Raw genomic sequence first — 72,089 nt, forward strand, 5'->3', positions numbered from 1 at the left:
TGATATTGAGGGGGCACTGGAGGGGGCCATGATGCTTGGAGGGGGGTCCCGTAGCAGATGGAAAAACAAGAGGGAAGTGCAGAGCACACACCATACGGCTCTCAGTGGGAGACGTCTGACAGCCTGTTACCCTGTCCACAAAATAGACACAGACACTCTAGGTGTGTGTGAGGGTATGTGTGTACACGTGTACAGCGATTCTTGGGGTGGGGGTGGGGGGGGGTTGCCTGGCATTGGCCAGACTGATAACATGGATTCACTCTCACGTTCCTCCCCATATCAGTCTGGTCTTCGGCCCATAGGGAGCGAGTATGAGAAATCAGAAAATGATTTTGATGCTTTTCACTGTTGTACGGACAGCAGTTGATTGGCCCGATCATTTTCTGATTTCTCATACTCGCTCCCTATGGGCCGAAGTCCAGACTGATACCGTGGAGGAACGTGAGAGTGAATCCACGTCATCAGTCTGGCCAATGCCAGGCTAGGGCCCATCAAAGAGAGGTTGTTTTGCCAGCCCTCAATTTTTTTGGGGGGCTTTTTATGCCTTTATTGATAGTACAGTAGGTAGACAGGAAACGGGGAGAGAGAGATGGGGAGAGACAAGCAGCAAAGCCAAAGGCTGTCGGGATCGGGACTCAAACCCGCGACGCACTGTCTGGCTACATTGGAGCCTAGGTGCCCGGACCGCTTGTCCAGGGGTCCGGGGCGGGCCAACTCTCAATTCTTTAGCGTTCTGGTGAGTGTTCAGGGTGAACTTAGGGTGTGGAACTAAGATGAGAGGTGAATTGGTGAAGTTTACGTTTTACCTCTTCAACTCTGACATCCCAATTTTGGGCATGTTGTAACAGCAAACCTTTTCAAACATAGCCAATCTATTTTCGCTGTGCGACATGATGAATGTATGAAGAAGTATATGATATCATCAGAGAACCGGGCTCACGAAAGTAACCTTCGACCATAACGTGTTTATGGTTGGAATCTCTTATCCCTAAATACGTGTGTCTATGTGTGTACATGTGTGGTCATGTCACAGTTCCATTCCTCCTGTCTACCCAGTTGTCTTCTGCTGAGCTACAAAGATTTGAAGACACACAAACTAAATCTGACCACATTAAGACGGCATGAATAAGTGTTCTCCGTGCTGCACTCCCACGACATGCATGGTCCCATGTACTATACCGTGCACTGTAAAGTCACACCAAGTGATGCTAACATCCCTCCACCACAGAAGGCAGTCCGTTTTTTTGTTTAGTTTTTTCTACGACACGACTGTGTGCGTTCTGAGGTGTAACAATGGCATCTGGTGAGGCGTGGTGACTGCACGACGGGGTGGCCTTGTTGTGTGACAGCGCGTGTCATTGATTCACGCAAGTTCAGAGGTAAAATCTGACACCTGGAGCCCATGCCTTTACAGTCCTGTGTGTTGGCCCTTTTTAGTCTGGTGTGTAAGTAGTGTAGAGTAGGGCTGCCCCTGTTTTTATACAAAAGACAAGCTCGCAATTTTTATGCGAGACAATTTCAGGGCCGGTGTGCATGAGGTCATAGAGAACCATGTGTTCATTTAGAAAATGCGTGCGAATAATCGCACCCTGTCTGCAAAGGCCTTTATTGTCAGGAAATGGGAAAAGTTTTCGATTCCCTGTCACAAGACCTTGAGCATTGCCATTGTTATAATGGATAATGGATAATTCCTTTTAACAGGTCGTTCATGAAAGTCCTTGCGGTCTTGTTTCCAATGAGAACCTGTGAGCAATTACGGGTTAAGAGCCTTGCTCAGGGACAAATTTCATTTCATCGACACATATGCTGGCCTGGCCTGGAATCGAACATGGGGCAACCAGGGCCTCTGGCTCCCTAGGCGGGCTCACTAACCACTCAGCTATGGCCCGGCTCTAAATAAAGGGGAAACTAGGGTGAATTGTAACAAAAAATTCGTGATTTTATTTACTGTCAAATAATGCAAACATTAGTGAAACACAAATTCTCCCTATGTGTGTGGCCATGCTCGGGGGTGGCCCAGGTGGAAGTAAAGTGGAAATTGTGGAAGGGATGGTTTTATGTGGGAGACAGTGGCCAGGTGTCTCCCCTTCCCCTAATTACCTCCAACTCCACCCTCCAATCAGCACTGCAAGAGAGAAAAGTTAATACAGAATAGCCCTGGCAAAGGCTCCAGGGGCCGTCACACCATCAGTGTGTCAATGTGTGTGAACGGGTCCACCCAATGCATACAATGTAAAGTGCTTTGCACCATATAAATGCAGACCACTTACCATTTATGTCTCTCTTTGTTTTGTCTCCCTGTCTTTCTCACACACACAACCCACAGCTACATCTATGACCCGTCCGTTGCGGTGGATGGGAGGAAGAGTGACTCTGCGGGCAGCTCCCTCTACCAGCCGCACCACCTCTCAGGAGACACCCTGGGCCCGAACCCGCTCAGCGGCCACAACAAGCAGAAGCAAGGCCTCCACAACCTGGGCTACAGCAAGTCCAACGACGGCACCCTCAAGCTAGAGGCCGACAACAACCACGTCAACCGGCTGCACGGCGGCGGGCCCGAGCGGGAGCTCGCCCGGCAGGGGAGCGCGGCGCCCTGCCCCGACGGCCGCCTGTACATCATCCAGCCGGAGACCCCGGGGCCGCGATGGGCCACGCAGGACCGAGGCCCCAGCCAGGTGCCCGTCTACCCCAGCGTGCGGGACTACTCCACTCCCTCCCCGTACGACCACACGGACAGCAGAAAGAGCCATCACGGGGACCGAGGGCACCGGGCGACCGGCAACGGCTGGGACTCGTCCATCGGGGACAGGTGCAGGACGCGGAGCGGGAGCCTGTCGGCGGACGAGGGCGTCGGGGGGACGCCGGACCCGGGCGACACGGGGGACGAGGGGAGCGTCCGCTCGGTGGACATCCACACCAGCACCACCAGCGTGTCCTCGGACGAACGGGGCCCGCCGAAGACCCCCGACGGCACCATGGAGAGCGGGATCTGCGTGATGAAGAGCGAGGACGACGAGCCGGAGGAGGAGGAGGATGAGGAGGCGGAGTGCGACGACGCGGAGAGCGTCACGGACTCCATGGTGGCGGAGGCTCTCGCCGCCCTGGAGGCGGCCACCGCCGGAGAGGAGGACTTTGAGTGTGACTGAGAGTCCTGCTCTCTGCAGCAGAGGTCGGGGACGTCCAGGGGATTTACGGCTCCTCATTGACCATCGCGGAAACTTAACCCATTAAGACCTGAGGCGATTCTTAAAAATGTTTCTAAATCCTTAGTTTTTTTTTTTTTTTATAAAAAAAAAAAAATCAAGATTTTTCAAAAATAGCAGATCTACAAGCTCGTAGCGCGGCACTCGGTGCCGCGCTATGAGCTTGTATATCTGCTATTTTTGAATAGCCAAAGGCATCTAAAGTGACACAGAAGCGTTCCAGGTATCAATGGGTTAAAACACTTTTAGAGCGGTGACTTGGAGCCGAGGAAATATAATGTCACAGCCTGCAAAACGGGAAACACTGCCACAAAGAAATAATCTAGATTTTTATACAAGAACGTGGCACGATAGATGCATGAAGATGAATTGAAATGAAGGAAAACCGGTTTACAAAATACATGCTTCCCCCCCCAAAAAAACATTTTCCAAAATCGATTATGGAGTCTTGTTTGTTGTTGTATAATTGCAGTCACTCATGACATTACCGTGTCCATTTTGCTAAGGAAAGGACGGCACAACAAGTCAACACCACAACATTTGTATAAAGCTACAAAATGAAGAGAGGATCTGGTTTCATAGACTGTGAATACTGCCAGCAGCCAGCCAGCCATACAAAGCCTGTTTTTAAAAAAAAAGCCCATTTGAATCTAGCTTTTGCTATACACTCCTCCTTCGGACCCAGAAACTCCACAGTACTTAACGTCTGCCATCTTTGCCATAATGACTACTGCTCTGCATCATAGATAGCAGGGAGCAAGTAGTAATACACTACAGAGGCAGCACAATTAGCATGTGCCCTACGCCCGGTTCACATTCAAGAGAGTCAATATTTTCACAGTGAAGACACGGTGCTTGCCATTGCCTTTTGTTTCTTCAGGGAGCTCAGTCGTGGTTTAACCGAGTGAGCATCAGAGGAAAGGTCATCACGTTATTCCTTTTTTTTTTTTTTTTTTTTATGTACCAATGCTCTGTCTTTGTATTCCCTTATTTATGATATGTTCAGTCAGGTAGGACCTGGCTCAGTAAATACCACGGAGAGAATCTCTGAGCGTTGTGGAACTCATGAATTCATGCAAAGACTTGTGTGTGTGTGTGTGTGTGTGTGTGTGTGTGTGTGTGTGGGGGTAGGGGGAGGGAGCAGAGTAAAGTGCATGAAAATACGGGCCTTATTTATAAAACATACACTGTTTTTACTGTGCTTGTTTCTTGTTTCAAAGCACATACAGTAAGTAAACACTAAATGTATTAATATACAGTATATATACACCGCTATCAATCTGTTTTCTTCCAGTATAGGTTCAAATTAACTTGCAAATAATGACATAAAGATTTCTTTCTATGATTAGCACATTTTCCTTGTCTTAAAATCAGTGTATAAGAACCTTTTATAAATGAGGCCATTTAGCATGCGGTAGCAGATAAGAGCCCATGGCGCGGGTCAGGGGTTTGATTGACGTGACTTTCCGCCCCTGAAGCAAAGACGGTATTTGCACGATCTTGTTTTTTTGAGAACCTAACACATGCTTTAAACATAATCTTAATCTTAGGGTCACTGGAGACCTGTCTAAACTCAACCTCAAATTACGATAAATAATGATTTTCCTTTTCTTTTTTGAATCATTATTGATTTTTAAGAATTATAATGAATTTCTGACATCGTGCTTTGGCCAGAAAGGAATTACTGGGCTTTTTTGTTTGTTTTTCTGGCCTGTGACGTTGGCTCAGTTGTTTCATATTATCTGAAAGTAAACTACAGTAACTGAGGCTAGACTGTACAAAAGAAAATATATTTTCGCTAAAAGACAACACATTTGGTGGCCTTTTAAAGAGTTACAACTACTGTATATGAAGGAGAAAAAAACTAAGCTTTTGTTTAATGAATAATCTTCCGGAAAGATTTTTTTTTTTTTTACTGTGACTCCCATTTTCAGTCATTGTTTGCCTGCCAAAATCATTTCTTTCATTCCATGTGTTTATTAATGTACAATAAAGAAATGTATTTTAAAAATGTCCGTTGTGCCAATAGCCTAGTGTATGCACTGCCAGGTAAAAGCTCTAACCTTTGTATACTTTGTTGACTGGGGTTCCCCAGGGCTTTATATTTGGTCCCCTCCTTTTTCCCACCTCTACACTTAAATCTCTTTGCCGGAAAACAGCTGATCTACAAGCTCACAAAGCTATTTAGTTTTTATTATGACATGACATAACAGTTTCTTTTGGTTCCTCCCAAAGCTTTCATACGGATCATCTCCTCACCCCTAGAGACTAATGCATCTCCTCTTTCACTTTTTCTTTTTACTCCATTGAAGAAATGTCCACGTGCAACTTTGTATACAATGCATTAACTCCTCTTTTGGGATCTTTTATGTGTGTGTGTGTGTGTGTGTGTGTGTGTGTGTGTGTGTGTGTGTGTGTGTGTGTGTGAGAATGTGTGTAATGATGATAGTGCTCAGCTTGTTCATTTGTGTACCTGTTTCCAGTCTGGCACTAACTTTGTATCTCTGGAAGTTCTATCTTGTATTTCTTTTATTTATTCGTCCCATTTAAAATTCACCCGGTGTTATGTTGACATCGTCTCGCGTCGTGCCTAAAATCTTTTACAACCCCTGGGACCGCGCCACTGACGCCGGTCCATCGATAATGCACTAAAAAGATTAGCATCGATGAGAGAAACTCCACACTTTTCCCCGGGTTGACCGTGACAGAGATATACGGGGATTGTATTTGTGCCGGACAACGTGTGTTGTTTATGCATTCCTGCCTTCATCTCTGTATAAATGAGCGCGGTCGCCGAGGGACCGAGTGTTTAAGCTCGACTGTCACAACAGTTAGAGCCTCGGTAGGCAGTGGGGCGAAGCCCCGGAGCTACTGCTAATGAACACCTCAGGGCTTTGCCTACAAGGCCTGGAAGAAGATACACACCACCAGAGCCCTGGAAACGTGACTCGCACGGTGGCTCGTGTAAAGCTGGCTCACGTCACATGAAAAGGCTATTAGCAGTGGTGGAAGAAGTACTCTGATTCTTCCTTTTTTTTTTGCCTCAAACTTGTACTTAAGGACAGTACTTGAGTTAATGTGCCTAGTTATTTTCCACCACTGGCTATTAGTCAGTGGTGGGGAAAGTATTCACACTCTTTACTTAAGTAAAAGTATCAATACTACAATGTACTACTTACAGTACACAAGTAAAAGTCCGGAATTAAAAATGTACTTAAATAAGTACAAAAGTATTGGAAACAAAATATACTAAAGTACCAAAAGTAAAAGTACCCATTATGAAGAATGTTCCATTTCACAGGTTTCTAATGGATACAAATCTTTTGAAAATAGCTCTACAAGCTCTACAAGCTACCTACAGTATAAGATGTATACAAGCTCAAAATGCTGCACATCGTGAGCTTGTAGATTGGCTATTTTCATATTGGCCGAAATGTATCGGGTTGAAGTGGTTAATGTATGTGTTGTAATGATAATCAAAATCTACAAAGTAACTAGTAACTTAAGTTTTCAAATAATCGTAGTGGAGTAAAAAGTACAATATTTGCCTCTGAGATGTAGTGGAGTAGAAGTAAAAAATACTGAAAACTGGAAATACTCCAGTAAAGTAAAACATGCCTCAAGACTGTACTTATACAGAACTTGAGTAAATGTACCTAGTTATTTTCCACCACTGGCTATTAGTGCAACTGTCTTGATGTCTCCGCCACACAGGAGGCAGGAGGACAGAAGGTTACCAGAATAGCATGCTGGTTGGACATTATCTATTCATCTCATCCACCCCCAGCTCCTAACTTCACCCCTCCCTCTAGGCTCTTTGTTCTTAATTGCACACCCATGCTTCTCCCAATTTAGTGCTTCTCCCAATTTAGTGCTTTGTTTAGCAATGTTCTTCCGGCATGACTCGGTCACCTGCTGCAAGTGGTGGACGAAGTACTCCGATGTTTTACCATAAGTAAAAGTAGCAACACCAGAATGGCATAAAAATATACTTAAATGGGGTAATTCACCGATTTTGAGTTTTTGTCACATTTCTAAGCCAATAATTTGATGATAATTTGATGACCGGCCAATAATTTGGCTTAGAAATGTGAAAATTATTGTCTTAGAAATGTGACAAAAACAAAAAAAATCTCAAGGCTCCATGGGGTGAGTAATCGATAGAAAAAACGTCATTTTGGGGATGAACTATCCCTTTAAAGTACCAAAAGTAAATGTGCTCCTCATGCAGAATGTCCAATTTCACAAGTTTCGAAAATATAACATCTACAAGCTTGTTGGCATTTGTTTGCCTTGAGACAGCAATTGTTTAGAGAGAAGTTTCACAGGCAACGCATGCCCTTGAGGCTCTAAATATTGTGTCTATCTAGTCTGCCATGGCACTCCACAAGCTATTTGTAAGTGCTTTGTTCACCAGTGGTGTCGCATTTACCACATAACATTTTCAGACAGTATCAGACAGAAAATTACTTTCTAAATTGACTGTCAGACACTTGGCCATGATTGGCTCAAGTTTCTAGGGCAGATATCGTTAACAACAAAAAACCCAATTTACTTTGTTGACTGGCATCCCCCAGGGCTCTATCCTTGGCCCGCTCATTTTCTCCCTCCATATCAAATCTCTTTGCCAAAAAATAGCACATTTAGCACATATTTTTTTCATGCAGAATGAAGATTGTGATGTTCTTTTTTTACTTTCTCTATGATCCTCATGGTCATTTGAATAAGACGTGCAAGCTTAGACTAGACTAAAGGCTGCTTTATATTACGTGAAGTCACAAAAAGGGCACTGGCACCCTGAAGGCCATCCAGCCATCAGACCTACATACCAGTCTGGGTATGAGTGTGCATGTGCGCTGGAGGGGATGGTGTGGGTGGGGCAGAATACAATCATTTAGTGGTGGGAAATGTACTCACATTTCTTACTTAAGTCAAAGTGTTAATACTGCAATGTAGAAATACTCTGGATAAGTCAGTTAAAAGTACAAAGTTAAAAGTACAAAGGTTTTGGTATCAAAATGTACTTAAGTACCAAAAGTAGAGAGTAGTCATTATGCAGAATGTCCCATTTCACAAGTTTTCAAATGTACCTTTTGAAAATAGCAGATCTAAAAGTGCACAATGCGTCGCATCATGACGCATTGTGAGCTCGTAGATCAGATATTTTCAAATGACCAAAATGTATAGGGTTGAAGTGGTTAATGTTATGTATGTTTTGTAATAATAATCAAAATCTACAAAGTAACTAGTAAAAGTACAATATTTTCCTCTGAGATGTAGTGGGGTAGAAGTAAAAGTACTGAAAACTGGAAATACTCCAGTAAAGTATACCTCAAAATTGTACTTAAGTGCAGTACTTCAGTAAATGTACTAGTTACTTTACAACACTGATGAGTGCGTAGGGAGGGGATGGTGTGGGTTTGATTGATTGAATATTTTATTAGGCAAAAAATGTAAAACAGCACAGTTACATTTAAAATACTTTGTCTAACAGGTCCGTTCATAAAAGTCCTTGCGGACTTGTTTCCAATGAGGGCCTTGGTATTCAATTCATAGGCAGTACACAATCATTGCCATAAGTTGCTCACTCGATATTTGCAACGAGGTTCCAGGCAGCGATGATTCTTTCGACTTTGTCCAGCAGGCATTGATCGTGGCACTGTTTCACAGACAGGGCCTGTGCAAAAAGAGTAGAAAATAAGTTGTTTTATTGACTGGAATAATTTATGGGATAGACATGAGGTGGTGGAGGTGCTGAATGTGCTCAATGTGTATCTGTCTCTGTTCCACTAGAATGTCTGTTGCACTCAAAAAGGCAGAATAAGTTGCAAATCAGTATCAGTAGGGTAAGGACTATGATGCCCGAATATACATGTTGGGATGTCATTTAACCATGCACTTAAACCCCATATGGTTGAGCGGACTCAGCGGAGTACCCCTGGGCACTACTGAGGACCCCCTGGAAGACGAGGTGATGCATCAAACTGCAGTTTTTCCACAGTTGTTCACAAAGTGTTTTCAACCTAAAGAACGAGGCAATCCATTATTTTAGGTTTTGGGGCAGGCTGGCAGACAAGAAGTTCAATCTTGTTTAATCATTGTTGTTTGTTTTAGGCGGAGCTTTGCTCATTCACTTCAACCATCCATTCCAGTCATACACAGATGCCCATGTCTGTTTAAATACCTTCAGTGGCAAGTGGTAAGACTCTGCGGCACACATTTTATTAGACTGTGTCTGTGCGGAGACAATTTGTCCCATAGGCCAGTGGTTGTGGTTCTCAACCTGTGGGTCAGGACCCCCAGGGGCGTCCCCACAGGATTTTAGGGGGATCCCCAGATGACAGTGAAGTGACAATTTAAGGACTTTTAAGACCATTTTAATACATAAAAAAAAGGAAAAGACCTTTTTACGGCATCAAAAGGAATCAACAAACTATACTATAAAAACTGGTTAAACATTGGCCAAATTGTCAAATAATATAAGAAATAGACAAACATTGTGAAAATAGGCCGACCTACAAGCGTTGCGAGGCGTTATGAGCTTGTAGATCTGCTATTTTCACAATATTTATCTGTGGAACTGAGTCAAACTAAATTAGATGCCTCCACTCCTACATTCCAAGTGCTTGTCAGGGTGGAGGGTCCCCAGTTCAAATATGATTGTTTTGGGGGGGGGGGGTCGCGGCCTGTAAAGGTTGAAAACCACTGGACTCGTCCACGTGCACAAATTGGCCCTGTCCTAGTGTGTGTATCTGACATGTTTGTGCACAGTGGAGAGGAGAGAAGAAATGTTGAATTGTTTGTGTACAAGTTTATGTCATGTTGTTTTCCATTTGGTCCATTAGGCAGTGCATCATGCATAGAGGCGTGTGTAACTGTTAACATGTTTGTTTTTCTCAAGGCCTTGTTGGAGTTAATGAAGCCGTGTCACCCTAATTGACACGTCTTTAAAAGGAAATTATTAAATGAATAACAACGTTAAAATGTATTACGCTCATGACCTTGGACCACTATTCCTCTATTTTGAACACAAACAAATCTCCCTGCCAAAGCTAGGAATCTGAGAGCCAAACCTAAACAATGACTAAAATGAGACTTCCTGGTACAGGCCCGTTGACATTGGATGTAAGGTAGACTTTGGGGACAGGGACAGTGGTTAATGGTTAATGTTTTTTTTTCTTGCTTGAAGAGCAGGCTTTAACCATTTCCAATTCAATGGTTGTTGTGAATTTTGAAGTCATGTGAGTGAGAGAGATGAAGAGCTGACACAAAGTGTGTGTGTGTGTGTGTGTGTGTGTGTGTGTGTGTGTGTGTGTGTGTGTGTGTGTGTGTGTGTGTGTGTGTGTGTGTGTGTGTGTGTGTGTGTGTGTGTGTGTGTGTGTGTGTGTGTGTGTGTGTGTGTGTGTGTGCGTGCGTGCGTGCGTGCGTGCGTGCGTGCGTGCGTGCGTGCGTGCGTGCGTGCGTGCGTGCGTGCGTGCGTGCGTGCGTGCGTGCGTGCGTGCGGCCGCACACGTGTGAGTGTGGGGTGGGGGACTCGACCGCAAAGGTGATGCCAGGATTGGGTCAAAACAAAACAGTAGAATCAACTTTTTTTTAAACCCTCTATACGTGACCAGGGATGCCTTTATACTTGGTCCACTTGTTTTCTCAACCTAAGTGCTTTGTTTATTTTCTCAGGACTGGGGGTTGCCAGAAGGTTTAGCACACTTCCTCTACCTCTGGAGGGGTTTGTGTATAGAACAGGGACATTTTAACAGCATTAACATGACCCGTGACCTCAGGCGTTGTCTTTTCTTGGTTAATCACATCAATCATTTGGTCTGTTTTGCAAAAATATCTCGTATTACTATCTCTAGTAGTCTTTTGAATGAAACAATTGACATGTTTGAATACAAATATAAGAAGCCAATCATAAAGAGGCCATTCATAGTATTTTATCTTAAGGTGAGATAAACATTTAAAAAAAAACATTCCCCTTCTCTCTGTTCAACCTGACTTACCAGGATGTTGGTTAAAGTTTAACCACAGTAAAGTATTAAATTATGTTATCTACACTTTAAAGTCACTGCTGGCAAAGCAAGAACTATGTATATTATTCAAAAAGTAGTCACCAATTTTGTCTTTTCACCTTGGTTAAAGATTGCTTTCCGGCCTGTGACGGTGACCCCTTCTAATTTCCCACATTCGAGAGGCGTAGAAAGGAGACCTCAGGAAATCGAACGCTCTGTCAGGTTAGTGTTGTAGTAAAGGGGCAGTGAGCCATTTTAGAAGGTCACTGAATACGAAATGAGTTCAAAAGTGTTAAACATTGACTAGACCAACCCCACCCCTCCCCCTTTCCTAAATGTTCCCCTAAAAAAATTCTCCCACAGGAGACAAAGCACCTTCATCTTGGCCGATCGCCAGGACAGGAGATAAGAGGTAAGGCACAGTCTGGCATTGGTGTGAGCCCCCTTGCAAGCCTGGAGGCCTGAATAATTCAACGCCTGAGATAAATTTGCCTCTTATGAAGTCATGCAAGGAGTGAGAGAGAGAGAGTTATTATTATCTATAATGCTTCTATGTGCATAGCTAATTTCCCTTATACATATGTCATGCTCATCCTGTTAATAGGCTGCTCTGTGACAGAAATAGAGATGACAGGCAGCGAGAGACAAGAGACGGGTGTCGCCGTTCTTTCCAAGGTAAGCGCTACGGCAAACACACAAACACACGCATGGGACAAGAGTCAATATTTGCCACAGATCCTCCTGTTGCTTACTCACGTCCTGCACCGTCAACCGCGTTTAGCTTCTAACAGGTTTTTCACCATGAAACCAAAGTGTGTGTTTGCGCGTGTGTGTGTGTGTATGTATAGGCAGGTTAAGCTTAAAGCCTAGAACCATGGGTGGGGTCATGTACCCTTGTGTGCATTTTTTTTCTTTATTTTTTTAAAACATTTTCCCACCACATGTAAATGCTCCTATCCTTGTCAACGCCTCGAAAGACAACCCTCCCTCCGGCGGTACGAAATGACATAACGCCGAACGCAACACGACTGGTGGGGTGCCTGGTGACTCTGCCAGTTAGTCCACGGACCATATGCTCCCTGTGAGTCGCGAGCAGGACCCCGGGTTCAAATCCGTCTCCCATCTCGTCTCAAATGTCTCCGTTATCTCTCTGACCTTGGTTTCCTGACTCTCTACAGACTGTTATATAAAGCAAAAAAAAAGTATGCATTCTTTTCAATGACAGTAATATTTATTCAAATAAGTCATTCTTCTCTCCTTCTTTATTTGTACGACCTTGTTGAGGAATGGAACTCTTGTCTGTGTCCGTGACGTGTGTACCATTGTGTAACATTATTTTGTGAGATCCAATGGAGGAAAGCAACTAAATACATTTACTCAAATCCTGTACTTTTACTTTACTCGAGTATTTCAATTTGTTTTGATACTGGTGAAATAAACATCAAAGATTCTTTGCTACAAGCAGAATCTGCAAAAGCTACAGTACTTAAAGATGTTGCAAGTTCCTCCTCTTTCTGGTAATCCTTGGCGGCAGGATGATCTGAGCATTTACGAGTACCAGCTGCAGGGTCATCAGCTGGGAGCCATCCTTCCATGATGTTTTTCGCCCCAGAGCATCCCAGGATGGTGGGGCAGCGGTCAGGCCAGGGACATCTCCCTGCCATTCCCTACAGCTGGACTCGGGAGCTGGACTTTAGGGTTAGGGTTAGGGTCCTCTTATCTAAATATTTTAACTTTTTGTTTTTTGGTAAATTGCCATAATTGATTGCAAAGGAGCCGCAAGTCATTTATAACATACTGATGAGGAAAGGATAAATCAATGGTTCTCAAACATTTTCATGTCAAGCACCCCCAAAGTGATTATGCATTTGGCCACAGACCCCCATCTGAAAATATTTTGCGCCAGGGTCAAAATGATTGAAAATAGCCGATCTGCACACTATTAATACATCGGCAATTTTTGAATATTCAAAGTATAAAATAGGGTTAAAGTGGTTAAACTGCTCCTCGTTCCTCCCCTGGAACCGACACAAGGACCCCTGGGGGTCCCCACTTTGAGAACCACTGAACCACTGAGATAAATGACCCTTTCATTACCATGCCCGGGGGTTAAAGGATGCAGAGAGGAGAGAAGGAAATGAGAAACAATGTGAAGATAGATGGATGGTTTAACAAAAAAAAAAGAAATGGGTGAGTTTACCAGTCAATGGTCATTGCTGCAGAACTGAGGTTGTAATCACTGTGATGGACATACAAACAGGTTAAATTAAACACAATAATCACCTTCAGTTCATTTACATAATTGTATTTTATTAGTGTCAACAAATCTCAAATTAGCTCGTCCATGGTAGCAGTTTCTTAAATTCATCACACTGTACAATACACAATATAATAGGCCTATATACACACTGTACACTCAGATATCAAAACATTCTCAAAACATGAACAGGTTCAAGGTCATAGCCAGTTAAAAAAATAAAAACGAGGAGGCAAATTTGACACTGAAAATGAATTTAAAAAAAGGGTTTTTGATTACCATAGATAAAGAAGCGGACAAAATATAGACAGGTTATCTCAAACAAGATTATAAGAGCTCTCGAGGGGGGCTCCAGGGGTTTCGGAATATATATATATTTTTTTAATCTAATTCTAACAAACAAAATCTTGTATGGAGTCCCTGGCATGAAGTCATTTCAGATGGGCGTTCACGGCCAAATCCATATTTATTTGGGTGTCCTTTACATGGAAAAGGTTTAAGAACCACCAGCAGCACTAGTCTGCTGCTGGTGTCAATTCAGCATAAAAGGTTGAGCTACATCTTAACTGTGTTGCCTCAACCTTAACAAGACTGCCCTAAATATGTAGTGCTGTTGTTGGAAGGAATAAACACAAAAGCACCCAGGAGGAAGTGGACTGGGAAAGGGGGAGGAGCCAAATCTAGTTCCTGTTTCTGTACAGCCTCAACCTTGACGTCAATCTTGACATCATCTCCTTTTTTCCAAGCAGGATGGAAAGAGAGAGGTATACAGTAGACTTAAGACTACTTAAATGTTTTTATGGCATGGCATTGAAGGGGTCAGCCGTCTAGAACGGTGATTCTCAACCTGTGGGCGAGGGCACACTGGTGGGCCATGAGGATATTGCAAGTGGGCTCCAAAATAATTGGCAAAACAAAAATATTTGAATTATATAATTTTAATATAAAAAATTATAATGTAAAATAAAAGCCATGGTATTGAGTTTTTCTTTAAAATCTTGCAAACATGAGTTTATTGTGATTACCAATAGCCAGACCACATTGATTAATTGACCCTTAAAACAGGGGTCTTCAACGTTTTTCAGGCCAAGGACCCCCTAGCTGAGAGATGAAGCAGGGACCCCCTCTACATATTGTGTAAAATTGTGTTTCAGATTAGACTTATACTTTTTACTTGGTCTGCTCTTTCCCTGTACACCTATACCTCTTTGCCAAAAATAGCTGATCTACAAGCTCACAACGCCTTGCAGTGCGAGGCGTTGTGAGCCTGTAGATCTGCTATTTTTGGCTAAGTTCTCCTCAGAAAAAGGATGCTAGGGTTCAAGTGGTTAATATAAAAACAAAAAACATATCACACAAAGATTTGGCGGCCCCATGTAGTAACTCTGAGGACCCCCTAGGGGTCCTGAACACCCTCTTGAAGACCCCTGCCTTAGAATAAACATGGTCTCAAAATGCACACGGCCCACTCATCTGACCACTTCACACAGCGGCCTAGTTGCGGTCAGATGGATGGTTGGGCTGCAAACGCTTTCGAGATTTTCATGTGGGCCGCGATCCAGAAAATATAGTGATCCCCTCCCCTGGTCTAGAAAGTGTGTTCATCTGTGACGTCTGCCCCATTATGGAGTACGTCTGCCAAATTAGTAACTTGTTGCTATCCATAGCTACAGATCGCACAAGGAAGCCATGCCATTATTAGACCCTGTATGGCACACAAAGTACATTGTGGCAATCAAAAGACTTCCAAATTCAGAACCATTAACACATAATCACTTCATCTTATAAAATCTTAATTTGAGAGGGGAAAAAAGTGCTATAGAATGGAATGACAATGCAATCTTTGAAAAGACATTCAGTCTACTTGATTTGTACAATATGAAATCATTTTGGCTCACTGAGAGACACTGACACACACATATTATGCGTGCAAACACACAAGCAAGACCAGATACAGTACATTTGGAGGCAAGATGAATGATACAATTGCATTCCTAAAACCGTTTGTCAACAACCACTTCTGGTGGTAGCGAACAAAAATCTAGCTGTCCATTCATTGTTGGTCTCAAACACTCAAACAAGCACACACACACACACTGAAATGAAGTACATATTCCATTAAAATTGACTGGGCCTTGTTCCCAGTAAACCTAGATAGATAATCCATACAAGATTCATTTATCAGCTGAGTATTTGTTCATGACAATGAACAAAGTGCAGTAGGTAGCATCATCTAGCCTCATGTATTTTCTATTTTCAGTCAATAATTAGGCTCTAGGGGTAACTCAGATTACAGGAGGCAAATCATGTCTCCTTATGAAACTATTTACAGGTTCCAAAAGTGGGTCAATAGGAAAGCAATAGAGTCAGGCACAGCAACAATTTACTTTTTAGTCCAGAGGCTGGACTAGAGCCCAAACTAATCCTCCATTCCTCTGTAAACTGCATTGGAATCAGAAATAAGTGCTGTTGACATCGAAATGTTAGCCTTGATCTGTACTTAGCACCTTTAATAAAAAGGCATTTAAAACGTCTGAGCAGCTTCAGTTATTTGCTTCGAACCATTAACATTCTAGTCCTTTCAGAATTGTCTTTGATTAAGTCTTCGAAGCTTCGATCAAGTCTTCAAAGAAACCGCAGGTTCAAGTGTGTTTTATGTTGCCAGTGTGTTGATGTCAGCCAGTGTGTTATTATGTTGATCCAACATAATAATTTTGGATATTTTTAAAAGGAAAATCGTACAATTCAGCATCACAGAATGCTTCACAGGTCTTTTTGGTATATTATGTCGAAAACGTAAAAATGGAAGGCAGATTGGCAGGTCAGCAGATGCTTTGAAGATGGACACCCTGGATCTCCTCAGATGATGGCTTTGGGTCTCGCTACTTTTGGCATTAAGACACTTTGGATACAGGTTCTGGTCAGTAGTCAGTCCACTTGCTATTCTTAGAGCCCATGAGTTCCTGCCAAGAAAGGCCTATTCAGAGAGTGCAACCCTTGTTCTACCCAGTTCTATCCATTAGAGATAAGGCTGTGCTGAAAGCCGATGTTGGCAGATTGCAGACATTTAGTAGAAGAGTTGGCAGTTTGAAAAAATTATAATTCAGGGATGTTTCCCTGGCTAGCGGATGCTCAACCAACCTGAACACATACAGTAGTGAGAGGGTTATACAGTACCGTCTGTGGTGCTCACACAGACCAATACGGGATGTTATGTTGTGAGAACCAGCTCTTGCCATCACAATCACATAATGGTAATGGGCTTGGACTGGTAATTCCCGGTGTTGACATAGCCACATAGCCATGGTCAGGTGGCTTATTTGGTTTCTCCTTCCTCGTTCGGGAGCCAGAATGTGATCCATGAAGACCAAAACACACACACACGAAATGTTTTGGGAGGGAGAATTGGCGAAACATACATTTAACTGATAAAAGCTCTTGCTCAAACACGCACACGCGCACACACACACACACACACACACACACACAGACAGACACAGACACTTACTTCTACTGTCTGCACTTTTAAGGGCCAATATAATGACATGTCAAGGGTGAGATTCAGAGGTGCCAACATTAGCGTCTCTGCTTCTCGGCCCTGACACCATCACCATCACTCTGTCCCCTGAAGGCATGGGTGCAAACACTCCTGGATTAGAACTCCAGCAATTGTCCGTCCCTCTGGTGGTGATGACGATACGTCTGCATAATTCTCATTATGTCACGTTAGAAATATGTCCCAATTGTTTCAGTCCTCCATTTGGAAAGCCAGACCTTTGTCCTGTGGAGTAAATGCAGGCATTAGATCGATCTGTTTGGGGAAATGGTGGCTCAATTCTGCAAGATGATAAAAAATAAGACAAATTACCTGGGCTTTTCTCACTTGTCATCTGTTTTTTCTGCCTCCTCCTGGTAGGGAAAAAAACAAACATCTTGATTAAAAAGAGAAAAACAATCATTAGATAGACGGATTCTAAACTCATCCGCAGTGTTGCACATCCAGAATCTGAATATAGCGGACACCTAGGGTACCAAGGGCACCGTAGCTTAGTTAGTGGGCAGTGGTTCTCAATCTTTTTCATGTCAAGGACCGCCAAATTGACACTTATTAGCCCGCAGACCTCCATTTGAAAAGATTCTTTACAGCTCTAGCAGTGATTCTCAACCATTTTAATTTCAAGGACCCCCAGTTTGACATGCATTAGAGGCTACGGACCCCCATTTAACGGCATTTCTATCTCTGGGACCCCAATTTATATAGTAAAATCAAGGTTGATTTAACTCTGAGAGTGTACAAATGGACCCGTTTGGTCCATTTGGTTCCATTTGTACACTCTCAGAGTTACCAACCCATAAGGGTCAATTTGGTTCCTAACTATCCATCATTTACCTGGGGACCCCCTGGAACTCCTTCAAGGACCCCTGTTGTGACTACCCGAACTAGGCTACTTTGATTGATCAGACGTGGTCAGACGTTCCGCATTGTTTCCGCATTCATTCAGCCCAACTTCCAAGTTAATTCTGTCAGCAGTGAAGCGGGTGAAAAGCAGCTGTGGTTTGGAAAGAGACAACTTCCAGGAGGTACAAACAAAGACCCCGGAAATCTCTCTTTAGCGACCATTCATAAACACAACCTATCGCTAGAAAGGGCAAAACCTCCAATACATCCGTCACAAATTCCCTGGAGTGTGTCGCACTCGTGATATCCAGGTATTAATTTAACCATCCGTTCCGGCAGTGCTGGCTGTAGTGTACTGCTGCTTGAGTCGCCACCAATAGCATGAGCCCTGGTGGGCGGGGTCTGGCTTCCAGAACACCAGAATGTGTCCCAAACCAAACAGACTTCGGTTGTTTTGGGGTAGTATGCAGATACCGTTAACCCCTAAAGCCCCCCCCCGCACGCTCATCATAACCATTTCAGCAGCCATCAGCTGGGTGAAGCTGAAAGTACATTTTGTCATTATTGAGCTAATACTGTAGCACTTATTACATTTTCCTATATGCTCATACTTTATTGTTTCCAATTAAAGTAGAATGTCTACCGTTCTTGAGAGCTGAAGCTACGGCAGAACAATGCCACATCACATCAGTGCCGATGACGTTCCATACAAACCTCAACTTAAAGCCAACATACGCAAACCCTCCCCAACGTTTGACAAAAGACAGCAAAGATTCTAATTATGTGACACTACAGTATGTCACTGTTCTATTAATAGGAGGCTGACTTCGTGGATGTTGTGCCAATACCCAGGGCTATTTCAATGGCATATAGACAGCTGCCTCGGTTGATAAATGTTCACTGAATGCGGAAGCCCAGAGACAACAAAGTGGGCGTACAGTACAATGTACTGTACTGTCTACAGAGCAGCTACGCAAAATGTCACAAGGCAAGACAGTGTTGACCTGTTGATATGCAGGTGACACAAACATGGGTACATTCTCTTTCTACTACTCTGCCACCCTTAAAAAATGTGGATCACTGGCTTCTTTTAAAACAGGCCTGAAAATCCATCTATCAGGAGACCACAAGGGGATATAAACACATTTTCCCATTGAAAGAGGTGGCATTCACTGCCAAAATGTTCTATTTTTTCTACTTTGTACATAGTACAGTGTTTTATATTTGTTGATGATATGTATTATTGTGTTATTTTTATGCTATGTTGATGAATTGAATACATAGGAGCACAATGGAAACAAGTCCCCTAGACTTTTTTTGTGTTATCCTTTTAGCCTAAATGTCGGACTGTACCTTGTACTGTTTGATTGCTTAAATACTTTATTAGTCAGAAATGCAAACACTGCAGAGAAAAAAAACACTGAGTGTAATAATTGTCGATTCTTACACTCTCAGAGTGAAATGAACACTGTGGATTTTACTGTAAGCATTGCTGTTCACTCTAACAGCGACTAGGTCCATTGACTGACAGAGATCAGAAAGGATCAAACGAAAAAGTTGCAGTTACACACACACACACACACACACACACACACACGACTGACCTGCTTGGACTCCGAGAGGGTCCGACTTTCGGGTCTGGGCTCCGCCTCCGTGGGAGACGCAGGGACGCTCCCATTGGAGTCTGTAACCAGCAGGGTCCGTCTCTCCCTGGTCTGCTTGTCACACTTAGTCACGCGAAACCTGGGATAGAGAGATACATCAGGGGTTCAAGAAAACATCTGCAACTTGGGAACCCAAATAAAGACATTAGTCTCTTCTTACTCAAGACAAATACCATAAGCCATTTTAGGGCTCATCCCACTTGGAAGAAACATCACTCACCCAAATGGCAAAAATATATTACTATACTATATGGAACTCTTTCAAGGCAAGCTCTTGCAAAAGGAAATGAAATAACAAATTCAACAAATTAAATACTAACTCTTTCCTTTCACTCCACTCCCAAAATGTGTCTTTATCTATTTGCCATGTCACTACAATAAGATATTTCCAATGTAAATATCTTATTGTCTTGTTAATATATAGTGTATAAAATGTTATCAACATGACTATTTGAAATGCATGTTGATAAACATTTAGTTATTGGGGGCAATGGTCGCCTCAGCTTGATTCCCCCGCATCCATTCCCATCTCAATGACTGACACACACACACACACACACACACACACACACACACACACACACACACACACACACACACACACACACACACACACACACACACACACACACACACACACACACACACACACACACACACACACACACACACACACACACACACACACACACACACACACACACACACACACACACAAAAGCTTTGAACAACATGAGCAAATTAATATTCTCGTCCTGGTCACGCTGACCCTGTGCGTTCAGGGCCATTCATCTGGATGTGCAAATGAAAAACAGCCATGCCACACATCCTAATCAGCACACAGCAAGACACAGGCTGGGTGCAGCGCACTGGGAAGAACACCCTGGGCTCACACCACGGGATTTACAGAGAACTGACTCTGTTAAGAGCAAACACACTTGAACTTCTTGAAGATGACACTCATGGGCTTCATGGCACATTATTATTAGTGCATCCAGATACTCCGGTCAGAGGTTAACTCTGTCTGTTGTCAGTTGTCTGTTGAGAGCTGGGAACACTCATAACATCTCTGATGACATTTTTTGGAATGAGCCTATAAAATGGAACTTGTCTGCATCCCACCGGTTATGAGGTCAAAACTATTCCTCCGGCATGCATCCAGGTACCAAGGGTCCACTGACAGTAGTGGTAGTTGTATGTTTTACTGTAATCATCATAACTTCCTAACCATAAGGTTAGGCGAAAACAGCTGCGAGCTGTGTGAAAGTGGTCGCTGCTTTGTGCACCGTTACACGCTCATCCCTCTCGCTCACAGAATAGAAGAATTATCGAAACAGATTTTCACCCGACGTCACCGGGTGTGATTATCTTTCCGTTCGAAAAATCTAATTGAATAGGAAATTTGATTGCGTTTCAACCATCTCTGATAATGTGAAAGTGGAAATCAATCACAGAGGAAAATTGCACAGGCTTAATGCTTCCAAAAGCATATTCATGAGCCGCCCCTGTCAAAGGTTCAGCTCATAATAAAGTATGTGCAGTACACAATCCTTGTATTAGCCGAGTTGTATAACTTTTTGATGAGCCCTTGTATATGCATATTATAGACACTGTCAGATGAAAACCTCACAACTCTTTGGTGGTATTCGTGTTTTCAGACAAAGGGATTGCATGTCTTAAAGGCGCTGCAATTGATATTTTTTTATAGTAACCATTGCTATTTTCCAGTTTTTATTTGTCACTGAGTTATACAGGTACAAGCAGTGACATGTTGTTGGGACTTTTCCCCGCAGATTGTGCTACATAACGAACACATAACGTAATCATAATTAGCAGTGTTTCCGTGTGAGGCCAATTTCTGATCAAAAACGGCAATGTTTACCCAAATGTGCAAAGTGACTATATATGCAGATGGGCAAAGCAACAGGATGAATCAAAGTGTCACGTGTATACTCTATACATACTGTAGCAGGAGCAGCATTTCTCAAACAAGAACATAATGATCAAGCATAGAGACAGTGTCATACTAATACTTATTGTCTTATGTTTTCCAGTTTTGTTTTTGTTTTATGGCCATGTCCACATCCTTCAGTAAACAGAAAGTACATATTCAGGTGGGTTACAAATGTCACCAATCAGGTGAGAACCCCACAAACATCATTTATCAGCTTGTGTTCCAGTTCCAATTATGTCTGTCTGTTCATTTATTTGATTAAATCACTTCCAATTTCACTTGTTTATCCTGTATCCCATACGAGTTCTCTATCCTGATTGGATCAAATTGGTATCCCGACCTGAACATTTATTTTCTGTTTATTAAAGAGCTGGAGAGACAGGGAGACCTCTGTTACTGAACAAACACTCAATTACTATCAGAATATAGAGCTATTTCAAAAATACATATATATACAAAAATATTTAATTTGACCTGAGGGTCAGTCTTGAACATTCCTGAAAGAATTGACAACTTGAACTAAACATATGGTTCGTCAAGCACATGTGCACAACCGCAAAATTGTTGTCCGTTTCCTTTTCCGCTCTTTGTGACTCCACCCCACCTCTGACACACACACACTCCTACCTCCCCACAGCTAGAACGGTGATCTCCCCGAGTTGGCTGCGTCGTTGCTCCGACTTGCGGGCCGAGGGCCTCCTCATCAGGGGCCACTTCTTCTGGTTGCAGCGGCTGCATATGTTCTTGCCCCCCGGGCCACCGATGGTATGCAAGTGGTTGCAGGTGTGTTTGGCGGCCCCTGCTGGTGCCCCAGGTGACACAGGGGTCAGTGGGGGTGTAGGGGTGGACGGGGAGGTCGGGGTGACAGGAGGACTGGAGTAAAGGGGGGGGGGGGGGGAAGAGAGAGAGAGAGAGAGGAGCAGAGTTATAGTGTTGTATGTTTGGTTCAGTTCAGTTTAGATTCAGTTAGTTTCCAGAGTGGATTTGCTTGTTTCAGTTTAGTTTTTATTTATTTTATCCTATATTAAAATTGGCTGAAGGGAGGACTGGCCAGCGGGCCGACCTCTGACGTCATGCTCATGTCACCATGACTCAGCCATAACCATATAAGGAGTTCCAAATGCAGCTACGCCAAAATATGGAGTGTGTTGTCTAACCTCAATGTGTCGTCACTCGTCATGGCATCAGGCGCAAACAAATCAGTCAGCTCCATATGGGCACAAAAGGGGGCATGCCTTTTATGCCCACAAAAGGGGGCATGCCCCCTTTTGTGGGCATAAAAGGGACAAGGTCTGACAGATAAGAGATCTCCATATATGGGCATATCAGTTGGATCGGCGGTGCGATGAGGGCCGCGTAGCGGCCTGAACGTCTAGTTGTTAAAAAATGATACGTTTTAGTTTTCTTTTTTTATAAATATATCTACATTATATAAAATAGTATAGTAGAATTTGTCAGGGGCCAGTTTTAAGAAGTTCAGAATAGGTATCACAATAAAACAACACATAGGCAGGTATGAACATAGATCTCCACCTAGCGATGCATCTCTGAGGGCTTCTGAATGCAGGTTAACAAACACCCACTGCTTTGGAAACCCATCATGTCACACCAACCTAACATGAAGGACTGCCTAAAGACTTTGGATTGGTTCCGCAACGATTTGTTTAATGGATTTTTTTTTTAGAGACGGACTTGTGAGTCTGGAGGAGAGGTTATTAAGTCAGGAATAACAGGCCCGGGTGCATGCGGCACACGCAGACCAGTCGAGGTCAACACTGCACTGATTAAAACGCTAAAGGAAGCGCTGTGAGGATATTTTGGGCGTCATTTTCAATTCCACCTTATGAATCATGAAAGGATATGCATGTGCACATGCTAGCTCCTCATTACAGCCGTGAGCAAATTGCCAGTACAGTCAGTTGGCGTGTCATTGCATGATGAAAGTAATATTTTAGACTATAATCGATAGGAAACCAAATGCTCTAGTCTAGAGCAGAGGTCTTCAACAGGGGGTCCGCGACCCCTAGGGGGTCCGCGGAGGTACTGCAGGGGGTCCGCAAAATTGTTGTTTGATTAAACAATATTTTGGTTTACAAATTTTTCCCCCCCAAAATGTCAAATTGTCTTTAAACAAAACATGAATCCATAGCAAACAGATAAATAGAGGCACAATGCACAATAACATGGTATGTTTATACATATTTTGTAGAGAATTTTTATTTTGCACACCTTACTGGGGCAGGTGCGTATAGGAGCAGGCAATATAAAACACAATTGTATACATAAATATACAATATATGTGGTATCCCCCCCTACCCTACGAGGTAGGGGGTCCATCTCCCCATCAGTTTGGGGGTCCCTGGCCTGAAAAGGTTGAAGACCCCTGGTCTAGAGGATAAAATCATTCATGTCCTTGGATGAGATGGATCTGTTTTTTACAGCATTGTTCCACACACACTTTCAGTGAAAAGTACACCTCTAATTATTTGCACCTTTGCCTACGAAAGCGTAGCAATAAGAATTGTCCGACTTGTAAACGAAACCCTACGCCAATTTGCTGCCATTTAAAGTTTACGAATTATAGAAAGGTGAAACATGATATGGCAGGCTGACATTAGCACACAGTGATGTGTAAGCAACACTAACATTAAGAATGGGTGTGTTAGATCAAATGCCTGTGTACCAGTGTGCAAGCATTGACAATAGACAGCAGTATTGTCATTGCTACAGTACATTTTACCCCTCTGTAGTTTAAGTTTAAATCTTTAGAGGGCAGCAAACTCACAAAATATACCCTGGGTTTCATTCCCCTTTTAAATCATACTGTGTTAGTAGTCTGTTTTAGCGACACCCCTTGTAGCTCCGTATACGGAAGAAACGCTGAAAAAGGAATGCAGCGAGGATATGTTGGATCATCAAAAATTGTATTTATTAACTGTAAAATACATTAATAAATACATTTCCGTTGCCTCTGTCATTTTGGCTATAACATAATACTTCACACATTACCTGCCAAAAACGGACATGTCCGTCTTTTAAAATACACCCGTTCTTTCTTACCTCCAAAGAACGTTTAACGCTTTTTTTCCCCCCCACACAGAACCAGAGATATCGCGATCCAAAGATTTACTGCTCCATTCACTCCCTAGTTAAAGTTGTACAATGCAGAATCACAAATAACGATTTTTAGCAACCTCTGCTGGTCACTACCGTCACTGCATACAATGTCCGTAGTCCTCGATTACCCAGAATTCCATTTGTTTTCACCGGAAGCCGGAAGTGTTTCAAAAAGCGATCTTTTAATTGTTTTATACTATCTACGGATCGTTTCTCTTAGCGAGTGGAGCATTAGTTACCATGAGCTGTGCTTTCTTTTTCTGTTCTTTTTCGATCTTCCAATCCTACATTCTCTTAAAATCAGCGTGAGGTTCCTTTTTGTTATTAGCGCGGTAGTTCCTGGCCAAACAGGAAACCGTTGCGGTAGTTGACGTCGGCCAGGACGTCATGACGTTGGCCAGGAACGTCATTTTCCCGGGAAAGCCCCCCCCGTCCACGTTCAATAGAAAATATATAAATAAAAGGCTTCCGGGGGTGAAATTCATGGAGTGGGTGTTGTGAAACTTTTGCCACTCACAAAAGATATACAATTTAACTTTAGTTTTGTTGAAAACGTTACCTAGTATGCCTTTAAAATTTTGTATCTCGGCTTCTGTGTACTTTATTTTTTTTACCATGTATTTTTGGGTGAAACATGCTATTTTCAACTGGCTGCAATTATGGAACGATTACCGCGATCAGATTTTTTCCCCCACGATTCTACGAGACTCCTGAGTGTGTAATGAGGGGATCACCGTGAGGATGGTGATCACGGAAAATATTTTGTGACTACTTAAAAAATGTTTAAAAAAATGTTTAAAAATCTTTTAAAATGCTGGCACTGGGTGGGAATTAAAAAAAAAACTCTGTCAGGGAATATGTTAATAGTGTTGTTTAGAGTTGTCAAAAAACACGTATGTGGAATGGTTATTGTGAAAAGACAAACAAGTGAAAGATTATATAAGAAAATAATGTTCCAGGCAATGGGCCTGCATTCAGTTCAATTCAGACCCTAACTATCTACAACAAAACATATTTTGAAAAAAGGATAAAAGAGTTCCGCTCAGACCTAGAAGGCACTGGCAAAACACAGCACTTCATTTGACTTGGTATTTTAGTGTAGGACTGAAGAGTGATCTTTTATTGTAATTTCTTAATTTCTAAATGGCAGCAATAATCATAATCATAATCAATAGACCCCTGTAGTCTGGTAACAACTAATGGGGATCCAAATAAACAAACAGTCATCAGCCTGCTCTCTGGGGCTATTAGCCAACACAGCCAAATCTAGAGTATCAATCTAACTCTGGAGCGTACAAATGGACCCTAAATAACATCCTATGGGTCCATTGTTGACAATTATGCTTCAAAGTCCAAATGGCATCCCTATCTCTGCCAATATATGTCAGAGCCAATTGACAGTTATGAGGCAATACTCAAGTGGTTTACATACAAGTTAGAGGAAATCATTCCTACAGAACGAACACACTGATGTGTTGGTTTGAACAAGCATCAGTTCACAGCAGCACCACTCTCCTTTGTTTGTCATTTCTCATCCTGCTTGTGTGTGTGTGTGCGTGCGCGTGCGTGCGTGCGTGCGCGTGTGTGTGTGTGCATTTCCTTTGATTTGTCTCAATCAATTTGAAGGAGGCACAATATAAATGCACAATATAAATGGCCCTGTGAGATTAGACTGGCCAAAGAGCCATGCTAGCATGAAGATGGACAACGTCGATGAGCGTGTGCATACGTGTGCGCGGCGCGTGCGTGCGCGTGTGAGAAGGAGAAAAAAAAGATGCTGCAAGTGCTGATTCTAAAGATCTAAGATGGAGAGAGAGAGAGCGCGATATGCAGAACACAGAGAGAAGAGAGGGAATGAGCCAATCTGATTCTGAACTGTGAACAACTCCTGCAAGGAGGAGAGGAACCGAGGGACACTGGAGCGGTGTGATCAGAGATGGAGAGGCGTAGAGAGGGAGAAAGAACAGTGGTGGACAGTAATGAAGAACATTTACCCAAGTACAGTATCTGTACTTGAGTATTTGTATTTTGGATACTTATGACTTTCACTCCACTGCATTTTAAAGACAAATATTGTCAAGCTCACAACAACTATTCTCAAAAACAAAATTCCTTGAACATCTTTGAATTTCAATACAGCAATGCATTGATATTAAAAAGGAAATGCACTTTGAAATTTGTACTTTTGAATACATCCACCACTGAGAAAGAGACAGAGAGAGAGGTAAAGCACAAGCAAAAAAACGGAGTTTGCCATTTAATGACAGGGAAAGCAGTGCTGAGGAGAAGAAGTTAAGCACCGCATCCAGAGAGAGTTGAGAGAGAAGAGAGAAGAGAAGAGAGAAGAGAGGAGAGAGGAGAGAGGAGAGAGGAGAGAGGAGAGAAGAGAGGAGAGAGGAGAGAAGAGAGAAGAGAGTTGGTTGGCCACAAAACAGCAGCTCTTCTCTCTCTCTGACAATCCCATGATTTTAACCATTTCTCTCTTCCTCCATCTTCCACAATCTCTCTTCGCTCTCCCTCTGTCTGTCTGTCTCTCTCTCGCTCTCTCTCTTTCAGAACCCCACCCTCACTGCCTTCCCCAGTGTCCCATAAATTGCCCCCACCCACCCACCGGCCCCCACCGCCCCCAACTCTCTCAGTCCCCACCATCTCTAAGTGTTCCGCTGGCAGACTGCCCAACCTGGCTGGGAAAGAGAGAGAGAGAGAGGGGGAGAGAGAGAGAGATTGAGGAAAGAGAGAGAGAGAAAGAGAGAGAGAGAGAGAGAGGGGTAGGGAAACGGAGCAAGCATTACAGGGCTCGAAAAATAGATTGTCAGAGCAACAAAGAGAGAGTGATTGAAACCAATAGACCATGTACTTCAAATGAAAGAACAGGGACCAGAAAGTGGAGGCGAAAACAAGGGGTGGGGGGGAGAGGTAAAACAAAATGTTCAAAGAGAGATTTAGAGAATGTGAGGGAACACTGAGTGATGCTGGGAGACGTCGGGTGAACCGACGACGCTGCTGCCTTGCTAATTTCCCAGGCCAGTGCCCCGTTCCATAGAGCGGAATGCCTCAATACCGAATCCTTGGCAGAGACTACCAACTTTACCCCAAACACATAAAAATACCTCTATATCTCTCTCCCTGTCTTTCTCATCTCACTGGCAAAGCAGTATTACACTCCTGTTCCTCCTTTTGCTCTTCATGTGAATGGCACCAGCAACCAATTGTAGGGTTATTTTTTATTCGCGGCAGCGGAGAAAAGGCTATGAGCGTTGGCATTCCTTGAAACCTTACTTGGACTCGACTTGTTGCAGCCCCGAGACTAAACAGTTTGATGTGGAGCCACCCCACCCCCGACCCACCCCACCCCCAGGAACTACCTGGCACACGATGAATGATTCTAATGTGACAGAGCAAAAGGTCTCAGCCTCTCTCTGCATCTAAAGTCAAACCAATGGCACGCTGAACGCCATGGAGCACATAAGGCAGTAATTTGGAGCATGGTGACATTTTCAGAGCCGTCCCAGCAGACTTGGCCTCAATCAAACCCTGCCACCGTGGAGAGACTCAAGAGGAAGACATGTGACCTGATTGGCTGCCGTGGTTCTTCAATTCCCACTCCGGCTATTACGACACTTGCCTCAGTCGTTTCAAGCTCGAAGGTCACAAGCATGTGCTTATAGTGCCATCTGGTGGTTGCAGGGTTCATCACAGCTAGACTACTGACAGCATCCAACACTGTGGCTTGAGTTGGTAAACCATTTCAACTCTCCTGTCAGTAATGATATTACGACAAACTCAGAGAGGTAGTGAGTATGTTCACGGTATATACAGTACTGTAGTCCAGTGGTTCTTAAAAAAATCATGTCAAGGACCCCTAAATTAGCATGTATTCTGAAAAGGTTTTGTGCATACAAGATATGCGTAGATTTTTTTTAAATAGCTGATGTATATAGGTTTAAAGCAGTTTAACTGATTTCGATGCTTTTTCCTAGGGACCCCCTGGAAACCCTGGGGGACAGCCGGACCCCACTTGACTGAGAATCACTGCTCTAACCAATACAGGAAGCAGAGAAGAGCACAAGATGAAAACTTACCCATCTGAGTCTATGCTGTTGTCATGAACCATGGCTTTGAGAGCATCACTGTTTGCTGAAAAAGAGGAGCAAAAGGGAGAGATAAGCATGCTGTGGGAATTAGGGACAGGAACGCTCCAGTGACTTCCAAAGCAGAGCGCTTATTGAAAGATGGCCGGATCTGATCCTTACTGTAATTGTATTAAATGGCACACTGCACGCCATCACCGGAACTGTCACACAACATATAACCTCAGAGCAACGGCAAAACCCGTTTCTCACCATAAAAAACAGCTAACCAGAATAGAAAGCCTCAACAAAAGCAGAAATTATGTTTTGTGGAAATAGAGAGAGATTAGGGGCATGAATGATAGTGAATATTTAATAAACAGTGCAATGGTATGAAAATAGATTATTCTGCTTGCTCTTCGTGCACGGCAATAAGCAATAGTTTGTGTTCACTTATGCACACACACACACACACACAGCCCTATATAATTCTTGTTCGACAAATAGCTAAAATAACCGATCTATAAGCTCACACCGCATTGCGATGTGATGCATCGTGAGCTTGCAGATCAGCTATTTATTTATTTTTTACTTTAAAAAGGAATAGTTCACCCCCCAAAATACTTTTTTTCTATCGATTAGTCACCCCATGGAGACTTGTATCCATGGATATTTTTAGTTTTTTGTCACATTCCTAAGCCAATAATTTGATGACCAGCTCTCTCTTCCGCTGCACACACCGAGTTTCAAGTCGGTCGGTCTCATACTGTATAGCGTATGTGCACATGACCATATATGGGCATAGCGGTCGGATCTGTGACTCTGGACAACTGGACAACCGAATGTCAGTCCTTGTCCATTTTATGCCCATATATGGAGATTGCTGATGTCATCAGAACATGCCCATATATGGGCATGCTCCCTTTTGTGCCCATATATGGAGCTGACTGAAGATGTGCGATTTACAACTTCACCAAAATGTAAATGTCTGATTCACCAAAATGTAAATGTCTTAAATCAGCTATCTTTGGCTTGTAACGCTGTTGTACAACAGAGTATAAATTAGATTTGAATCGCATTTCAATCCACTTAATGTGGTTCAAATCTGTTCGCAAAAGAACCGTTTCCATGTGTTTTTTTTTTTTTCTGTTCAGACTTGATTAAATCTACCCGATTCCAATCTGGATAGGACAAAACTGAGATTTGGGCTGCCTGTCTGAACATAGCCTTAGAATAGAAGAAGAGAACATGAACAGATAAAGACTTCTGTCAGGAGGACTCCACATTAAAACAGGTTCAGGACTTTACCTCCTATCAGTGAAAGATATTTCTGGGTTATGTGCTAAAAGGGGAACCTTGACAAACTGGGTTCATAAGGCCCCCATAAAATCATCCACAAGCTAAACTATGTCATCTACAAATCTACAGAAAAAGGTGACGTGTCACATCATGTCTTGAAGTTGAACGTTGAAAATGTGCTGTACAACAACAAGTAAAAATGTGCCTTATGAAGCAAGGCCAATTTCCTTGGTAAGTGCACTTATTCCAAAAGGAGCAGTCCTTTCAACCTGAATGTGGCATTTCAACACTTTATCCACTGTCTCTTGACACGAGGCATCTAGCTACATGTATTGACCTGTTAGTTCAAATTAATAGAGAGATCCGCTGCCACGGGAAGTTCATTGGATTTGAGGTAAATGAAGCAGAAGCGTGTGTGTGTGTGTGTGTGTGTGTGCATGCTAATCAACATGACGGCGTCTGAGGCGCTGTGCCTGTATTGATCCTCACTCCTGCTGCCATAAACACTCTCTGTGGTTCTCAAAGTGAGGTACACACTTGATGGGGTTCTAAATGGACCCTTACAGGTCTGTAACCCTTGAGATTTTAAATGAACAAGGTTGAGAACCACTGGTCTAGACAAAAGACTAAATTAATTTAATTTATTAAAATAATAATAACTGCCTGACCTTTAGTTGTTGTTGGGAGTATTTGCCATGTACATTTGTACTGTATGTGAAATTCTTCCTCTACATTTACGCATCCTAACTATTAAAGGGCAAGACCACTTTGCAACTCCAAAAGGTAGACAAAAATAATTGCTCCATTGATTAGAAATTGATCATTCAAAATATGCTCCTCATTGACATTGTACGGTAAAACAGCTCTCAAAGTCACTCTTTTAGCACAAAAATGAACGCAAACAAAGTTGATTCAGACAATATAGAACATCACCAAACCCAGTACTGTTTATTTTTTTTCATAAAAATGTTAACTTCCTGCTGATTTTACTATTTGAAGATCCGGATCCACGGATCCCGTCCGGGTCTTATAAATAAAAATAGAAAAATCAACAGGAAGTTAACATTAAAAAAATAAACAGTACTGGGTTTTGTGATGTTCTATATTGTCTGAATCAACTTTGTTTGCGTTCGCTTACGTGCTAAAAGAGTGACTTTGAGAGCTGTTTTACCGTACAATGTAAGTCAATGAGGATTTTTTTTTTTGTTTTGCCAAAAATACATAGTAAAACACAGAAAAATGTGAATTCTTTCTCCGTTTATTTTTTAACATTGAAGTGAATGGAGCAGCAAAACTTTGCATCGCGTTATCTCCTGGTTCCTTTGTGATAAACGGAAGGAGAAAAAAAACGACCGGGTGAACAGGGGGTCAAACCGGCAACCTGCCCTGTAAATAGGCCTGTGAATAAAATCTCACGACTGAAAAAATGTGTGTGTGACTGTGGTCAAGTCCCATTATGCGATTTGTGAAACAGTGTGAAAGGAGCACCCCCCCCCCCCACACACTAGTGCGGTTTCATAAACAATTAACACAATAAGTAAAATTTGTTTTAGTAATATTGTTCCTGCTGTTCTACAATATACTGCCAACCAGGTGAAGGAATCCCAGACCGAGGCTTTAAAAGGTAGGGTAAGTGATTTGCTTTGGTTAAAATAAGTGTTAAATAGCTCTATATTCTGATAGTACTCATTGCTATAGAGTGTTTGTTTAGTATTAGGAGTCTCCTTGTCTCTCCACCTCTTTATTAAACAGAAAATGCAATTTCATTTCCAATTTTATCCAACCAGGATAGAGAACTCAATCAGGATATAGATTAAACAAGTGAAATTGGAAGTGATGACACTAAGAAATGAGCAGACAAAATTGGAACTGGAACACTATACAAATTAAGCTTAAAATGGGTACTTTCTCCTGATTGGCTGAGATTTTGACACCTACCGAAAAATGTATTTTCTGTTTATTAAAGAGCTAGAGAGACAGGGAGACATCTTTTACTGAAAAAACACTCTATAGCAATGATTACTATCAGAATATAGTATTTGAACCTTTTAACAAAATACTTTTTGTTTTAACCAAAAAATATCACTTACCCTACCTTTAACCTTTGCTTTTATTAAATATCCGAGACCATTAGGGCTTTATGGAAAATGCTTCTGAACATATATGCTATTTTGACCACTCCAAATGCTCTAATCTTTATTTATTTTTAAATAACCGCCTGCGACACATTGAGAGCTTGTAGATCGTCTATTTTCGCTGCGCAACATGCTTCCATAGAAGACATGCTGGCTTCTATGGAATCCAAATGACATCAGTCGTGGCGACGGAGAACTACAGTATGATACACTAATCCATGTATCATACCTTTAAAGTTGCATCGTCGTTAATACACATTAGGTGGAGTTACTGTATTAGGTCATCAGCATTGTCCAGTTCTGGGAAATCAGCCTCTTGTACGGTTATTGTTTTGAATTAGCAAGAATGATGAATCATGATGACGTACAGAGTAGTTCTATGTGGTTTTGTTGGCAGACAATGAAAAAACACTGATAAACAATGGCTATCAGAAAGGTATCTTTAACTTAAAACGGGACTGCTGTGGCCTCGCTGTCCTTACGCTGAACTTTCCAGGTGACAGATGGATAACAAGGTCATGTACACACACACACACACACACACACACACACACACACACACACACAAACTCCTTTCCTTCCTCAGTAGCGTGTGGTATTGTGCTTTTGAAAACCCAAAGGTATAGTAATGAACCAAGGGAGGGTAAATAAGGGTCACATGAGGCCAAGGCTGCCAGCATGGGACATCAGAAACAACAAATGCAGGTCTGCCTTGTGATGAAAACAACCTACACAAATCCTACTGCAACAGGGGGAAAAAAGACAACCACAAAGAAGCATAAATGATAGAAATTGTATCCGACACATAGTTTGCCTATTGCACAAATACGTCATTTGTTATCATGCACGTACTGTACCTTCATTTTTCATGATATAGTGGACAATCTGATCCATGGTGTCGTTGTTGTCACTGAACGTGTCGTTGAACTCTGGAAGAAAGAAAGCACAAAAAAACAACCACACATTACAAAGCATGTACAATAATCATAATTACAATATCCTATACGCTTTGATTAACCTAAAAAAGAAAAAGGAATCAGTTTCTAAAGAGAACACTGATAGAGGCAAAATAGCAGTGGTGGAAAAAGTACTGCCATCTTTTACTTAAGTAAAAGTATAAATACTGCAATGTAGAAGTACTCCGTTACAAGTTAAAGTACGGAATTCAAAATGTACTTGAGTAAAAGTACCAAAAGTAAAAGTACTAAAATGTTTGAAAATAGCAGATCTACAAGCTCACAACGTGTCGCATCGCGACGCGTTGTGAGCTTGTAGATCGCCTATTTTCAAATAGCCTATTTATAAAATAGGGCTAAAGTGGCTTATGTATGTTTTATAATGTCATAATGTATATCTGCAAAGTAACTAGTAACTAAACTTTCCAAATAATTGTAGTGGAGTAAAAGTACAATATTTGCCTCTGAGATGTAGTGGAGTAGTAGTAAAAGTATGGACAATTAGAAATACTCCAGTAAACTAAAAGTAAACTTAAGTACAGTACTTGAGTAAATGTACTTAGTTACTTTACACCACTACAAAATACAGTGACTTCTTCATTCCAATGTCTAAAGGGCCAAGATGGCAATGCCCCATGAAGGCGTTTTGGACTTCATCCAAACTGGGTTGGTTTCAAAGAAACTGGTTTCAGTGTGACAGTATGAGTCATATTTTGTAAATAGAAGAGGTTTGAGGTCCTTACATGCGGTGTGAGACCTCACTGTGAATCTTTAACCAGCCTAGATTTTTGGTAAATCGGCAGACATGTTTGCCTGTTACCTGCGACCACAGCCTGTTACTTTTTACAGTTACCTGTTACTTGTATCACTGTCATGTAGGTATGCACGTGTGTGTGTGTGCGGCTGGCAGCCATCTTTTGTCAAGTGTTTTCTGATCTGCTTAATACATAACTCAGGGGTGCCCAACCTGTGGTGCACAGACCTCCGGTGGACCATTCGCTGGTGGTCCGCGAACGCCAGTTCGCACAAAAATTAGTTTTATTTTAGATAATAATATTCATGGCCATTATATATCCGTCTGTAATATGGCAGCTGCCCTCAAGCCGATCTCTTGCTGCTATGGCCCAGTACTGCTTTGTTGTAGTTGGCCACTTGACAACAGACATAACGATAGTTAACAACTAATTGTAAGGCATCGTGTGTGACTCAAATCGTTAAACCCCAGTCTATTCAGAATCTCAACGAGGTGCATAACAAACTTGCTTTACAGAATACTGACAACATTCCTGCCTTTCAACAGGCATGTGGGAGACGCAATCAAGTCCAACCCAGAGAGATCCTCTATGTGGGGGTCCTATGCGTATAACATTTTGGGAGCCGCATACTTAACTGACTGCCATATCACCAGTATCTTTTAGGGGACTGAAATCAAAGCATGAGCTAAATAAAGCAAAGACAAACACTTACAATGGCAGATCTAATTATGTCAGCCATGCCCAATCAGCAGTTGCAATCATGCTGAAGTGTTATACAGGCATTTTCAGGAATAATTCACTTTTTTGTCCTTCTTCAGGGAAGTGTTATTGAGGCTCCACAGAGTGATTTAATTATGAGCAGTAGTCAGTAGTGTGACGATCGCCAGTACAGTGCAAAGTCATTACTGATGTTGTGCAGTTGGCTAAGTAGCAGCCTAATTTTAGTATTCATCCTTTTCTTGGACTTTTTGCACAAATTGTGCACATGAGACCACTGCCTTGGTGTACAAAGAGGGCCTTCTAATTTTCTAATAAAAGGATATGTCCCGGTGGCACGGTGGCGCAGTCGGTAGCGCTGTCGCCTCACAGCTAGAAGGTCCTGGGTTCGATTCCCGCCGGGGACGCTGTGGGCACTGGGGGGCGTGTCTTCTCCTCCGCGTCATCAGCGCCCATACCCTAGGTGGGGTTGGCGAAAGGGCCTACTCTGTGTGGAGTTTGCATGTTCTCCCCGTGTCTCCTAGGGTAGTTAATACCCTCACAAAAACATGTAGTAATCCTGGTCACTATATCCGCCTCCCCCATGACAGCCGGGGCGCCTGATGGAGGGGAAGGGAACTGGTTGGAATAACGTGTTCCTTCCACGTGCTACGTCCAACCAGGGAAACTCCCCCCTGTCAGGTGACAAGAAGGTCAGTTGGCTCTCATGCCTGAAGGAAGCATGAGCTCGGCCCTGGCCTCCCTACTGTGGGGTGACAGGTGTAATACTGGTGTAGGGCTGGTGTAGTGCCCAGGATCACTTAGGAAATTGGCACCGGGTGAAAAAAATGGGTTACAAAAATCGCGGGATAAAAATTTAAAAAGAAAAAAAGAAAAAGGATATGTCCCATAAAATACAGCCTCAATGATTGTGCAAAAGTTAAATAAATTAAAAAAAACAATTAGATTCTTCTTAGACACATGAGACTACTTATTAATAGCAGATGCATGTTAAATGCAGATAATGTATAGGCTATCGGGGTACAGGAGGCAGGTTAAGAGTTTATAGTATGCAACATTTCAATAATATGACATTTTACATAGTTGCAAGTTACTGCAAAAATGTGTTTCTGATTGGAAAATGTAAACAGCATTAGACTATTATAAGATTCCATATTGGATCAAATCTTTAGTCCTGCTGTGAACCCGCAAGTTCATGTTACTGTAGCTGGAAAGTCACATTAGGTGGAGTTTGAGCTGATCTCCAGGGAAATTCTGGAACAGTTCTACATCCCTTTCCCAGACATCATGACCTCTTTTTGAAATAACCCCCCCCCCCCCACACACACACACACACACACACACACACACACACACACTTCCTTCCACTAGCATGTCCCAATCCAAGGGAGTGGAAACAGGTATTTCAGATGCTCCAAGAATGAGCCTCATTTCCCTGCATTTCCTGTGGATTACTTCCTGAGTTTTATGGTCACTTCCTCCAGTAAACTACCCTCTTTGTTGTACAAAGAAGTATAGCAATTCATAGATGCAAAGAGCAAGAGTGTTGTGATTTAGTCTCCCTTTGTTAACTTGTGATCTTGATCGCTCTCCTCTAGTCGGTGGTTGTGACTGGTCATTCCATTGAATTACTCATCTCATCTGTAAGCAAGATCAGCATGGCGGTGTCACGTGACATGTTCTGAATCTGTTTGACTGCGTGACCAGAGGACATTTGAGTCACGGCTGATACAGAAATAGGCAAGATTGAGACACATGGAGTTCTAAGAAGCAGATGACAGTTGTACTTCAGCAGTGACATCCTGAATACGTTGGACTGCAGTATCTTGATAAAAGGAGAGCACATGGCGTCACAAATATATCCATTTGCTTACATACTGTAGCTTTTACGTACCGATACTGGGATGTGGGTTAAGCCTTGTGTATACTATGAAAGACAAGAGAGAGAGAGGGGTGGAAACCTGATCACTCTGAAATGGGAAAGAGTGGAGTCGAGTGACTGATAAAAAGTTGACTGAGGGAACGCTATAAACACACCAACATTGTTCTAATTTCTACTCTTTTGTTGTCTACACAAAGTGAGATTGAAGGGGCTGGGCTCAAACAAGAGACAGACAGGGAGAGAGACAAATGGGGCTGGGCTCAAACAAGAGACAGACAGGGAGAGAGACAGATGGGGCTGGGCTCAAACAAGAGACAGACACACAGACAGAGAGACGGACAGACAGAGAGAGAGAGACAGAGAGCACAGCAACATTAGCGGAATGGAAAAACCCTGTTGGGTCTTCAGCCACTGTAGTGCTCGCAAGGAGTGCTCATTCAAACAGCAAAAAGAAATGATTGGCATTAGGCCATCTGCCATCACAGCAGCAGCATATTCAATCTATATCACGAGGAGTGCAATGTTTAATGTAATTCAACATTGGCAACCAGGACTGTACATCAGCAGCATGGCCAGTCGTGACTTGACTTTCGTGTTTATGTAACACAGAGGAAGAGAGTGAATAGAGAATAGGCGGTCAACAGACTCATTCTTTCATACTCCTCTCTACGGCGTAGCGTACACACAGTTCTTCCTTCCCCTTCGTAGGCAGTGACGCCTCCCCTTTTCTCATGCCTATGACATAACCCAGGGCAGTCCTGAATCTGCCACCCAGGGAAATACACCTCTACACATGTGAGGAGCAGGCCTGTCATACATATTACATAATCGCCTGATCTCAAGTTTATTTTAGCTAATGGCAATTATTTGTTACATAATTGTTAGAATCGTTTCCAGTCATCTGTTCAAACAGAGCCGGATGAAATAAATGTCATATTTTCTTCCATCATTATTTCTCTTTTAACAACTTTCAACCTGGCATCTATATTATGGGCATTTATGCATTTAGGGCAAAACATAAAAAGAAAATGCTGAGAATTGTTCATACATTTTCAAGGATTCATGTTCCGATGTGCAGTGCCAAAAACACAATTAAATCATCAAACTGCAATTATTTGTATGACAATTAATCTTCCGACTATAATTCATGATCGTGACAGCCCTGGTGACAAGTTGCTATGCCTCCGGACAGCTGTAGGCATAGCCCAACTACTCTCGCTCCGTCTCTCTCACTCCGTTGTTACAATGTAATGGCAGCCTCCCAAACTGGCAGGCAGGCACTGCATATTGGCACCGAGCGATCAGACTAATTAGGCGACTAGCGTGGCTAGCTGATTCATCTGAGAGAGAGAGAGAGAGGAAAACAATACAAATGTAATCTTTGTTTGAGAAGCCAGGAAGCTGCTTTTTGAATCTGTATAATGTTAATGGTATATTCGTAAAATGATCTGCGTCCATCTTTCAGTACTAAAAGGACGCTGCACTGACTCTGTGCTGCGCACACTCCCTTCTGCCAACTGTGGGCTTCAGGGGCCAGATCCCACCCCCGATTAGTGACTCAGAATATGAAATGATGATATGACATGCCTAGGGTTGAGATCCTTTAGGATCTCAATTCGGATCTCAATAACGGTCTGATTCTGGGGCAGCAGTGGCTCAGGGGTAGAGTAGTGGCCAGTAGAGCGGCCGGATTGAAACCGCAAGGTTCCCAGTTCGATCCCGGGCTCCCCAAGAGTTAGTGTCGAAGTGTCCTTGAGCTAGACGCTGAACCCCTAATTGCTCCCGAAGAGCAGGTTGGTGCCTTGCATGGTTTCCCCCCCCCCCCCGATTCCGGATCCCAACGCTAGACATGCCTCACTGATTTCTACACAGTAACATTTTACAGTGTGTCGGCCGCCGCCCGTAGACAGACAGAAGCTCCTGTTCATTACAATAATGTTACAGTAATATGTTGATGACATTATGACGATTTCCAACATTATCTCCAAGTTTGTTGTATGGATAATATTCTATTAGCATAGTGTCTTCAGAAAATATGAGTCCATAGCCCGTGTATGTGCCAGGCCGATGCTTGCCCTCGCAATGCATCATGGGAATTAGAGAAAGGCCGAAACAGACACAAGTGTCTCTGTATCAATATAGATACAACGTAAAATAACGCTGTGCATATACACCATGATAACCATCAACAATTAAATTAAATGTACATCAAACACGTCACAGTGTCCCGTAGGACAAGAGAAGGAAGGAGGAGAAGGAAGGACAAGAGAAGGAAGGAGGAAGATAATGTCAATGGCACTAATAATAATAACTCATACGTCTCTATTACACAGGGCACTGTGGGTGATTCCTCCCTCAGTGCAAGTGTGTACTCCCGATGACAACCTGGCCAGACTTTTCACTCTCCTGGCCCCCAAGGCTGTGAAATGACCTCTGACCTCAGCCCTCAGTCAGGACTGCAGACTCACTCCGGATTTTACGCCACAGTCTGAAAACTCACCTCTTCAGACTCTAGCTGAGTCGTGCTAGGGGGTGCCCTAGCACGTCTCATTCCTTGTATCCCTTCTTGTCACCTTTTGGTAGATGCTAGTTATACTATGCAGATGTAAGCTGGTTACTTAGAACAGTGGTTCTCAACCTGTAGGTCAGGACCCCTAGGGGGGTCCCCACATGATTTTGGGGGGGGTCCCCAAATGACAGTGAAGTGTCAATTAAAGGACTTTTAATACCTTTTTAATACCTAAAAAATTGCCGAATTGTCTAATACAGAGGTCTTCAACAGGGGGTCCGCGACCCCTAGGGGGTCCGCAGAGGTACTGCAGGGGGTCCGCGAAATCGTTGTTTGATTAAACAATATTTTTGATTGAAAAAAAAAACCTTTTTTTCTTATTTTTTTCCCCAAAATGTCAAATTGTCTTTAAACATAACATGAATCCATAGCAAACAGATAAATGGAGGCACAATGTACAATAACATGGTATGTTTATACATATTTTGTAGAGATGTTTTTATTTTGCACACCTACTGGGGCAGGTGCGTATAGGAGCAGGCAATATAAAACACAATTGTATACATAAATATACAATATATGTGGTAGCCCCCCCTACCCTACGAGGTAGGGGGTCCCTGCTCCATCTCCCCATCAGTTTGGGGGTCCCTGGCCTGAAAAGGTTGAAGACCCCTGGTCTAATAAGAAAGAGGCAATACTTTTGAAAATGGCAGATCTACAAGGTCACAACGCCTCGCGTTGTGAGCTTGTAGATCTTCTATTTTCATAATATTTATCTGTGGAACCGAGTCAAACTAAATGTAATGCCGATTATCGGGGTGGGGGGTCCCCAGTTCAAATATGATCATTTTGGGGGGTCACGAAAAGGTTGACAACCAGTGACTTAGAATGTTATTTATTTAGCATGCGGTTTAGACAGATGCTAGGTCTGAGGTTTATCTATCCTAGTTACAGTACTTTGTAGCACTCAATTGTTTTTCTTTGCACTCTACTTATGTGACCACTTAACCTGTCATTTGCCAACTAGGGATCATGCCATTTACTCTGATCTTGTATTTTGTAAGTCGCTCTGGATAACACCGTCTGCTAAATGTCAAAACTGTAAATTGTGTAAATGCCATTGAATAATTTGTTTTATGGGCAAATACTGAACGTGGCTTTAGAGAGAACCTCACCGCTTCAAGCATTAATCCATTAGCTTTCACTTGGTAAAGGTTGAATACTTCTATACAGTTCATTGCCTTCAGCTTTCTGATTCCTACACAGTCAACACAAACTGGAAAATACCACATGGCTATGAGTAGCAGGGCGAGTGGAAGAGCACCTTGTTACTTGATGATGCGGACCTTACACACGCGTATGAGGACAACGGAAAACCATGTGGACATAAGTGACTAACATGGAAGTGAAGGCAGAAGGACTCGCGTGGCCAGACAATATCACTGTGTGAGGGCAATTTTATTTTGCAATGGCAGATTCGTCTTGAACCAGAATAGAAGGACATATCCTTTTCATCTGACAGAAATGAAATCAGCACCACTTCCCAACAGAGATTTGCAGAACCATATTCTAGATTTAGTTACATTGCACAGCTGTGCTTTGAGACCGTGTGATACAGTGCTGAACAGCAGCCGATTTATTGTTGTACTGTTGAGTGCAACAATACAGGAGCTTTTAATCACACGTTATGATGTAGTTATAACATGGGTAGGTGCGTGGAGGTGGTATTTGTTATCATACAATATGTTAACACATGCAGCATGGTTATATATACAGATATCAGTTCCCCCAGAAATCAGCGATTCCACAATTCTTCACAGGAGAATTGCACGGAATCTCCACAGAGGCGCAGAGTCACGTATTGTGCTTGACGTCATTTTGCACCTAAGCAGACAGTACTGCACAAGAAGTGCTGAGAATGCAGCGGACAATGTAGCCTCATATATGAGACTGGTTACGATTCCTGTCAAAGGCCTGGAGTGCTTGTTATAAAAATACATCTAATATGTCAGTTAGACGTCTCAAGACCGAAGTGTGGGAAGAATTGTCCTTTACAAGACAGTTAGACGTAATATGGCAGTTAGACGTCTCAAGACCGACCAAATTCAGCTATATCAAAGCCTGTGTGGAAAGAATTGTCCTTTGCGGTGCCAAAACATGGTCAGTGAATGAAGAGCTTAAGGATCGTCTACTCTAGACTGAACATACAAAAAGCCTTCTCATGTCTGCAAAACCTTTCATGGAGGAACCATCCCTCCCTCAGTTGTTGTGGCACAAAGCAGTGTATACTACAGTATGCAGGACATTGCTACAGAGCAAAAGACCAGATCATCTCAAGAGTTTCTGCTCTGGAGACTTCCCTGCCTATTAACCACTTAAACCCAATGTACTCACAACACGTCGCAACGCGTTGCGAGCTTGTAGATCGGCTAATTTCACAGAATTTTCGCATATTAAGTTTACATGCAGCAAACAGGGCAGGAAATTTGAAAATAAGTTATGAATGTACAATTGTTGAGGATTGTTCTCTATTAGTTGTACCTTGATATGGATCCTTAGACTACATTAAGAAACAATTCATTAAAATAGCTACAAAAGGTCAAAATCTATTTTCCAAGGGAGCCATGGTGTATTCTCTTAGTGCACGCCACACATGCACTCGTCATTGAAGGATGACTCATCTGACCATTTTCCCACATCGCTGTAGAGCAGTATCTATGGTTTTTACACCACTTAACTCTCCAATGTGCATTTATCTTTGTAATAAGGGATTATGCACTGAAATCCCCCTCTGTGTAGTTGTCAACGGACCGTTCTTGCTTAAACAGTCTGATCATGTCCTGCATTGACATTTTCAGTCACCTGAGGAAGTGTTTCTCTTCAGTTTTTCCTTAAATTATTGTGCTAAGGCATGAGCATCAGTCATCCGACCACAATTTCAGACAGACAGACATAGATCAAAATACATCATGTCACTTCAGTCACTGTTCCTATTGAAACACTAGCCAGTTGAGCAGACTTTGTGACTGAAGTGCCAACCATCCAAGTTCACTAGCAGCTACAAAACGACCAAGCATGGCCAGCAACACTGCTGCCGAGTCGCTGTTGAAGTGTTGAAGGGTAGAGTTATTTTGCACAGGGAAATGATTAACAGCGAAAATGTGTTGTTCTTCCACGGAACAGAGCAGGAATTGTGTGGGACTGAAAAGGGGAGTGTGAACATGTGTTTGTTTCACCTGTTCAAGTTAGGGTGGGATCTGGTAGAGGACTGAATAATGCAAATGCCAACTAGACATCAAGTCACTAACATGTAAGGCGATGTTTGGTGGCATTAATGACATGTTCACTGGAGTACAAATTAGAGATGCAAATGATCGATTAATTCATTAATTGATAGTTGATAACTTTATCGATCGATTAACCGATTAATTGATAAACGTTTTTTTAGGACCAAAAGGAAAATTTGTGTCCGAAACCGAAAATGAGAGCCGAAACATAATTGCCTTGATGTAGATAACATTACCGGGCGTCAACGAGCATCAGCTGGTCACAGACACACACAGCTCCCCTCTGCAGTGCTCTGTGGAGTCTGTCTCATTTCTCTCCAAAAGCCTTTGATTATGATGGAATATGATTAAGGATTGCTGTGATTATGGTAAGCTCACATTTCATATCACACACACCATACCTGTAACTTTCACTAGCCCCCCCCAAAAAAAAGAACTCTTCTTTTACAAAAAAAAAAAAATCAATTAATTGAAAATCGATAAATGTAATCGAGTAACCGAGTTCTTAATGGCAGTTAATCGACTATAGATTCATTGTTACCATCTCTAGTACAAATCATTGCCCTGTCCAAGCAAGGCAACAAAGGGCTATGACAAGGATCATATCAGCACCACAGGGGCCATGTGTACAGTAGCCGGACAAGGCTGCCCTCTTCACCCTCTCCTCACCTGCACTCAGCTCCCCGTCACCCTCCTCCAACGCCTCCTCTTCATCGCAGGTCTCGGTGGTGCAGCGGTACCCCTTCCTCTTCAGAATGTGACAGATCAGCACTCCCAGCAGGCCCAGCAGGAAGAAGATGGGCACCAAGACGAAGGCGATGTACTCCGGGGTGGCCCCCACCGCGTCATCGGCATCTGCAGGCTGACCCACTGGAGGAAGGCCAGGGTGGGGGAGAGGAGGTAGGGATACGGGTGGGGACACGGGAGGGGGTAGAAATTTGAGAGAAATTGATTTAACATTAAGTTGGCGAACTCAAATGTTGAAAGTATGGTAAGTCAGTCGCTCCAGATATAAGCCAAGTCAAGTCAATTTTATTTATATAATGCCAAATCACAATACAGGTCGTCTCACGACGCTTTACATAATACTGTAGAATAGGTCAAGACCATATTCTTTAATTTACCAGACCCAACAATTCCCACATGAACAAGCGCTTGGTGACTGTGGCAAGGAAAAACGTAAATTGCTTGTTTTTCAGCGAAGAAAAGATCCCACGCAATCAAACAGAGCAACAAATGAGCAATGGCAGGCTAATAACAATGCTAATAATAGTCATAATAACAGGATAGCTATAGCCGGTGTGTCGGCACCATGCTTTAAGCCCTGGGCTGAGCCGCTGAAGGGGAAATAAAAGGCCATCAGCTGTCACCGGGGTGAAATAATGGAACATGACAGGTTTTTCATGTTCCTCCCCCGACTGCATGAAAAGAGTCTTCTGGCGTGTCTCTCTCCCTTAGCTCCAGTTCCACCTGACTGACTGACTGACTGACTGTCTGACTTTCTGACTGACTGTCTGGGTGCTTGAAGCTTCTGAGTGTAGCTGTCATAATCTTCTATAAGGTTAGCTGACTTCACCATTTCCCCCATTCCCATCACGGCTTTGAATGGGTGGAGGGGGGGGGGGATCTGACGTTTGACAGAGCTGCTCAGTGGGACAGACTTTCTCACAGCTGAAAGTGAGAAAAAGTCAACATTAAAAGAGTAGTTCACCCAAAACATTACTTATTTTCTATCAATTAACACACCCCATGAAGCCTTGAATTCATGGATTTTTTAATATTTTTTTGTCGCATTCCTGACTGAGCCAATAATTTGATGACCGGGTCATCGGTAAGTAGGAGACACAATCGAGTCTCCTACTGACCAGCCACCCGGTCATCAATGTATTGGTTTAGGAATGCGACCAAAACAAAACAATCATGAGGAAAAAAAAGCTTCATGGGGGTGTGTAATTGATAGAAAATAAGTAATTTTGTGGGTGTACACCTTTAAGGCAGAGAAGACAGACAAGATAGAGGACAAGAAAAACTTTGGCTGCAACTAATGATTAATCTGTCAATTATTTTTGCAATTAAGACTATAAAATTATGGTAGAATAACATCATAAAAAGACTTGAAATTGCTTAATTTCATTTTATAATAGATGTGGGGGACAGGAATGTTGTGCATTTATAGATAGATGGAACAAAGTTGTAATTTTGGTGAAATGTTTGATACATCACAAAAAATTATTATTGGATAACAAAAAAAATCTATTTAAATTTCTATCAATTGATAATTGAAGAAATACCCTTAGGAAGAAGAAAAAAACACAAACACACACATAGTGAAAGCTATAGAAAGATGGAGCGAGAGAGCGGGCCAAACAATCACTGAGGAGGAAAACACTGAGGAATAGTGTGTGGGGAGATAATTGAATTGAATTGATAGAGAGAAAGTGGACGGAGGGGGGGGCAGCCACTGTCATTGTCACCTAGCAGACATGCCGATTCAGAGGATGAGCTGTAATGCCTGGAACTTACCACCTCCACTTTCTTTCATCAACCCGCTAATTTCATGCCACCCCTTGATTTCTCTCACTCAGTTTTCAGTGAAAGAAAGAAAAAAAACAGAGATAAAAGTGTGTGTGTTGCAGGGCGGTGGGGCAGAGTTTATTAGGGCAGTTGAAGGATTACTAATTATTATTAGATATTGGAACCTCAAGGGTCCATTTTTACACTCCGAGAGTTAAATTGACACTCAGGATTTTGCATTGTGTGTGTCCTTGGTGAGTGTTAAGCGTGGGAGAAGCATGCCACACACAGGTTATGCCTGTGTCATACACTTAACTAAAGATAAACATGCATGTGGCGTTTTTGTTAGTGCTGACATTTACAGTATAGCAACTCACAGCTGTCCACACTCTGTAAAATGTTGAACAGACACTAACAGCGTCCATATACTTATCATATGTACACAAAATAGATCCAGAGGGGCGCCAATGTAGACGTGGATGAAAAATCTATTCAGGTAAAAAAAAGTCATTATCTCCTGATTTAAAAATCGATTATTTTAAGCAAGCACTGAAATTCATTAAATGACCGTGGAGCCTATTTTGTTGTGTCATTGGTATCAATAGAGGCTACCCAGTACCTCTGGGTGGTTTGATGCTAAACACAACTACATCTGGGTGGTTTGATGCTAAACACAACTACATCTGGTCCAAACTATGCCATGCCATCCGTGTTGATGAATTGAACACATAGGACCGCAATGGAAACAAGTCCCCAGCACTTTTTTATGTTATCCTTTTAGCCTAAATGGCTGACTGTACCTCGTGCGGTTTACATTTCTGACTAATAAAAGTATTCAATCAATCAATGCCATGATTTAGTGTACCTTGCACAAACTGTATAGACATCGGTCAACAAACTGTACACACCCAATGCAATGACCATAAACCGTCCCACCTCACTGGATGCATTTCTTCCTGACCCCATCCCCCCCCCCCCCCACGCACAGACTTTAGAGTTTAGACCCACCCCGATACTGAAGAACACCAACTCAACACTTGCGTATTATTACTGTGGATCTCAAGTTTCAATCGACATTTTGAACAGAGCGAATGGGTTGTGAAGGGCAAAATGCAGCCTGTGTGACAGTGACCCCCACGGTCAGCTAAACCTAGCTTCCCTAACTTTTTTGATGTTGGTTCATCACGTGATACATTCCAGCAGTACACACACACAATAGAGCCTTTGTGGGGTTTTTCCTGTCAGCAGACACCGAGTGTGTGTGTGTGTGTGTGTGTGTGTGTGTGTGAGAGAGAAAGTTACAGTGTAGGGAACGTATAACACATGCCTGTGTGTCTCTCTGTATATTGAAGAGTCTGAATAAAGAGTCTGAATAAATGCGCCTTCATGCTTAACATGTGTCTCTATGCACACAGGCACATTGTCGTAAAGCCTGATTGACCACCGTGATAAAGGCCATTGTTTGTCCAGAGATCGCCCCATGCTCACTCTCCTGTACGTCCATGAGAGAGACCCTTAACCCATTAAGACCAGAGGCCGATTCTACAAATGCCTTCTAAAAATCAGTAGTTTCTCACACAAAAGTAGCCGATGTACAAGCGCGCAGCGCGGCACGAAGTGACGCACTGTGAGCTTGTATATCTGCTATTTTTGAATAGGCAACGCAAACATTTCCCGGTTTTATTGGGTTAAGCTACTCTAGTAACCACAACACCGATGGACAATCCTTGTCGTCCCCTTCCGATCCCATACTCCCAAAGTGTTGTTGCCTTTTATAACCTTTTATAACGTTATGCCTTTTATAGCTTTATAAAAGCTATAAGTTGTATAACTTTATAACTGTAATATCTTATCAGAACTATATTAACTGATATCTGGCAAACAGCAAACTGACATGCAGAATCAGATATCAGTTGAATATGGTATTGGCACAATAAATTGTAGGCTATACAGTGAGGGGGAATAACATTAATTGTCTATGGAGTAGCTCCAGATTTTATTTGTATACATATACATATACACATTGATCCCAATTAGTAAAGATAGCACTCAGCATCAGCAATAGGATATATGGGGCCAAACATTATGTCAGCCAGATACGGTCTTTCACAATTATACAATGCCTCAGTGTACCTCCATACAATGTGTCTTTATTTATTGGACAGACAAATAACGGGTTAAGTGGGAAGTTACAGAAAGATAGACAGGAAACATTCCTAGTAGCTCATTTTCCCTAACACCGCTGAAAGAACAAATAAATATTAACTATTTTTGGGAATCAGGGTTCTACATTTTTAAGCCACAGTTGTTCAAGTTCACAAACACTGATTGTGTCAAAACTAGCCGTAGCCAGGTGAACAGCATCAGTTCTGAGGTATATAATATGAACTTTGCCGTCTTCTGTTGCAGAGGGAAAGCTGTATAAAGCGCTGCACGTTAGTTTTATTTCCTGAAATGTTATTGTGATTCCGCCTGAGAGCAGTCCTCTCGAGATATCAATGTCTTACCACAACCAACCTCTTCCACAGGCCGATGTAAAATCAATCTCTGCAAAAGCCCTTCAAGTATAAGGATTCGGTAGGAACTGGAAAATACCCGAATGCAATCACAACCACGAAAACTTGGCTGTCACACTGGTTTATATAGATGCGTCTTAAATATATTCCCCACTCGCTTCATTTGCTTTCCTCACCCCAAATTTTCTTCTGATCTACTCTTCTCTTCTTCTTCCTCCCAATGCTGTGATTAATAATAAATGACAGTGGTTTTCACTTTGTGTCATGTACCCTAATGTATGTTAAAGCAAACGTGTGAAAAGCTAAGGCTGATTGGCTTAAGGAGGATGCCACTTTTACCAGTTGCAAGGTCACAAAAAAGGAAGTTAACATTCCTCTCTGCTGTAGTGCTGAATGATATCAGCAGGAACATTTATTTCAGACATTACATAACCATATGACTGTTTATGTCTTTCAGCTTCTTTTTCAGATTTTATTTTTGTTTAGGGATTTTCCCGCCACGCTGCCACTTAATAATTAGACAAAAGGAGAAGTCAACTTATAATGAAATCCTTAAATGGTTGGTGATTATATGGTTGACGATATAACTTGTTTTGAATCAAACCTTTTGTTCAAGAATTGACTTGAAAGATAGCAAATCCTATATAAAACTGTCCAAGTGTCCATACCAGTGAGTGTTTCAACGCTGTGCCTTTCAGATTTTCCATTGCCAAACAGATTTGGCCGAATTATATTTTTGGGCTATTTCACGTACTATTGGGATAGACACAACCTTTCCTTACCAGAACAGTTACTGAATGTTCCCATTTCACTTTGTAGTTGGTTAAAAACAGTAGTTTTAAAAACAGAAACAGAAACAGACACACACACACACACACACACACACACACACACACACACACACACACACACACACACACACACACACACACACACACACACACACACACACACACACACACACACACACACACACACACACACACACACACACACACACACACACACACACACACACACACACACACACACACACACACACACCTAGGTTGAAATCCTGGTGAATAGGTAACGCGGTCTGAGAACGGAAACTGGTGGCATGGCCGAGGAAACCTATCTATCTATAGTCAACATCTGATATGTGATCATTCCGTGGTTAATTAGCAGGCGGAGATACGACCCCTCTCACTCACCTTACTATTTGCAGCCCCAGCTTTCACTCAATTATAGGGACTAAATCCTTCCATAGACTGTTCTGTAACCCAAGCTTTCCCTCCAAGAGGGGAGTGGCATGGGATGGCAAGTTGGAAATGTATTGAGTGCCAATTTGTTGTGCAACTACACGGTACAACAACAACAAAAAGGAAAAAGAAGCGTGCTTCAACTTGAGTCTACTTCTTAATTACATGAGCCCTGGGGTCCCTATACTGGGCATATAACATTTGGCAAAAATTGCCAAACATTCAGCGAAAATAGCAGATCTACAAGCTCAAAACACGTCGAATGGCGGATATTTTTGGAGAAGAGATTTGGTGGTGTAGAGGGGAAAAAAGGAGGGGACCAAGTACAGACCCCTGGGGGACCCCGGTCCACAAAGTGTATAGGGTTTAAGTGGTTAAGTACAGGACTACAAAACTCCAACACAACAGTCAAATTAGCCTACATGTTTTGTTTGCATACTGTATATCCCTGCAGTTCATCACATGGGCCACAGTATAAAAGGCCACCATTAAATCAGTTGTAGGAACGATATTGGAAAGATTTACATTGCAATGTTTTTGTAATATATTGCAATGTAAAAAAAGCAGGAGTTAATTTCACTATGCAGATCTGCATATACAGTAGGTAGCTTAACTTGAGTTTGGAAAGAATGTATAGTAACCATTCTAGCAATGATTAGGGTGATATTATAAGACAGGTTGTTCAATACCCTGGTTGACTCAGCAAGCATGACACACCAGTGAACGCAGAATGTACAGTAAGTCTATGACCACCAACCAAGTCATCATATCAATCAGATGGACTATAACGTAGATTAGTCATGAAAAATACAAACCTTGTAGTGCTTGTGTAGGCCAGTGGTTCTCAACCGTTTCTGGATCAGGGCCCACTTGAACATTTGGAATGCCTGTTTGCGTGCATGATGTTTATTGTAATGATCAATCAATCGCGTTCTGGCTTGGATCAATGAAACTAACTTAGTTAGTGAAGGTCCCATCTAAAAATGTTTTCTAAAATCTTGTGTTTTGCCAATTATTTGGGGTCCCACTTGCCGTATCTTCACGGCCCACCAGTGGGGCCCGACCCAGAGGTTGAGAATCACTGGTTTAGGCTGCATGGTGGAATTTGCAATGTCGATGCTGAAACAATAACAGTGCAGACTGTCTGATTCACAGTGCGGTGCACGTTGGCAGTGTCACATTACAGGACAACAGAGATGCAAACCGAATGTCCTGTATAGACCAAACTTTCGACAATCCAGAACACTGCCGAGTTATCGAATCTGCAGAGTACAATCCTCTCCTGCTTAGACCCATTACATTCACCACAGAGATAACATTACTTTGACCACAACGACAAACCACTAGAAAAAAACAAAAACCTGCAGCCTGGCAGAGCAATTCCCAGTGTTAATTTAACCACTTTCAACTTGGCATCCCCATTTAGGGCGTGTCATTATCGGCAAACGTTGTCAAAAATGGTCAGAGACAGCAGATCTGCTGTACAAGCTCCGCTTATACAATGCATAATCTATATTTCACCACACAAAACTGTCATGACGAAGTATAAAATAGAGGTTAACTCTGTCCCATAGGGGCGGCCATAGCTGAGTGGTTAGTGAGCCCGCCTAGGGAGCCAGTGGCCCTGGTTGCCCCAGGTACGATTCCAGGCCACGCCAGCATATGTGTCGATGGAATGAAATTTGTCCCTGAGCAAGACTCTTAACCCCTAATTGCTCACAGGCCCTCATTGGAAACAAGCCCGCAAGGACTTTCATGAGCGTCCTGTTAAAAGGAATTATCCTTACCCATTTGGGTCAATTTATGCACTCACAAAGAGTTAAATCAACTTGGAGGATTTTAGAGGTCTTTATTTTTTTACAAGAACAGATGCTCTTCAGTCATGGCACTTGATTGAGCCCGTCTTGAACGCAACTCCACAACACAAGAGTTGGCTTGGTGGATCAGTTCATATGCCAAGTTAAGATTTGGCATACATTACTTACACATGGATATTACTGGATGTACTGAACTGCATTTCTCTAGACCACTTGATATCGATTATAATATAATAATTAATATCATAATAATATATGAATTTAATATCAGCCTTTGCGAAATCAAAGTTACTCTGAGACAAATTTGCATCTCGACTCCAGTCAGCCTGGAGTGGTTCTCAAACTTTTTCATATCAAGGACCCTGAAATTGATACTGCATGTGTTGCCGTGGACCCCGGCCCCACCTGAAAATATTTTGTGCCAGCAGGGATCCCCATAAGAGTTGTCTTGTTAAGATTTTTCTAAATTATTAAAAAAAAATCTTCACTTTTGTTTTAAATAGCCGATCCACAAGCTCACCCACATCCCGACATGCTGTGAGCTTGTGGATCAGCTATTTTCGAATACCCAAAGTATAAAATAGGGTTTAAGTGGTTAAAAGTGGTTAAACTGATGCTATGTCTGTGTGTGTGTATGTATATGTATACAAATAAAATCTGGAGCTACTCCATAGACGATTAATGTTATTCCCCCTTACTTTTACTATATATATATATATATATATATATATATATATATATATATATATATATATATATATATATATATATATATATATATATATATATATATATATATATATATATATATATATATATATATATATATATATATATATATATTTTATTAACTCATTTTGCCATGGGCAACCCTTGGAACCCCCTCAACGTCCCCGGGCCCCACTTTGAGAACCACAGCAATGTCTATCTTGGCCACAAGTATATGTGAGCAGGCCTGGTGTTTCGGGCATCAACTCGCGAGATGAGAAACGGTAGAAACTAAGCAAAATAACTTCTTTTTTTTTTTGGCTGATTTTCGTTTTTTTCCATATTAACACAGTTCGAATGTCGAGCAAGCTTTCAATCCCAACAGATATCCGTTTTAACGTCATTAAATGGTTAAATTTGTATAGTAAAGTAGGCTCCTATTCTGCTAGTCTGTGTGCCTGTTTGTGAGTCCTGTGGGCGGAGAGTTTGGTAGAGAGTTGCTAACCCGAGAGGTTTCGATTGGTCATAGCTAGGCATTGTACTCCGGTTACAAGCCTAATCCCCGCCCATCAGTTTCGCTCCTCTCTGTGGTGGTGTAAAGTTACTAAGTACATTTACTCAAGTACTGTACTTAAGTACAATTTTGAGGTATTTTACTTTACTGGAGTAATATCCACTGGGTGAATATTCAACCTGAGGCTGAAACTAACTTCAACACGGTGGACCCTGGTCCAGAGCGTTAGTGAGTTCCCTCTAACGCCCTGGAAGACTCAAGAGTAGTGAAAATAAACAAAACCATTTCGCTACTCACTGAAACAAAGGCTGTTTTGTGTTGTTGAAAGTCTATTCTCGGAGGTGGGAAGCCTCTCAGCACCCCAGCTACTCTGTAAAATACACTTTTTGGGCAGAAAATGTCCGCAAGACGGAAATTATTTTTATTTACTCCACAGTGCCCTCTACAGATTTGGTTAATGATAAGTTCAAATTGTCCAGATCTGTAGAGGGCGCAGTGGAGTAAATAAAAATTATCTCACTAACGCTCTGGACCAGGGCTAGGAAGCGGCCAGTATTGCGTTAGTCTTTTTCGGGACAGAATCTAGTTGTATAAACAATATAAGATTGTAGCGAACACAGCAGCTAGGTGAGGTCAGCCCCAGCTAAACAACAGGCCGCTCGACGTTCGTATGAAAGTATTTCACTGAAGATGTGGCCAAAACAACAGTGGAGTAACGAGGCTAGGAACTTTAGCATTGTTAGCTCGTCGCCAAGCGTCATGGCAGAACGTACACCTGGTGTTTGCATTTCTCCATTTACAACTCGTACATCTACATAAACGTTCAGATTTCAAATATAAAGTTCTTATCTCATGACCACGGGTGTTATAATTATGTACGGGCCCTCATAAGTACCCGTATCTTCCGTATTGTTAAATAAAAAGCATTTTGATCCGATTGATGGCCATCTCCGTTTTTTTTTCAACTACGCGGCCGTATCGGTTGGGGGGGGTATTGCACTCCTGATACGTTATAACTCTATGAGATAATGGCCGCCGATCGGATTAAAATGCTTTTTATTGAACAATATGGAAGATACGGGTACTTAGACCCACCCGAAGTGAATGGTAACATCCGTTGTCATGAGGTAAGGACTTTATATTTGAAATCTGAACGTTTCTGTAGATGTACGGGTTGTAAATGGAGAGTGCAAACACCAGGTTGGAGTTAATCCAGGACCTAGCTTGTGCGTGTCTTTATCATTAGTAGGTAAACCTCGACTATAGTCGACTACCAGTGGGTCAAATTTAGTGGTGGAAGAAGCACTTGGTGGTAGCAACACCACAATATAGAAAGTAAAAGGCCTGTGCTCAAAATGTTACGTTCAAGCAAAGTAAAAGTACAAAAGTATTGGCATCAAAATATACTTAAAGTACCTAAAGTAAAAGTACTCAAATGTTTGAAAATAGCTGATCTACAAGCTCACAACACGTTGCAATGCGCATTGTGAGCTTGTAGAGCGGCTATTTTCAAATAGCCTATGTATAAAATACCTAAAAAATGTACTTAAGTACAGTACTTGAGTAAATGTACTTAGTTGCTTTCCACAGTAAAAATCCGAAAATGGGGGAGTGGTTAGAGGAGTGGCTAGGTTGAATAAATTACCCATTGTTCACGCCCATTACCTGGAGCTGAGAGGTGCTAGAAAGTGGAAATTCTTTACAAGGGATTATCTCAGTTTAGACTATTAAAGATGACAAGATTCAAATGATCACATCTTCTTCAAATGTGTTCCAATTTCAATGAATGATACATCATATGAAAGCTTATATTCTGTACTTCAACAATCTGTAATAAAATGAAAAATGAAAAATGCCCCCTTGCTGCCTAAAGCACTGTACCCGCTCACATATACATGGAGCAGCTGTAGGCTACATATACATTGAGTCTTGAGTGCCTATTTGGGCACATAAATTCAAACAATGGAATGTAAACAGTCAACACACACAAACACGTGTAGCGTATTCTAAGCTCACAAAAAAAACTGGAAATCAGCTCTAACTATATGCAGGAGTAGTTATAACCCAAGATTTATTATATCACTGAAGATGCTTTTCGAGGACTATATGGTCTAATTTGCCAATCAGACAAGATGCACTACAGTTGACTTAAAGATCTTCTTAAAGATCAAGTCTTCTTGATCTACATAATTTAATACAGTAGACTAAATAGCAATAGAAGAGGCGAGCTAAACTCTGGACATGAGGGCGTGATCGTGAAGATCTAGGCCAGGGGTTCCCGAACTTTTTAGCTCAAGACCTCAAGACCCAAAAGAGAAATGAGATATATGCCGGGGACCTAACTCCTTCTCCTTCTAATATAAGGCTATGGACCAGAGCTACCCAAACTAGTGAAAATAGCAGATCTACAAGCTCTCACTGCATTGTGAGCTTGTAGATCGGCTATTTACACTACTTCTTAAACATTTGTTTTCTAATTAATGGAATTTCTTTGATTTAAAAATATATATATTTGCTTTAAAAAAAAAATATTAAAAAGAAAATGTAGGAAACCAAAAATTAAGGAATATTTACTCGCGACCCTTAAAATGTGTCCGCGACCCAAATGGACCCAGTATTTTGGGAACCAGCTGTATCTAGGCTACTTAAATCAAATCATACTGCTGCTCCGTACAGTTAACTTTTGCCGATGGGAAAATGTGTGGATACAATAATAACTAAGATGCAACGTATCTGGGTCATTTGCTTTCGCTCGGAAATAAGAGGAAAAGTGTTCAACTTACACGTTACAACGCGTGTGTCCGTTGAATCGCCCATTGACGGTCAGAAGAACGTGCCTGCTGCTGCTGCCTGATGTCTGCTGATGTTTTGACAAGTGGCAGTTTGAACCATTGAACACTCAACACACTGTAGTGTACAGTCACCACCTACGACTGAAGTAAATAAGAGGGAAAAAAGGGGAAAAAAATAAACTACACAGTACACACCCATTTCCTCATTCTCACTAAAAACGGATACGCCCTGTCCTTAAAGGAGTAGTTCACCACAAAATGTATATTTTCTATCAATTACACACCACATGAAGCCATAAGCCTTCGTGGAGTTTTTTGTCGCATTCCTAAACCGGTCATCAAATGATTGTATTAGGAATGCGACAAACACTAAAACATCTCTATGAATTCAAGGCTTCATGGGGTGTATAATTGATAGAAAATAAGTATTTTTGGGGGGTGAACTGCTCATCATTGTTGCCTCCTAGTGGTTCTCAAACGTTTGCATAATCTTAATATGGACCCCCCCCCCCCCCAAATTAATATGTATTAGGCAGCGGACCCCCATTTGAAAATAGTTTGTGCCATGGACAGTGCCCAATCCCATACAAGATTTCTGTTGTTATAAAAACAACACCATGAAAAAAAAGTATTGAACATTTAATGTTCAATACTTTTTTTTCATGGTGTTGTTGGGGGCTGGGGCTGGGGCTGGGGGGAGGGGCTTTATTTTTAAACACCCCAAGCTAGGCTATTATATTTCTTATTTCATGTAGCCCATGAACACAAGTTACACAATAATGCAACAAAAACATGTAAAACTATACACCACAACAAACAAATTAGGCTATCAATTAAAGCACTGGCAGAGTCGAGCCCCAAAGCACTGCCTTTAGTAGGCTTACTTACTTGATACTTAAGTTGAAGACATAATTGTAAAGAAAGTTGCCATCCATACAGAAAACACACTAACTCAGTGGTGGCATGCATTAGGGTCTAATATAACTTTTCGCCACCTCCAAGGCCAGGGGGGGGGGGGGGGGGCAAACTACAGCAGGAATGTGACGAAATCCAGGACCATGGACAGTTCCTTAGTGGCAACTGTGGCATAGCAAATTTGGCTAATAATTTAGCCAGGCCATAATTATCAACTAAAATACAACAGACTTGTGTGTTGCTATGTTGTATTGATTAATTTCCCTCACCATTATAATCTAGAGCTGAGGTGATTCTGACCTGCATGATGAAAGCATTCTTCCAATCATTTTAGCACATTATGCCAAACCTCTACTATCTCTACCAGAATGGCATGAAAACAAACCCGACTCTGTTCTAATTGTAGACCTGTATTAGCATGTATTTTCAACCTATGAATTCGTTTGGAAATGAATAATGTAAATATTTAACATTTGTAAAACATATTAAAATGTTGGTGGGGTAACTGGTCAATCTGAATGGGACACAAAGTCCAATCTAAGGGGCCCTATACCCCCTGGTGCCGTTGTGTTGCTACAGAGTATCCCAGTCAGAACAAAGCATCACAATCAGAAAAAAAGGAGATAATTGTAGAATAATTTCTGTATTTGCAGTTATAGATTACTGTCTTTCCAATCACATGTCCTATCGTCTGTACCTGCTGATTGCTCCTGAGTCCACGTTGAAAACTGTAGTATCTTAAAATAGCATATAGTTTTAGATATACTTGACTTGAACACACATTTGAAGCTAGAGGGCTTTTTGGGCCTTTTCACTAGAGCAGACCTAAAAACACTCATCCCCCACAGTGCCACACAGGACTTCCTGATAGCAGACGATGAATAGTGGTGGAACAACATATAGACTTTGTACTTATATACATGCATCCACACATAATATCATATATATATACCATTACACACTAATATACCAGCACCCATATTGCAATGCACTCACATTACAATGCAACCATGCATATTACCAATGATGGTCTATAGACGATATTCTATTGATTACTATGGTCAACCTTAAGACTCGATATTGAGTGGTCTACAGCACATTCTTGAGATTGGACCCCTTAACCAAACAAACCGCTGTCTGGTTGTAAACTCATGCCAGATGCCACCTGACCTTAGTTGACCTTTAGGGCGCTGCCCGTCAACATACACAATACATGGTTGGAACACATACACACACAATCACACAATGCACACACAGAGAGCATGTACACACACATATGGACACACAGACACACAGGTCACACACAGTTAGACAGCTGGATCAGAGCACACACACCTCATACACAAACTTAGAAGATAGCATGCGTGTGCATACACACTGGGTATATATGTAAGCCTAAATCTACGCTCTTTGTCTTGTGCCTGGAAGAATCTGCCATGGAAAGTCCTATCATGTAACAATATAACCTTTTCTCCTTAATAAAACCCCTTAATGTTTTATTTCTCACTGCCCTAACCCTAACCAATTTTTTTATACATGTATTAATGCCCTCATTATGCCTAATGGTAGTTTTCTTTGTTTTTCATTGCCCACTTGACACCCAATGCATGCCTGTCCATCCTGGAATGGGGCCAGCCAGAGCAGATCTAAGGGTGGGCCTGGGCCTGTCTAGATTCAGATATAGACTAGACAAGGGCTATCGCCTTTTACACCTCACGGCCAGTGGTAGGGTGATTTCAAGTTATATATGGGACATAAAAGTGGGACAGCTACACTACTTTGTATTAATGATTTAATATCTTCAAAATCAGTCAGCAATATAACTCATTTCTCAATCCATGAATCTGTTAATGGAATTTCAATTATGTAACTTGTGCTACTGGATCATAATAAAATAGTTTATCATTGGTTGAAACAATGAGACTTATAAACCTACAAGCATTTTCAATCTGGCAGAATGTTCTACTCTTAATAAATTGATTAGTAACAGCAGCTGTGTTGTCAGTGGTACCGAGTTTAGCTGAAGCGTTCTATGTTGATTTCCCATGATGCACTTTGGCGGAAGGAAGTGTGTTTATTGTATTGTTTATGATGGTATTTTAATATGGGAATGCGTTGGGGGATTATGTTGCGGGACTTTATGTGTAGTGTTGTGTGATGATATTAATTTGGTGATTTGGGATATGTATTTTGGTCTAACACCATTAGTGTGATGTTTAGATTCTATTATGAACAATCCCCCTCTGAATGTAGTTGTGTTAGGATTATATGCATTTGCCACAATAAAGATCAATGTCTCATTATTGCTTTGTTTGGGGAAGGAAGTTCATCTACATGTAGAGCTTATACTATAGCTTAGCTAATTTGCTGCATGTTACTCTGAGAAATGATTGCAAAGCAGAAGGCCCTTATGGAAGACCTGTTAGGTTGAAACGCGTCCGTTGTTTCTGTCCGTGAGAGGTAAATAAAACTATGTGAAAAGGACATTCATTGTCAGCTGCATGATACCTAAAATGAGGGTTAGCTGTGGGTCATTGAAAACAAATATTGCTGCTCAGCGCTACAGTATAGAGATATGATGTGGGGTGGAGCTGAAATCATGTTTTGATGACAGCGTTTTAGACTGGCGTGTCATCAGGTCTGATTTCAACCCCACCAAAAAATCATAACTCAGATATCGTTGCTGTCCGGCAGGAACCAGCTAACTCAATTTTTCCACTTTTGCATTTTTTTCCATAAATCAGTGCTATTGAACACCCTTTACGTCTGTAAAGGAAGAGAGGAAGAGAGGGGAGGAAGAGAGGGGGGGCATGACCGCGTGGGCTCCAAGGCGGTAGGGGGACCCTGCGTATTTGGCCTGGGGAACGAAGAGAGAGGCGTCCGTCTTGGCTGACATTTGAGACGTGCTCCATCACTCCGAGAGCCCCATCTGGAACCTGGAAATCAGAATAGTTTTCAATTCAATTATATTTAGGTGTCAAAACACAACAAGTTGTCTCAATACACTTTCTCTTGTAGAGAAATTGTCCTACCCTGAGCAAGCAATACTTTTGCAACAGAGGTGACGAGAAACGTCAGGCAGACCCAGGCTCTAGTGTGAGTGGCCGTCTGCCTTGACTGTGCCAGGGGAAAAGAGAGAGAGAAGGAGACAGAAAGAAACGGTCGGGGAGGCGGGAAGAAAAAGGGGGAGGGATACGAAGTACAATGCACGAGTGACAGGCAGACTTCGAGTAGGAGTTGATTTCGGTTACCATGGTGATTGATCAAGGTGTGTTAACCAAGAATGGAGAATGGAGCATGGGAGTAGAGTGAGGGGAAAGCGGGGTGAATAACAATAAACAATCTTTTTGTTTGAAGGCGTAGTCTTCCTCCTGAACATACGTTGTACCAACTCCATTGTATACTTTTAAATGTGCCTCCAAGTGGCAATGCCCCCATTCTTTAGATTTGCTGTGACTCATTTCAATTACCTTCACCTGTCTCTTGTTGATTAGACAACGTGTACCACCTGACCTGTCAATGCAATGTGCTTGGTAAAAAAAAAAGGTTGTCACCACAGACAGAAAATGTAACCCCAATGTCTAGAAGTGTGTCTAGAAGTGTGTCTAGAAGTAATAATATTTTTATGACTTCACAGACCGCTGTATCAGTGCCAAATTTCACCATATTGGCACTAAGGCCCACTCATTTCTTTTCACATTGTGTTCTAAACCTTTTTTATAATTTTCATAATGAAAGTCAATGGGGCTCGGAGAGTCCATATTTGGGCACAGATGGCATCATCGGCTAGACACAAAGTGCATGTTGACCAGCCTAAATAGGGAGTCGTACATTATAGATATGTCATAGACGACTGGCATCATAGATGGGCCACGTGAAGTCAGAGAGATCCAAAAGCAACCATACCGGTATTGAACCAATCAGTTTATTTTTGGTTTTCTCTCTTCGCTTTGACTATTTTTACCACCTCCAGTATTATATTGTTGTATTGTCACATGCCACACCAACATAACTCTCTTGAATTTCTTGAACGAGGGTCTTATCTTACAAAAAGTTAGTAAAAGTTAAAGTGGAATTATTATTTTTATATATTTAATATTATTTTATATATTTTAAGGTCATGAGAGCGGCGTCTGGATGTTTGGTCTCTACACTTAGCATGTTGTGCAACACTTGACAGAGCCGAATGTAGTGTAATGGAAGTCGTAAAGATATCCGAGGATAACTCTCAAGGAAGGTAGAGTTGACGACACATGCTCGTGAGATGTTCCAGGTCAGGCGAACACCAGCACGAGAGGGTTTTCTCCTGTGGATTACACCAGTTGTTTGTTAAAAGACAGTCTTCCCTGCCCGTTTTCTTTTGACTCTTCTGTCAAAGCAAGTGCTCAATTTAATCATGGCCACAATATCATCCAACTACAGGCTCCTACCCATCTCCCCGTTTTACCCTTTTCACTCCCTTGAGGCGCACCGCTGTTGTTATTGTCCTCATCTACAGTAAGTAGTAGGATCTCCACCAGCCACGGCAAGGAACTGGATAGTATATCATAAAACCGGTGAATTTGATGTAACAAAACTAAATGCAGTGTAACTGGAGCTGCCACAATGGCATCTGAATGGTATCTTGGTTGGAAAAAAAAAAGACCACCGTCATAACGCTGCTCTACGATGTCTCTACCTTCTTCCTCACCACTTTGCCCTCTAGCCTCTTCGTCTTCTGCTATCTGTTCTGAGACACCTGTCTCAGCACACCTATTTTTTTTTGTCTGTTTTTATGTATTTATTTGACAAGCAGCGAGGTCGTATTTAAATTATTGACCATTATTGAAAAAAATGTAAGTATAGATATATACAGCAGTCAGGGTACACTAGCTGTATTAGAATACTAGCTGGGTTCCCGTCATTGTTCGTTCAGGTGAACAAGGCACAAAGTACTTGGAGGTCAGTATGTGACAACAGTATAGTAATGTCAGGCATCCCCATATTTTGGGCAAAGTCTAAGCCTGTCCATTATGTCTTCCAGTGAGTGCACATTTTTCTAATATTACAATATAAAACATTTCAAAAAGTTGATCATAACCTTCCCTGGATTACATACTGTACTCAGTATATTTAAAAGCAGAGAGACAGAGTCTGTAACAGCCTGGCTTACCTGTAGATCTCTGACGTTATGTTGATGTCTGGAACTGCAAGACTGGTGGATTGGCGGAACGATGGGTCTGGACTTCTGAATTCACAAAATCTGAAACATATTGGGGGAAAAAAGCCAAAAGCAATATGACATCAGTCAGTCATACAAGGGACATACCAGACAAATGCTGTTATGGACAGCTAACCTCTTCCATGCCGTTCCGTAAAGATAAATAATTTTCTCACGACCACAAACATGAGAAAATATGGTCACAGCCCACTCTCACAGCCCACCCTCCTCTTTTATTCTTTTTTTTGGTCTTCTTTCGGTTAAGTTAGACTAATGCATTTATCTGCTCTTCCCCCTTCAGTAACTATAGGCATTTTACGTTTTTTTCCATTGACACACAAAATACAACTCTGTAACCCTTTCCCCCTTTTGCTGCTATCCGGAGATGAAAGAGACAAGTCCAGGGTCCGTTGATGGCAGCACGCCAATACTAAACATAAGATGTAGCCTGTTCTTCTTTATGTTTGTTTGTTGTTGTCTTGTCTTGTTTTACCTTGTGCAGGCCACCCTGTCGATCAGTCAGTCAATTAATGGGTGGGATGGGAGGCTCATGGCCCTTCTTATTTTCACGCTACGTAGCTGTACTCATCTGCTGAGTTCTGGCTGCGCTCGAGGTACTCCTTGTCGATGAGTACCTCGATGCACTTCTTGATCATGCTGACATTGGGGTTGAATCTGGCTTTGGCCTGGTTGATGACCTCTTGAATGAGGGCGTTGTGTCGCAGCACCTTGCGGGTCTTCATGATCCTCACTATAGCAGCTTGTAAATACATTTTGCGGTCCTCGTCTATGGCACTCCTCGTCTGCTCCACCTCCTGCGGCGTGTCCTTCTGCATTGATATCGTGATCTTGAACTTTGTCCTTTTGCTGGAGAAGTCCATATTCAATGAAAACGTGGACTCTGCCTCTATTTCCTCCTTTTGCGAGTGATGGTTGAGCAGCTTGATTTGCAACAGGGACGTGATCGTCTTCTGTAGCTCCTTCTCATTCATCTCGGTGTTGTCCAGAAGCTCCTTGTAGGCGACCGTTTTGCTGTTGTTGAAGGCCAGCAGCACAGCCATTTGGTATGTGGTCACTGTGGCCACATAGGGCTTGGACAAGTAGTTCATCTTGACGTCACCTGTGCAGAAATTGTGCAGCCAGGTCAACTTTCTACCACTGAATTTCCCATTATAGAAATCCTCAAACATCCGTACACTCTTCTCTAATTCTTGAGGGACAGAGAGTTTGGAGGGGACGTGTGTGAGGGGCCAGGCTCCTGCCTGTAATACGTAGATTTGGAAGCTGATGCCCAGTTGTTCTGCCGCACGTTTGTTTTTCATATAGTCATTGAAACTGGTGTTGTGGTCGGCGCTCACAGTCATGTCCGTGTACATTCTGTGGAGCTTGCTAGTGAACTCAAAGCCACACGCTACCTTTAGTTTGTTGATCATGGATTCTTCTGAGTCCATCGACAATGACAGGTCATGTATTAACCGCTTTGCTAGCATTCTGGTGTAAAACTTCTGAAAGACATCCTTGTCATCAATGTACTTGAACACTGTGATTAAGCTGTTCAGTTTGTCATCCACCTCACTCTCTGACCTTCCCTTTGCAGACTTCTTCAGCAGACTGTCGCTGTACTTGGCCAGTAGTTCAGGAGATTTGCAGATAGAATTGTCTTCTTTGTGGTTGACCACATGCGTCAGAGCCTTATCAAGTGCTCCGAAGAATAGCCGATCCCCGCCCAGAACTGTGTTAATGAGCTGGGCAAATTTATCGTAAACCTCCAGCACAGACTCGACAAAGTGGGTTGGCATATTTTCCTGAGAGAGGTTACTAATGGCACGGAGGCCTTCATCTCGGATATGGGCCTGCAGCTCCTGGACCATGCGATGGTATGAAGGTGTACCACCACCTTCATTTATAGCCGTCAGTAGGATATACATGTTGGCAATGTCATCTGTCTTTTCTTGCCGGATGATGCTCTGACATTCCCCAAGGATGACCTCTTTGTGGTCGGCCACCATCTTCTGCCGGCATTCTTTCATAACTTTGTCGTGGGAGCTGGTGTGCAGGTACTTCCGACATCGCACCTGCTCTTCTTTCAACCGCTGTACAATCTTTTCCATATACTGTGAACAGTTGCACTCTTGCAGTAGATTGGAGGCTTCCTGTTTGTAAGTCCCAGTTGAAATCCCAGTCGTTGTCAGAAATGGTCCCTCAAATTTGTCCTGATAATACTTCAGCGGGTACTTCTTGTACTTTTCAACATGAACAAAGGAGTTGACGATGCTGTGAATTACTTTCTGGTTGGTGTCCTCACCGCAATGGTCATTTTTTATTTTACTGAGCAAATGCTCTATCAGGTTGTATTTGTTGACCAAAGGATCCATCAACTCACTCTTCCATATGTCTAACCCCAGCTCTCCAATATCCTTCATTTCCCCCTTGTGGTCATCCTCCTCCGCTACCTTCGTAGTGTTGAGAAAGCTGTATAAGTAGTTCATGTAGGAAATGCCCTTGCTGTACTTTTCCCAGTTTTTGTAGTACATCTCTAGCATGTCATTTGCCTCCTTTGCCTCCTGCGACAAATGCTTGACATGTTTTTCCAGATACGCCTTGGTCTGTGTGTATAACTGTGAACCCAGGGGATGAGGGGATGCAGAACACATAGCATAAATATCATGCACAGAGTTATTCCATGTTTCTTTGGTCAATGGGTCCATCTTCAGAACCGCCTTGATTGTCGGTAGTAGGGCGCTCCATGACTCTCCGAAATCAACCGGCCGGGGCTTCAAGCCGGACATTGTGACTCTGGGCGATAATTGACTTAATTGAAGTGAAATTTGCTATCTCTTCAGAGCACACCTGCTATATGGGCTGCACCACCGCTTAGACTGAGGAAATTATCTTAATTTTCTTTTCACTCTGCTATCCTCCAAGAGTTTGAGCAACGACTATCAGATACCTGCTGATCGCAACCGAGCTTCCTGTTGCAAGATTATATATACAGGCCTACGCGGTGACATATGACCCATATACGTCACTTTTTTGTCTGTATCTCGAGAACTGTCCACTTCAAACTCGCCGTGCACGTCACTGACAGCCCGTGGGAGTGCTGTGTCCGGCGTTGAGTCAGTCGGATTGGTTGTTGTCTAGAACTGCCGATCTGGGTCCAATAACGATGTGGCTTCAGGAGTATCTCAGACTTCATGTGGCTAGTCTATGACGTATGACTCAATATTTGGGGCAACACCCGATTTGCCCGATTTGACCACCTTTAGCTTCTTATGACGGCTAGCTCTGAAAGAGGCTAGTCAATGAAGTCATCCGTGCCCAAGTTTGGAGGATCCTAGTCCCATTGACTTCCATTATTTTGCCTCGTGCAGTGGTTCTCAAAAGTCTTTCATTTAATTTTTACAATGCATTAGGCCACGGACTCCCATAACTCTGAGAGGACCCAGGGGTGGACTGGGCATCTGGCATACCGTGCATATGCCCACAGGACCATTAAGGTGGTCCGCAAATGAAAAAATAATAATAATAATTTCCCCAGTTTTACGATCATTAAGGTAATTTCTGGGTTGCGCGGCCCAATTATTATTATTATTATAAGTTCAAAGGGATCGATTAAGAGCTCCAGCCGAGCCCCCTCTCTCCCCCCACAGACCTTTCAGTCACTGCAAGGGATGAATGTCAATATAAACAGTGGAATGTCACATAAACAGTGGAACAAAACCAAAAAAGTGTCTTTCTGCAGGAAAACACACCAGCATAATTCTATAGTGGCTGACAGAGGGAGGAAATGCTAAATAAATAATATATATATATTGTAAATGTAGGCTCAAAGTTACCTAGTCTGCCTTTAAAGAGTTAACCACTTAAGCCCTATTTTATACTTTAGTCATAGATTATGTCACACAAAAATAACTGTCTACAAGCTCACAATTCAGGGTCATTGTGATGTGGTGTGTCCTTGTAGATCTGCTAATTTTGCACAATGAACATTTCTGCCAATAACTGCATGACAAGTGTCATGCATCATTCCTGTTGCCTAGTTTACCGTTTACAGTTTAGGCATTTAACAGACGCTCTTAATCCAGAGCTATTTACAGTAAGCAAGGACACAAGATAATATATCATAGTACATCAATAATTCATCAAATGCATAGAAATAGTAATCTAATAATAAAGTAATACATAAGTAAACCAATAATCTAATAATAACTACAATATACATACGTAAGCTCTGAACCTATCATCACCTATCATAGTCTACCCTTGTTTTTTATAATCTAGCAACCTAAAGTTCTGATTACATGCAGATTTTTTGTTGTTGCATGTAATCATGTTCATAAATGTTATAAAACATACATAACCACTTCAGCCCTATTTTATACATAGGCTATTTGAAAATAGCAGATCTACAAACATGTTAGTACTTTTACTTTTGGTACTTTAAGTACATTTTGATACCAGTACTTTTGTACTTTTAGTCAAGTAAATGTTTAATTCCGGACTTTTACTTGTAATGGAGTACTTCTACATTGCGGTATTGATACTTTTACTTAAGTAAAATATTTGAGTACTTTTTCCACCACTGTTCATAATAGTCCTCTACTGCTCATGTCCAGGTTTGTAATAGGTCCATTACATAATCTCCAGAGGAGATGATCTCTCCGGGGTAGGGTAGCTTGCTGCCAGTGCCATGATGTGCTTTAGCCTGCATCCTCCTTATAAGAGCTACACCATACATATGATAGTTAACCTACTCACAAACAATGAGAGTGTGTAACACACTCTCATTGTTTGTGAGTAGGTTAACTATCATATTTATGGGTTGTAGTTGTGTATGGGTCGTGTAATTATCATTTATTTTATTCAAGGATCCAGAACATGGAGGGAGGCTTTTCAGTAAAAGTGGTGGTATTAAGGGTATGTGCCTTTGTACAGTGTGTGCCTCAACGGAGTGGGGTGGTAGAGCATCTGCGCGCCGGTTGTGGTGCGCCGGTCTGGGCCAAAAGTCAGGGCCGAATTTATGTCCCAGTCCAGCCCTGAGAGGACCCCTGGAGTCCTCAGGACCCCACTTTGAGAACCACTAGCGTAGTGACAGTGTGCACAGATTTGGTGCTGATCGGTCCAACGTTTTGCTAAATTAGCTTCGGGACAAGGACACAGACACCCCAAGCCCTTCTGACTTCCATTATAAAAAAGTAATAGTTGAATATTTCAAAAAGTATCAAACGCAATTAGTGAGATTCTACGTGAGCCTGGCAAAAGTGTGCACAAGAAAGTTGATGGCTTAACCTCTTTCAGAGGTACGCTGTAAAAATAGATAAATATAATAATTTAAAAAAATCTTTAATCAGATGCACATGCCTAAAGCTGTGCAACGCAATCAGGCTGTCAGTGACTGGCTATAATGAAATAAAGGGGAGGTGTTAATAAACCCCAGATTATACAACAGGTAGTTCCGACTTCCGACCAAGCAATCTGATTGGCTGAAATAGCTATCTAGCCGTGCTTCAAACCAGCATCATAGCACGGGCCTAATCACATTAATAAATCACTCCGCACTGCAGTCCGCACCTGATTAGACCATATATGGCACAGCTGTGCTGTGAAGTCACGCTGTCCCACGGTAGTAAAACAAACAGACAGTAGCCTGACCCACCGCCGCCACCGGAGAACAAACAGCTATGCAAAATGGACTATGTTGTTAATTTTGACTTATTTGGTGGACTTACGGTTGATCAATGGTTAGAAGGTTATAAATATCCTCCTGTGTTAAAGTAAAATTACTCCCATTTCGTTAACAGTCCAGTGTATGTTATACTTTATCGTACGAAGGTATCGCAAGGCGAAAATAGCCGATCTACAAGTTCACAACGCGTCGCCATCGCGACGCGTTGTCAGCTTGTAGATCAGTTATTTTGGCCACGTGACACGGTCGTACGACGGAGCATATAGCCTACTGGAATTCATTCCACTGCGCAAGCATTGATAGCTCAGCTGTGTTGATGAGACGGTGCCTCAAACTCAAAGCGCTGCTACAGGGACTATTTAATGTCTCTCAGTCAAAAACTCTTCTCTTTACAGGGAAACGGATAATAGCGAAACATTTTTATTATTAATTGCCCCACAATATGAATACATTTGGATGTGTTTTGTTGGTAACTGTTGTATAATCGCAATATTACACTCGAGGGTGTGCTTTACCTTACATTATTGGCACTTCAGTGATGCTCGCGGAACTCGGCTTCGCCTCGTTCCTGACCGCATCACTGGCGTGCCAATAATGACGGTAAAGCACACCCTCTCGTGTAATATTGCTTAAGTAAAACATTGTCTATAGCCGACCTTGCCAGCGATTCCGAGCTAACCTTTGAAAAATCATAGAATATTATTCTTCACGACGATCCATCCATCAATCGCTTTAAAAGACTTAACCGAGTCTCGTAGAATCGGAAGGGAAAAAAGCATGCCGTCGCAATAATCTGTTCCATAATTATTGGCAGTTGAATGTAGGTTGTTTTTGCGAAAAAGCAACAGAAAGCATTTTTCCAAATCCATTAGAATGGGAGTGAATGTGGTTATTTTTTTGGCGTGATTTCCTGCTTCACTGCTTCACTGGGAGTCAAATGGTGACTCATAGGTTAGCAAAGAGCGCCATCTAGCGTAAAAAATGAAAACACACAACATGCGTCAAAAGACGTCATTGGCGGTGTGGGCGTTGGATTGACATACGTCAAAACACGTCAGTCAATGAGTAGGCTATTTTGTCGGGGAATGGGACCAATTCTATAACAAGACCAGGAGACCTGGTTCTGCCAGACCCAGACTTCACATGACGTGTCAGCCTGTGTCTATGCCCATGTATGGACGAAAGGGGGACAGACTTTTATGGCTGGGGCCTAAGGACAAAGTGACCAAAACCTGTTTTTTTCCCATGTATGGAGAAAACAGGTACAAAACATGCCCATGTATGGACGAAAGGGGGACAGACTTTTATGGCTGGGGCCTAAGGACAAAGTGACCAAAACCTGTTTTTTGCCCATGTATGGAGAAAACAGGTACAAAACATGCCCATGTATGGACGAAAGGGGGACAGACTTTTATGGCTGGGGCCTAAGGACAAAGTGACCATTCCCATGTATGGAGAAAACAGGTACAAAGCCTCATGTAAGCCAGACCCCCTGGGTCCGGCAAAGACCCCCTGGGTCCGGCAAAAACACAACTGCAACTTGCAAGCTAACTCAGCTCTGCTGTTTATGTTTCGATCTGTTTAAGTACTGTAAGAAGTACAATTTTGAGGTCCTTTTACTTCACTTGAGCATTTTTCTATACTACACTTGACACTTCTACTCCACTACATCTCTGAGGCATATATTATACTTTTTACTCCACTAAAATTACTTGAAGACTTTAGTTACTAGTTACTTTGGAGGTTTAGATTATTATTACAAAACATACAATAATCAATTAAGCCCTCAGCTATTCAAAAATAGCAGATCTATTAACACACAACACCTCGAGTACTTTTACTTTTGGTACTTTAACTATATTTTGATGCCAATATGTTTGAATTCTTCTCAAATACAATTTTGAATACAGGACTTTTACTTGTAACAGAGTATTTCTACATTGTGATATTGCTACTTTTACCTAAGTAAAATATCTGAGCACTTCTTCCAGCAATACATGCAGTCTATCTGTCTGGGCCAAATCTACATTTTATCCATATATGAACCAATAATTCTTAACGTTCATAGTGCACAAAACCTTTCCCTAACATTTTTACTTAACTTATTCAGATGCAAGTCTCCAGTTTTTTTTAAAGTAAAAAGGTAATAGATGTAATAAAGAGGTAATAGGGATGCTAGGGTTCATGTGGTTACACTCAGAATTGCAGTTAGTGTTTATAATTTATTTCATTTGCATGTACATGCAAATTAACTGTATGGAATGGCTTGCTATAGTTAGCAGGAAATCAATGTTAAAAGTGGTGAAAGTATTTTTTTTGTGTGTGTGTACGTAAACAAGACCAGGAGACCTGGTTCTGCCAGACCCAGACTTCACATGACGTGTGTGCCTGTGTCTATGCCCATGTATGGACGAAAGGGGGACAGACTTTTATGGCTGGGGCCTAAGGACAAAGTGACCAAAACCCGTTTTTTGCCCATGTATGGAGAAAACAAGTACAAAACATGCCCATGTATGGACGAAAGGGGGACAGACTTTTATGGCTGGGGCCTAAGGACAAAGTGACCATGCCCATGTATGGAGAAAACAGGTACAAAGCCTCATGTAAGCCAGACCCCCTGGGTCCGGCAAAAATATACAAAAAAAGTTATGAAAAAGTTAAAGCTCTATCCAATACAGAGTTTGTCCCCGTCTTGCCAGCTCTTTAATAAGCAGAAAATACATTTTCAGGTCAGGATACCAATTGTATTCAACCAGAAGAAAGAACCACAAAGACCATTTATCAGCTTCAATTTTATGGTTCAAATTTTGCTTGTTTTGCTTGTTTCATCGCTTCCAATTCCACCTGTTTATCCTGTATCTTGTATGAGTCTCGGAAACAAAATGATATCCCATCCCAAACTGAAAATGTCTTTTCTGTTTACTTTTTTTTTTATCCCACGATTTTGTAACGCATTTTTTCACCCAGTGCCAATTGTCTAAGTAATCCTGGGCGCTACACTCCCTCTGCCAGCCTAGGGAGAGCCTAGAGCCGAGCTCATGCCTCCTTAAATGCATGAGAGGTAGCAAGCCACTTCTTATCACCTGACAGGGGGAGGTTCCCTGGTTAGACATAGTGCGTGGAAGGAACACGATATTCCAACCAGTTCCTTTCCCCTCCATCAGGCGCCAGAGCCGACCAGGGGGAGGCAGTATAGAGACCAGGATTACTGCATGTTTTTGTGAGGGTACCTACCCTAGGAGACAGGGGGAGAACATGCAAACTCCACACAGAGAGGCCCTTTCACCAACCCCACCTAGGGTATGGGCACTGATGACGCGGCGGAGAGAACACGCCCCCAGCGGGAATCGAACCCAGGACCTTCTTGCTGTGAGGCGACAGCGCTACCGACTGCGCCATCTTTTCTGTTTACTAAAGGGGTGGAGAGACAGGGAGACATGAGAAAATATTGTTTTATATCAAGTCCTCCAACATGTCATCACGGTCACAGCCCACTCTCCTCTTTGTCTCCGCCAGGCCGAAGGCATGGAGGAGAGTATGTTTTACCCCCTGTCCGTCCGTCCGTGTGTGTGTGTGTGTCCGTCTGTCACCAGCTGTGATTGGCCAGCGAGACACATGACGTCATACCTACCTGACCTGGCGGAGACCTGTGGTCCGAGGAGCACATTTTCTAGTTTATTCTTCTTTTGGCCTTCTTTCGGTTAAGTTAGACTAATGCATTTATCTGTAACTATAGCCATTTTACTTTTTTTTTCCATTGACACACTAGTGTGTGGCAGCACTGGTGATGTTGTAAACAATATAACATCAGAATGGGTGTGGGTGGGTGGACATGGTTAAGGGCTGTCTAAATGTGACTCTGTAACCCTTTTCCCCCTTTAGCTGCTATCTGGAGATGAGAGAGACAAGTCCAGGGTCAGTCCGTTGATGGCAGCGCGCCAATACTAAACACATGATGGAGCCTGTTCTTCTTTATGTTTGTTTGTTGTTGTTTTGTCTTTTTTTTACCTTGTGCAGGCCACCCTGTCGATCAGTCAGTCAATTAATGGGTGGGATGGGAGGCTCATGGCCCTTCTTATTTTCACGCTACGTAGCTGTACTCATCTGCTGAGTTCTGGCTGCGCTCGAGGTACTCCTTGTCGATGAGTACCTCGATGCACTTCTTGATCATGCTGACATTGGGGTTGAATCTGGCTTTGGCCTGGTTGATGACCTCTTGAATGAGGGGGTTGTGTCGCAGCACCTTGCGGGTCTTCATGATCCTCACTATAGCAGCTTGTAAATACATTTTGCGGTCCGCGTCTATGGCACTCCTCGTCTGCTCCACCTCCTGCGGCGTGTCCTTCTGCATTGATATCGTGATCTTGAACTTTGTCCTTTTGCTAGAGAAGTCCATATTCAATGAAAACGTGGACTCTGCCTCTATTTCCTCCTTTTGCGAGTGATGGTTGAGCAGCTTGATTTGCAACAGGGACGTGATCGTCTTCTGTAGCTCCTTCTCATTCATCTCGGTGTTGTCCAGAAGCTCCTTGTAGGCGACCGTTTTGCTGTTGTTGAAGGCCAGCAGCACAGCCATTTGATATGTGGTCACTGTGGCCTGATAGGGCTTGGACAGGTAGTTCATCTTGACGTCACCTGTGCAGAAATTGTACAGCCAGGTCAACTTTCTACCGCTGAATTTCCCATTATAGAACATCTCAAACATCCGTACACACTTCTCTAGTTCTTGAGGAACGGAGAGTTTGGAGGGGACGTTTGTGAGGGGCCAGGCTCCTGCCTGTAATACGTAGATTTGGAAGCTGATGCCCAGTTGGTTTGCCGCACGTTTGTTTTTCATATAGTCATTGAAACTGGTGTTGTGGTCGGCGCTCACAGTCATGTCTGTGTACATTCTGTGGAGCTTGCTAGTGAACTCATAGCCACACACTACCTTTAGTTTGTTGATCATGGATTCTTCTGAGTCCATCGACAATGAGTGGTCATGTATCAACCGCTTTGCTAGCATTCTGGTGTAAAACTTCTGAAAGACATCCTTGTCATCAATGTACTTGAACACTGTGATTAAGCTGTTCAGTTTGTCATCCACCTCACTCTCTGACCTTCCCTTTGCAGACTTCTTCAGCAGAATGTCACTGTACTTGGCCAGTAGTTCAGGAGATTTGCAGATAGAATTGTCTTCCTTGTGGTTGACCACATGCGTCAGAGCCTTATCAAGTGCTCCGAAGAATAGCCGATCCCCACCCAGAACTGTGTTAATGAGCTGGGCAAATTTATCGTAAACCTCCAGCACAGACTCGACAAAGTGGGTTGGCATATTTTCCTGAGAGAGGTTACTAATGGCACGGAGGCCTTCATCTCGGATATGGGCCTGCAGCTCCTGGACCATGGGATGGTATGTAGGTGTAGCACCACCTTCATTTATAGCCGTCAGTAGAATGTACATGTTGGCAATGTCATCTGTCTTTTCTTGCCGGATGATGCTCTGACATTCCCCAAGGATGACATCTAAGTGGTCGGCCACCATCTTCTGCCGGCATTCTTTCATAACTTTGTCGTGGGAGCTGGTGTGCAGGTACTTCCGACATCGCACCTGCTCTTCTTTCAACCGCTGTACAATTTTTTCCATATACTGTGAACAGTTGCACTCTTGCAGTAGATTGGAGGCTTCCTGTTTGTAAGTCCCAGTCGAAATCCCTGTCGTTGTCAGAAATGGTCCCTCGAATTTCTCCTGATAATACCTCAGCGGGTACTTCTTGTGCTGTTCAACAAGAACAAAGGAGTTGACGATGCTGTGAATTACTTTCTGGTTGGTGTCCTCGCCGCAATGGTCATTTTTGATTTTACTGAGCAAATGCTCAATCAGGTTGTTTTTGTAGACCAAAGGATCCATCAACGCACTCTTCCATATGTCTAACCCCAGCTCTCCAATATCCTTCATTTCCTCCTTGCCGTTGTTATTCTCCTCCGCTACCT

The 72,089-nt window shown here is 42.4% G+C and overlaps 4 protein-coding genes across 4 annotated transcripts in view; 1 reads left to right on the top strand and 3 right to left on the bottom strand.

Moving 5' to 3' along the window:
* Positions 1-3,217, top strand: part of LOC308101906 (uncharacterized protein) — a 30,656-nt gene extending 27,439 nt beyond the window's left edge. The window contains exon 3 of the mRNA XM_080451445.1: positions 2,327-3,217. Within this exon, the coding sequence (XP_080307571.1) occupies positions 2,327-3,146 (820 nt within the window). The 3' untranslated portion in view covers positions 3,147-3,217. The remainder of the gene's footprint in view (positions 1-2,326) is intronic.
* Positions 3,218-13,501: 10,284 nt separating this feature from the next.
* Positions 13,502-54,448, bottom strand: rell1 (RELT like 1). Its single transcript, XM_080452142.1, has 8 exons — positions 54,307-54,448; positions 42,883-43,083; positions 32,965-33,036; positions 28,686-28,740; positions 22,114-22,359; positions 19,473-19,611; positions 17,338-17,378; positions 13,502-17,250 (listed from the first exon to the last, which is right to left on the bottom strand). The coding sequence occupies exons 1-7, from the start codon at positions 54,338-54,340 to the stop codon at positions 17,349-17,351; spliced, it is 777 nt and encodes a 258-aa protein (XP_080308268.1). The 5' UTR covers positions 54,341-54,448; the 3' UTR covers positions 13,502-17,250; positions 17,338-17,348.
* Positions 54,449-60,996: 6,548 nt separating this feature from the next.
* LOC308101466 (cullin-2-like) lies at positions 60,997-63,219 on the bottom strand (the record flags this gene model as incomplete). Its single annotated transcript, XM_080450883.1, has 1 exon — positions 60,997-63,219. One exon carries the CDS (start codon positions 63,217-63,219, stop codon positions 60,997-60,999), a length of 2,223 nt encoding a protein of 740 aa, XP_080307009.1.
* Positions 63,220-70,197: 6,978 nt separating this feature from the next.
* Positions 70,198-72,089, bottom strand: part of LOC308101468 (cullin-2-like) — a gene marked incomplete at both ends in the record, with an annotated part of 2,226 nt that continues 334 nt past the window's right edge. The window contains one exon of the mRNA XM_080450885.1: positions 70,198-72,089. This exon is cut by the window's right edge and continues 334 nt beyond it. Within this exon, the coding sequence (XP_080307011.1) occupies positions 70,198-72,089 (1,892 nt within the window).

This window comes from Gymnoscopelus braueri (genome assembly GCF_963280865.1).
Source record: "Gymnoscopelus braueri genome assembly, chromosome: 15".
NCBI lineage: Eukaryota > Metazoa > Chordata > Actinopteri > Myctophiformes > Myctophidae > Gymnoscopelus > Gymnoscopelus braueri.

What these genes read in the sequence shown, in the direction of transcription:
- rell1 (XM_080452142.1), bottom strand. Translation starts at nt 54,340, where the DNA reads ATGGGCGATTCAACGGACACACGCGTTGTAACGT. An exon ending in GGACACACGCGTTGTAACGT is followed by an intron (nt 43,084 to 54,306) that starts GTAAGTTGAACA and finishes GCCTTCCTCCAG; the next exon opens with TGGGTCAGCCTGCAGATGCC. An exon ending in ACCGTTCTAGCTGTGGGGAG is followed by an intron (nt 19,612 to 22,113) that starts GTAGGAGTGTGT and finishes TCTCTATCCCAG; the next exon opens with GTTTCGCGTGACTAAGTGTG.